The 69,369-nt window shown below is 48.1% G+C and overlaps 5 protein-coding genes across 5 annotated transcripts in view; 3 read left to right on the forward strand and 2 right to left on the reverse strand.

The window, feature by feature from the left end:
* Positions 1-4,426, forward strand: part of inaa (internexin neuronal intermediate filament protein, alpha a) — a 13,810-nt gene extending 9,384 nt beyond the window's left edge. Inside the window, exons 5-6 of the mRNA XM_079567527.1 lie at positions 3,418-3,542; positions 4,223-4,426. Of these exons, the coding sequence (XP_079423653.1) occupies positions 3,418-3,542; positions 4,223-4,421 (324 nt within the window). The 3' untranslated portion in view covers positions 4,422-4,426. The remainder of the gene's footprint in view (positions 1-3,417; positions 3,543-4,222) is intronic.
* Positions 4,427-14,171: 9,745 nt separating this feature from the next.
* On the forward strand, positions 14,172-15,119 carry LOC306971957 (hydroxycarboxylic acid receptor 2-like; the record flags this gene model as incomplete). Its single annotated transcript, XM_079568400.1, has 1 exon — positions 14,172-15,119. The coding sequence occupies one exon, from the start codon at positions 14,172-14,174 to the stop codon at positions 15,117-15,119; it is 948 nt and encodes a 315-aa protein (XP_079424526.1).
* A 4,819-nt stretch (positions 15,120-19,938) lies between these two features.
* Positions 19,939-36,729, forward strand: pcgf6 (polycomb group ring finger 6). The gene is made up of 10 exons (XM_079567703.1): positions 19,939-20,358; positions 25,885-25,981; positions 26,120-26,216; positions 27,743-27,798; positions 28,050-28,109; positions 28,464-28,578; positions 28,822-28,849; positions 31,385-31,483; positions 32,111-32,197; positions 36,645-36,729. Exons 1-10 carry the CDS (start codon positions 20,284-20,286, stop codon positions 36,690-36,692), a joined length of 762 nt encoding a protein of 253 aa, XP_079423829.1. The 5' UTR covers positions 19,939-20,283; the 3' UTR covers positions 36,693-36,729.
* Positions 36,730-48,739: 12,010 nt separating this feature from the next.
* On the reverse strand, positions 48,740-49,678 carry LOC306971958 (hydroxycarboxylic acid receptor 2-like; the record flags this gene model as incomplete). Its single annotated transcript, XM_079568401.1, has 1 exon — positions 48,740-49,678. One exon carries the CDS (start codon positions 49,676-49,678, stop codon positions 48,740-48,742), a length of 939 nt encoding a protein of 312 aa, XP_079424527.1.
* Positions 49,679-59,801: 10,123 nt separating this feature from the next.
* The window catches only part of haao (3-hydroxyanthranilate 3,4-dioxygenase), an 11,646-nt gene continuing 2,078 nt past the window's right edge, over positions 59,802-69,369 (reverse strand). Inside the window, exons 2-10 of the mRNA XM_079568402.1 lie at positions 68,890-68,968; positions 65,868-65,951; positions 62,398-62,504; positions 61,927-62,016; positions 61,815-61,858; positions 61,418-61,659; positions 60,609-60,674; positions 60,443-60,525; positions 59,802-59,886 (exon numbers count right to left, since the gene is read on the reverse strand). Coding sequence (XP_079424528.1) covers positions 59,814-59,886; positions 60,443-60,525; positions 60,609-60,674; positions 61,418-61,659; positions 61,815-61,858; positions 61,927-62,016; positions 62,398-62,504; positions 65,868-65,951; positions 68,890-68,968 — 868 coding nt within the window. The 3' untranslated portion in view covers positions 59,802-59,813. The remainder of the gene's footprint in view (positions 59,887-60,442; positions 60,526-60,608; positions 60,675-61,417; positions 61,660-61,814; positions 61,859-61,926; positions 62,017-62,397; positions 62,505-65,867; positions 65,952-68,889; positions 68,969-69,369) is intronic.

Below are 69,369 nucleotides of genomic sequence, written 5' to 3' on the forward strand. Positions count from 1 at the left end.
CGCGCTGCAGGTCAGGGGCGGGGTCAGGGGGGGAGTCAGGGAGTCAGGGGCGGAGTCAGGGGGAGCCTGGAGAAGACGCTCGGAGAGATGGAGGAGACGCACGCCAGCGAGACCGCCGCGCTGCAGGTCAGGGGCGGGGTCAGGGGCGGAGTCAGAGGTCAGGGGCGGAGTCAGGGGCGGAGTCAGGGGCGGAGTCAGGGGTCAGGGGCGGAGTCAGGGGCGGAGTCAGGGGCGGGGTCAGCCTGGAGAAGACGCTCGGAGACATGGAGGAGACGCACGCCAGGGAGACCGCCGCGCTGCAGGTCAGGGGCGGAGTCAGGGGCGGAGTCAGAGGGCGGAGTCAGGGGCGGAGTCAGGGGCGGAGTCAGGGGTCAGAGGGCGGAGTCAGAGGGCGGAGTCAGGGGTCAGGGGCGGAGTCAGAGGGAGGGGGCGGAGTCAGAGGGAGGGGGCGGAGTCAGGGGACGAGGGCGGAGTCAGGGGGAGCCTGGAGAAGACGCTCGGAGACATGGAGGAGACGCACGCCAGCGAGACCGCCGCGCTGCAGGTCAGGGGCGGAGTCAGGGGCGGAGTCAGAGGGCGGAGTCAGGGGCGGAGTCAGGGGCGGAGTCAGGGGCGGAGTCAGGGGTCAGGGGGCGGAGTCAGAGGGAGGGGGCGGAGTCAGGGGCGGAGTCAGAGGCGGAGTCAGGGGCGGAGTCAGGGGCGGAGTCAGAGGCGGAGTCAGGGGCGGAGTCAGGGGTCAGGGGGCGGAGTCAGAGGCGGAGTCAGGGGCGGAGTCAGGGGCGGAGTCAGAGGCGGAGTCAGGGGCGGAGTCAGGGGTCAGGGGGCGGAGTCAGAGGCGGAGTCAGGGGCGGAGTCAGGGGCGGAGTCAGGGGCGGAGTCAGAGGCGGAGTCAGGGGCGGAGTCAGGGGTCAGGGGGCGGAGTCAGAGGCGGAGTCAGGGGCGGAGTCAGGGGCGGAGTCAGGGGCGGAGTCAGGGGACGAGGGCGGAGTCAGAGGACGAGGGCGGAGTTAGAGGCTGTATCCGAACGTCCACACTATTCCCTAACCCCTCATTCACTACATAGGCCTGCACTATATAGTCACTATATAGTGACCATTACAAATACAACAGCAAAGGGCAAAACAAACAGGGATCGGTTCAGTATCGGATATTTTACACCAATATCTGATCTTTTTTCTAGTATTGGCTCTGATCCTTATTCCAGTGTTGGATCAGTGTCTCTATATTTATCAGATGGTAATTTGACCACCTGACATTAGCTTTAGCATGTGTTAGCATGGCTCAACATTTACCTTTAAACTAATTAAATACTTTTAATATTTACATCGGTCGAACCACCTGACACCAAAACTGTGACATTTTACCTTTGAGTCAGAAAAAAGATATTTTTTCAATTCTTGAAATACATTTTCAAACCTTTTCACTCATAAAGACTTGTTCTTCTGGGTGATGTCACTTCCTGTTTGCTGTTTCTTTATTTCAAAATAAAAGCCCTGTTCTCACGGTGGTGCCGCCCTGACATTTGAACATTACAAATTGTTTGACAAAAGTTTTTGAGTTTTCTCAAAAACTTTAAAACTGTTAATATGAGGCTTATTTTAAAGATTTAATATAAATGATGCCATAATGTTTTATTTTTAATGTGTTTCCCTGAAAATACCATTTACAGAAGTTTATTAGTCTAATCATTTACTCGCACGGTTTGAGGTGAAAACAACTGAATATTTATTATTGAAATGTGACTCCGTAGGTTTTTAGAATAAAGTGAAACATGTCATGAAAAGATCTCATTACTTTTAAAAGAAAACAGACGCTCACAGACTCATCGCCAGCACAGACGATCAGGTCAAAGGTCAAGGCCGAGCGTAACGAGCTGCGAGCGCCAAAGAAACAGATCCGTCAGATTAACTTTGACTCTAAACGGATCAGAGCAGGAGACGCTCAGCGCGGCACGCAACAGGAGAGGGGGAGGAGCCTGAGGAGGGGGGAGGAGCCTGAGGACAGGGGGAGGAGCTGGAGGAGCTGGAGGAGAGAGGGAGGAGCTGGAGGAGAGAGGGAGGAGCTGGAGGAGCTGGAGGAGAGAGGGAGGAGCTGGAGGACATGGGGAGGAGCTGGAGGACAGGGGGAGGAGCTGGAGGACAGGGGGAGGAGGACAGGGGGAGGAGCTGGTGGACAGGGGGAGGAGCTGGAGGACAGAGGGAGGAGCTGGAGGACAGGGGGAGGAGCTGGAGGACAGAGGGAGGAGCTGGAGGACAGGGGGAGGAGCTGGAGGACAGGGGGAGGAGCTGGAGGAGAGAGGGAGGAGCTGGAGGACAGGGGGAGGAGCTGGAGGACAGGGGGAGGAGCTGGAGGACAGGGGGAGGAGCTGGAGGACAGGGGGAGGAGCTGGAGGACAGGGGGAGGAGCTGGAGGAGAGAGGGAGGAGCTGGAGGACAGGGGGAGGAGCTGGAGGAGAGAGGGAGGAGCTGGAGGACAGAGGGAGGAGCTGGAGGACATGGGGAGGAGCTGGAGGACAGGGGGAGGAGGACAGGGGGAGGAGCTGGTGGACAGGGGGAGGAGCTGGAGGACAGAGGGAGGAGCTGGAGGACAGGGGGAGGAGCTGGAGGACAGAGGGAGGAGCTGGAGGACAGGGGGAGGAGCTGGAGGACAGGGGGAGGAGCTGGAGGAGAGAGGGAGGAGCTGGAGGACAGGGGGAGGAGCTGGAGGACAGGGGGAGGAGCTGGAGGACAGGGGGAGGAGCTGGAGGACAGGGGGAGGAGCTGGAGGACAGGGGGAGGAGCTGGAGGAGAGAGGGAGGAGCTGGAGGACAGGGGGAGGAGCTGGAGGAGAGAGGGAGGAGCTGGAGGACAGAGGGAGGAGCTGGAGGACAGGGGGAGGAGCTGGAGGAGAGAGGGAGGAGCTGGAGGAGAGAGGGAGGAGCTGGAGGAGAGAGGGAGGAGCTGGAGGAGAGAGGGAGGAGCTGGAGGAGAGAGGGAGGAGCTGGAGGACAGGGGGAGGAGCTGGAGGACAGGGGGAGGAGCTGGAGGAGAGAGGGAGGAGCTGGAGGAGAGAGGGAGGAGCTGCAGGAGAGAGGGAGGAGCTGGAGGACAGGGGGAGGAGCTGCAGGACAGGGGGAGGAGCTGGAGGACAGGGGGAGGAGCTGGAGGAGAGAGGGAGGAGCTGCAGGACAGGGGGAGGAGCTGGAGGAGAGAGGGAGGAGCTGCAGGACAGGGGGAGGAGCTGGAGGACAGGGGGAGGAGCTGGAGGAGAGAGGGAGGAGCTGCAGGACAGGGGGAGGAGCTGGAGGACAGGGGGAGGAGCTGGAGGACAGAGGGAGGAGCTGGAGGAGAGAGGGAGGAGCTGGAGGACAGGGGGAGGAGCTGGAGGACAGGGGGAGGAGTTTGTTCCAGGATCTGACTTCATGACGTGTTGTTCCAGGACACCATCACTCACCTGGACGCGGAGCTGAGGGACCTGAAGGGGGAGATGGCCCAACACCTGAGGGAGTACCAGGACCTGCTCAACGTGAAGATGGCTCTGGACATCGAGATCGCCGCCTACAGGTCTGAACGTGCATTACAGGAGGGAGAGGGGGTCTCGACTGGACTGTGTTTAGTTGAATGTTTAGTTTTCGGGGTAAACGTGTCATTAGCATGTTCATTAGCATGTTCATTAGCATGACCATTAGCATGTGCATTAGCATGTTCATTAGCATGTGCATTAGCATGTTCATTAGCATGTCCATTAGCATGTCCATTAGCATGTCCATTAGCATGTGCATTAGCATGTTCATTAGCATGTTCATTAGCATGTCCATTAGCATGTCCATTAGCATGTTCATTAGCATGTCCATTAGCATGTTCATTAGCATGTGCATTAGCATGTTCATTAGCATGTCCATTAGCATGTGCATTAGCATGTTCATTAGCATGTCCATTAGCATGTGCATTAGCATGTTCATTAGCATGTGCATTAGCATGTTCATTAGCATGTGCATTAGCATGTTCATTAGCATGTCCATTAGCATGTCCATTAGCATGTCCATTAGCATGTGCATTAGCATGTTCATTAGCATGTTCATTAGCATGTTCATTAGCATGTTCATTAGCATGTTATGTTTAGACCGATCGCTTCTGTATGACTTTGATCATGGCTACAAAAGCGTGTGAATAGCCGTGTCCGAGCACATATGACCCGCACATGTGACGACAGCCCCGCGTGACGCCTGTGATGTGTCTTTAAGGAAGCTGCTGGAGGGAGAGGAGACGCACTTCAACTCCGGACTGTCCTTCGGAGCCTTCGCCCCGGGGCCCCGAGGCTCCGCCCCCGCCTCAGGGGGAGGAGCCGAGGCTCGACGCCGAGACGCCAAACGGGACAAAGACAACGCCGCGAAGGAGGTCTACGAGGAGGAGGAGGAAACGCAGATCCTTACCCACGCCTGAGCCCGGAGAGCAGACGCACGTCCCCCTGCTGCCCTGAAGGGGGCGCCCCAGGACCTTAGAGTTCCCCCTGCTGCCCTGAAGGGGGCGCCCCAGGACCATACAGTTCCCCTGCTGCCCTGAAGGGGGCGTCCCAGGACCTTAGAGTCCAGAGGAACAACAGTTTAGATACATGTGGATTATAACCATTACAGTTTAATCTTTGAAAGAGACTGAAGTACAAACATAAAGCTGATGTTTCATCAAAGCAGAAACAAACCCGGCTCTTGATCCCGGGTTCTTCATATTCAGGGTCTTTATGTGTTTGTCAGTTTTAGTTCCAGGATCCGGAAAACTCGCCTGGTGTGCACTGCAAAAAGTGGATTCTCAGCAAGTGAAAAATGTCTGACTTTAAGAAATAACTTCTTATTTTTTCCCTAAAAAGTCATAATGTCTCACTGAGCAAAGTTTTCTTGAGAAAAAAAATCTTGTTTTAGGAAATAAAATCCAGCCATTTCTTGTTCAGATAAATTTGCTAAAAACATGATCATTTTTCTTGTAACAAGAAAGAAAAACTTTTTGAATCTTCTTCAGTTTTAGACAAAGAATATTTGTTCTTATTTTAAGACAAACTCAGATCAACAACTCTTAATGTAAGACCTGATTCTCACAGAGAGATAAAACATTCCATTCTTTAAAGTGGGCGGCTCGGTGGCACAGCGGTTAGAGCCTCAGCTTCACAGCTCGAAGGTCCCGGGTTCGATTCCCACCAGGACGGGGCCTTTCTGTGTGGAGCATGTTCTCCCCGTGTCTACCACTAAAAACATGTACAATAGGTGAATCCTCCAGCAGGTGATTCTGACCATCAGCCTGGCTCCACATCATGGAGGCGGGTCTCCGGGCGCGGCAACACTTTCCTACTACTTAAATCAAGCAACATTTAAGTAAAATACCCACAATTATTCACTAAATAAGAATGTTTTCCTTAAAATATTCCATTGTCTGAGGACATTTGTGATGAATTCTAGTTCATTCTAGTTAAGATTAATTCTATTTGCTTAAATTTACTGTTTCTTTCTGGTTTTATGATGAGAAAAATATTCTGGAAATAAGAATTCTGAGCAAGACAAAAACACTGACCCCATTGGCAGAATTTTTTCCTTAAAACAAAACAAAACGTCTTATTTTAAGATGTTTTTCTTGTTTTTAGTCGGGCACTTTTTGCAGTTTGTAACAGAGTCACTTCGTTCTGATACTTAGAGGGTGTTTATTTGTAGCAGGTCAAAGGTCAACACTCCAGCTCTCACAGACGACCCCTTAGACCAGGGGTCGGCCCCGTCAGGCCCGAGGAGGTATCCAGGCAAGACCACCAGCAAAGCCACACATGCCTTTAAAACAGAGGAACTGCTCAGCTCTTCAGGAGAGGGAGAGAGACTGCTGTGGAGTGGAGGGAGCTGCGCAGGGGAAGAGGAAGGAGGAGGAGCTGATCAGTGCAGGACACCACGCTCTGAAACAGGGACGACCCAGGAGGCGGAGTTTCAGAGCATCAGAGGAGACTGAAGGCAGCCAGGTTTCCTCCAGGGCAGGTGGAGCCACAGCGGCAGCACGGCTCAGTCGCGGCGGCTCAGGACTAACACCTGAACACTGTTTTGTGAACCTGTATGTGGCTGTGAAAATGTTTAAATACTGATTCTAAAATATTTGTCAGAGAGAACCAGAAAACAGAAGAAACATGAGGAAGATCTGCACATTTACAATAACAGGTTCACCTCCAAGGTTAAGAAATGTGGGAAAAATCTAGAAAAACTGAGTCATTTATTTATTAATTATTTTTTTAAATAAGAAAAAAAGGAGAAAAGGGAAAATCAGGCCCAGATCTACAATCCAGCCATATTTAAATGTTAGTGATAAAGAATGAGTGGAGAAACTGGGAAAATGAGAAAAATCGGAGATAAAAATAACAATTCATTTTGTAAAAAAGCAAATTGTGAAAAATATGTAAATAAGTGATTTATTTGAGCTGAAACAAAGTGGCTTTAATCCTGTCCCTGGACCGAACACATCGACACTCAGATTAAACAGACTCATTTTGTCATGATTTACCTTTTGTTCATCTGTTTTTGTTTGTTTTGTCTTTGGTCTAGTCCTGTGTTTTTATTTTGACATGTGTTCAGTCCTTGTGATTTTGCTTTACTCCTCTCGTTACCTGCCGGCCCCGCCCTGATGTGTTTCACCTGTGCCCTGTTTCCTCTTGTATTCACACCCCTGTGTTTCCCTCGTCCTTCGTCGCGTCTTGTCTTTGTCAGCCCCGGTTTTTGGTTATGTCCGGTTTTTGTCATTTTGGTTTTTGTCCATTAAACATCACCAGTTTTGTTGCAGTCCTGCATTTTGGGTTTTTACTTTCTTCACACCACCTCCAACCATGACACATTTGTTGGTTGTTTTGGTTGTTTTGGTTTAACGGCTCGAAGACGTTTCAGGTCCAGAACTCACAGGTTCATTAAACATCTTCTAAAGGGATTCACTGTCTCGTCTTTGTACAGAGATGTAAGGCACAAAAATACAAACATTGGAGCACGTCAAGTTTAAAATAAAAGGTATTTGGATTTGTCTGTACTTAATGAGTCTTAATGAGGAGAAATACAGCTTGAAATCATTCATAAAGTGGTTGAAACAGGGTGAGCGTCTCCAGTTACAACAAGGTATGTGGGATTAGGAGGAAAACCACATGAACAATATCAGAGACAGAATTTTCTAAACCTTCACAAAAATATAAAACATGCAGAAGTTTGAAATGACATTTTTAATCCGTTTGTGTTTTGAAAATGAGCGATTAGAATTCATCCTTCAAAAAAGAGCAATAAGAACAATGTATAACGCTGGTGAACGAGACCAATCCACTGTTTATTAAAGCCAAGATTCTAAAACTCCAAGACATGATCACTTTTAAAACTGCTCAGTTAATGTACAAACCTAAAACTAAGCAACGACCTCTAAAAACTCAGCAGGTGATTTCTGAAAGAGAAGGAAATATCATTTAAAGGGCTTGGATCACTTTAAACCTGCCCGAACATCCAGAAAAAGTGTGTCCGTTTGTGGTCCTAAAATATGGAATAAATGACACGTAAACCTCAGACCATGTCCAAATATCAGACAGTTTCAATATCAACACAAAGAATGGATTTTCTCTAAGTATCGGGAGAAAATCTCTGACTTTTCATGTCCAGCTGTTGTAAACCTGATGTTGATGATTGGTAGTATTCACACTGTGTATCACAACTTGATTTAGATCACAGAGCTCAGATTACTGTTAAAGAAGCCTAAAAAGTAAATGGAACAAGAGACTGACAGTACTTAAAAGGGGTGGGACTAAATAAGTGTTTACTTCCCCCACTCCTTTTCGGAACAGCCTCATCTCAAATGTGCAAAAGGTAAAACAAAATAGTTTGTACTAAACTGTAAATGTGTTGAGTTGCACGTCTGAAACTGAGCTCCCGACGGCCACGATCACGGCAGGTGTGTTTTGAGTTCGTATGAGTTTGTGTTTTTATGTTTTGTTTATGGTCCGAATAAAGATTATTCATTCATTCATTCATTCATTCATTCAGAATGTTGGTCTATGGAGTCAAAAGGCAATAACACATGTGTGACTTTGCGATAGAAAGTTTGCAAAGAAAGGGTTCAAATAAATAAAAAGTGATATTATTTATATATGTGACAAGAGGAGAGTCAGACCTTCACAATAAAATAAAAAGTTTTCAAAAATATCAATCCATTATTTCAAAAAATAAAGCTTCCTTAACGTGAGTATTTTTCAGACCATCCAAAACACACGCCCGAGAAACATTTCACACAATTAGCATAAAAAATGTAGAAGTTTTTCTTCACAAAAGTCCAACAGCAGAAGAACGTGCCTGAGTGTGATGGAGGGATGAGAACATTTAAAAGTTTGAGTCAGATCTGCAGTTGTGACGGAGGAAAGAGAAGGAAAAGGAAATCTCAGAAACTTTATGACTGTTTTTGGTTTATATTTGCCAAAAGTAACTATATATATCACCGTTTTAAACTTGCCCAACACTAGTTATGTCCTGGTCACTGACGGGTCCCCCCCCCCTGCAGAATCAAGAACTGCGCCCAGGAAACGTGGAGGCGGAGCCCAGTTTTCCAGATGTCTGTGGACGAGTGTTCGGAGCCTGAAATGTGGAAAAAATCCACAACCTTTACCTATTCCAAAGGTGTTTCCAAAGCTGTTTCCAAAGCTGTTTCCAAAGCTGTTTCCAAAGCTGTTTCCAAAGCTGTTTCCAAAGGTGTTTCCTTGGAATAGGTAAAGGTAAAGGTAAATTCCTACTCCCAGCCTTAACTAGCGAGGTCATTTACAGACATAGACTCCAAACTTCAGCTCAGCCTTTGATACTGTAACCCTGACCCCACATCTGCTTTTGGAGAAACTCAGAGACTTACAGGTGAATCCAGCCCCGGTGAAGTGTTTTTTGTCTTTTCCAGCAGGTTCGAGTCAGTGTCTCCAATGTGAAAACCTGAAGCACCTTCCATTTTCTGAACGGTGAATATGAAACTCTCCCATCAGGAAGACAGAGACACAGTTCCAAGAGCAGCAGATAAAAGCTCTCATTCCTCCAACTCTGTGTCTCTGTTAAACACAGGGAGGATGAGGAGCAGGTGAGGAGGCGTCAGAACGAGGATGAGCTGAGCTGCTTTAACCTGATGTCCAGGCTGCACTGACTGAACTGTTAACATGAATGACTGTATGATCAAAGACAAAACGGAATTTTAAAAAACTCTGGACAATAAGCTGAACCTCGACACACTCCACGAGGAGAAGGTTTGTCCCGGAGATGCTGCCGTACAAAGCACCAACATGTGAGGCATCCTGTTCTTAAAGGAGTAAATGAAGTCACATGGTCCTGAGGAGTTGAGGAGGAGTGAGGGTTTGAGACGCAGCTTTTGCGCATGAGCCAATCACACACAGGTGTCTGTCAGCGCTTGTTCTGTGGTTGGTGGAGCCGCCGCCGGAAATGGCTCTGTATTTGCATAGCGGTTAATTGTTTTTAACGCTAGTCTCCGCTCCGGCCGCCCGTATCTCGCCGCTCTCCTGTGGATTTCCGGACGCTTCTTTCCGGTCGCCAGGCAGCAGAGGGAATGAATGGAAGCTCGCCGCTCTCCTCACTTCCGCCGCTCTAGGTCTGAGCCCGGCGTCAGACTCTGTCCTCATTTCCTCTTTCGTCACGTTTCTGTTACTGAAGAGTCACAGCTGAAGTTGAGAAACTCTGACTCTGAAGCACAAACCCAGAGGAGCGTCTTCACGAGCAGAGGTGAGTCCTTCACTCTCCACACCTCACCTCACCACACCACACCACACTGTACTGTCATGGTCTGCTTTCTGTTGCCCTGTTTTGGTTTGTTTTCTTGTGATTATGTCCTTGGTGTTTTATTTTGACGTGTCTTTTTGCTCTGTTGTGATTTCCTGTCTGACGTCCCTCTCGTTATTGCATGCCCCGCCCTCATGTGTCTCACCTGTGCCCCGCCCTCATGTGTCTCACCTGTGCCCCGCCCTCATGTGTCTCACCTGTGCCCCGCCCTCATGTGTCTCACCTGTGCCCCGCCCTCATGTGTCTCACCTGTGCCCCGCCCTCATGTGTCTCACCTGTGCCCCGCCCTCATGTGTCTCACCTGTGCCCCGCCCTCATGTGTCTCACCTGTGCCCCGCCCTCATGTGTCTCACCTGTGCCCCGCCCTCATGTGTCTCACCTGTGCCCCGCCCTCATGTGTCTCACCTGTGCCCCGCCCTCATGTGTCTCACCTGTGCCCCGCCCTCATGTGTCTCACCTGTGCCCCGCCCTGATGTGTCTCACCTGTGTCTCCCCCTGATGTGTCTCACCTGTGCCCCGCCCTCATGTGTCTCACCTGTGCCCCGCCCTCATGTGTCTCACCTGTGCCCCGCCCTCATGTGTCTCACCTGTGCCCCGCCCTCATGTGTCTCACCTGTGCCCCGCCCTCATGTGTCTCACCTGTGCCCCGCCCTCATGTGTCTCACCTGTGCCCCGCCCTCATGTGCCTCACCTGTGCCCCGCCCTCATGTGTCTCACCTGTGCTCCGCCCTGATGTGTCTCACCTGTGCCCCGTTTCCTCATGTGTCTCACCTGTGCCCCGCCCTCATGTGTCTCACCTGTGCCCCGCCCTCATGTGTCTCACCTGTGCCCCGCCCTCATGTGTCTCACCTGTGCCCCGCCCTCATGTGTTTCACCTGTGCCCCGCCCTCATGTGTGTCACCTGTGCCCCGCCCTCATGTGTCTCACCTGTGCCCCGCCCTCATGTATTTCTATCCCAGTGTTTCCCTTTGTCAGTTCATTGTCTTCATGTCCGAGTTTGTGAGTTTGGTTTTCAGTTGCTCCTGCTTCATTTTTGTTTGTCGTCAGTTTCTTGTTTCTTGATTTTAGCTCATATTAAATCTATTTAGTTGCAGTCTGCATTTAGGGCCATTTCTTTTTAATGTTTACTTCTAACCGTGACACCATGCCATGCCAGCTGTTTCCAAAGTGAGCAAACCTGAGTTCCTCAAACTGGGTCGAAGCGGCTCTTTCCTCATCTCTGTCTCTCTGTTTGAGGAACTCGGGTTTGGTCACTTTAGAAACAGTTCATTTGAGCTGCATTTTCTAAACAAGTGACAAATATTGGAATGAAATGAGCAAAAGCAACTTCTCACCATTTTATAATTCTATATTCTAAAATATAGCCTTCAACATTACGAGTGTCAAATCAAAGAAAAGCAATGCAGACGTGACACTCATTCATCACTCTGTGCACGGCCTCTTCGACCTTAAAGAGTAACTAAACACCAATCCATTTTTTTTGCTGATAAACGGTCTAAATGGTTGTTGAATAGAGTTCGCTACATGTCCCAGTCAATATGTTGACATTTGGTGCAAACTTGTTCAAAATCTCACTTTAGCGTCTAAAACCGCAGGGTTAGCGCCTCTACTGGTTTCACGCAGCAACTACATTTGCTATTTTGCGGTTGGAGGAGAGTGTGTCCACGGCGTCCACAAAACGTCATCAGTTCTGCCCGTGGTTCTGCCTCTGTGCCTCTGTGGCCCCGCCCACACACGCCTCTGTGGCCCCGCCCACACACGCCTCTGTGGCCCCGCCCACACACGCCTCCGCCTCCGTCACGTAGTAACCAGGACACGCGTCGCGCACACACCGCCTGAGCTCATGAGTCCAACCAGTAGATGGCGCCCCTGCGATGCTCACACTTGGGCTGAGCTGGTGTAGAGGAATAAATCCCTTAGAAAAGCTACTGTGCGATGCTCTCTCTCTGTTCGCAGTCACTGACAGCGAGCGAGTCGTCTAGCGGCAGCGATGTTTTTTTTTTTCGTAGGACAGTTGCTAGTATTGATCCACTGTCAATGGTAGTGATGTGCGGGTTGCGGTTCCACCGTCGTCTTTACAGCAGGTTTTTGGCGTAAATATACGTCGGATTTTCATAAAACAAGCAGCGTTTTGCAGCTTGTGATCCAGAGAACGCTTTTGTGGAGCTAACGTGTCCTGTTTTCCACCGTATGTGCGACTGTGTGTGACTTGGCGTTAGGCCGACCTCTGCTCTTCCTCTCTCCCTCTTGCCCAGCGCTCTTCGGAGGGAGAGAGAGAGAGCGCGATGACACGCCGGTGCTGTTCATACGATCATATTTGTAACGCGTAATATTTAATGGTTGCGGGTGCGGGTGCGGGGCGGGTTGTAAAAATAGAACAACGTTGCGGGGCGGGCTGGGTCGGGTTAGAACCTGCTCCAAATGCGGGACCCGCGGGTTGAACAAAACCCTGACCCGCGCATCACTAGTTGCTACATCAAGCAATCACAAGTCATGAGAATGTACGTGACAGCGGTAACAGCGTCTGTCTGTCCTGTCAGATCGAGGGGCGTGGCCTGAGACTGTCAACAGAGCAGACCCCGCCCACACACTCACCCCCCTCGTCTCCCCAAAGCCTCCGAGACCACCCCTTTCTCAGCACTTTTTGACTTCTGTTTGTGGGTGGGGAAAGGCTCTGCCACGCCTGTTTAGTTGCACTTTAACCTTGTACTCTTCCTCCTCCTCTTCCTCCTCCTCTTCCTCCTCCTCTTCCTCCTCCTCTTCCTCCTCCTCTTCCTTCATCCATGCTTGCAAAGTTCTTGAAATAGCTATTTTTTGCAGACTGATGCGACCGGGGTGTTCTGCTTTAAAGAGGGGGTGTTCTGCTTTAAAGAGGGGGTGTTCTGCTTTAAAGAGGGGGTGTTCTGCTTTAAAGAGGGGGTGTTCTGCTTTAAAGAGGGCGTGTTCTGCTTTAAAGAGGGGGTGTTCTGCTTTAAAGAGGGGGTGTTCTGCTTTAAAGAGGGGGTGTTCTGCTTTAAAGAGGGGGTGTTCTGCTTTAAAGAGGGGGTGTTCTGCTTTAAAGAGGGGGTGTTCTGCTTTAAAGAGGGGGTGTTCTGCTTTAAAGAGGGGGTGTTCTGCTTTAAAGAGGGGGTGTTCTGCTTTAAAGAGGGCGTGTTCTGCTTTAAAGAGGGGGTGTTCTGCTTTAAAGAGGGGGTGTTCTGCTTTAAAGAGGGGGTGTTCTGCTTTAAAGAGGGGGTGTTCTGCTTTAAAGAGGGGGTGTTCTGCTTTAAAGAGGGGGTGTTCTGCTTTAAAGAGGGGGTGTTCTGCTTTAAAGAGGGGGTGTTCTGCTTTAAAGAGGGGGTGTTCTGCTTTAAAGAAGGCGTGTTCTGCTTTAAAGAGGGGGTGTTCTGCTTTAAAGAGGGGGTGTTCTGCTTTAAAGAGGGGGTGTTCTGCTGTTGTCAGTCCCATAGCACCAGTCTATATCTCACTACAATGATGACAAACCTTCTGTTGGTCTGTAAATGCAGTAAATTAGAATAACTGCCTTGTATAAAATGTCTCTCTCAAAATGGCTGTAGTGAATGTCTTGAAATCGGCCTCTGTCTCTTTAAGAACCTCTGAGCCTTTAGACACGCCCCCTCCACACGCTGTCTGTGGCATCAGTGGGGAGGGGGTTCTGCTGAGGAGCAGTGGTTGGTTACTCGGCTGGTGACCAAAGCTCGGGGGCGTCTCCAGGAGGTGGGGGCGTTCCTAGGAGGACTCAGGCAAACCTATCCCTAAAATGGCCGCCATCAGAGTTTTTACAGATTACTCAAAATGGCCGCCGTCAGAGTTTATACAGATTACTCAAAATGGCCGCCGTCAGAGTTTATACAGATTACTCAAAATGGCCGCCGTCAGAGTTTATACAGATTACTCAAAATGGCCGCCGTCAGAGTTTTTACAGATTACTCAGAAATATGTGAATGTGCCAAGGCACCACTTCAGCCATGTTTTTAATGAGGAAGTGACAGAATAACAGGATGGAAAGCTTGAAAAAGTCCATTTAACATAATACCCCCCCTTTAAGAGGTGGTACCTGTGTTTGAGGTGTGGTTCCTTTAAGAGGCGGGTACGTGGCATCGTCATGTTCTTGCATTTGAGCTGAGAACTATCTGTCAATAACTGTCGGCCGTTCTTTAATCATCTTAAATCCTTTGGTGTGGAAGAACTGCTGCTCCAGTCGGACAGAGTTTAACATCTGTTGAGTGTAATCCAGCCGTTCTGACGCAGACTTGGCAGAAAACCCTCGTCATGTTTGTGCTGGTGTTCAACTCTCTAACGTTTAAATGATTATTGCTCTTGTGAATGTTCTTTATGAATAAACTTCCCCTTGTGCTTCATCTGCAGACTCACCGCTCGTCTCAAAATGTCCAGCGCCTCCCACTGCCCGTCCCCCTCCGAGCCCCGCACCTCCCTCCTGTTCCTGCTGATGATCCCCGAGGTGGTGGTGGGACTTCCCGGGAACCTCCTGGCCTTGTGGATCTTCTGTTTCCGTATGAAGTCCTGGAAGACACACGCCGTCTTCCTCTTTAACCTGATGCTGGCCGACTTCCTGCTGCTGGCGTGCGTCCCGTTCCGCATCGACACGCACCTCCGCGGGGACGACTGGGCTCACGGCGAGGCGTTCTGCAGGACCAACCTCTTCATGCTGGCCATGAACCGCTCGGCCAGCATCGGCTTCATGACCGTGGTGGCTCTGAACCGTTACTTCAAAGTCCTGCACCCGCTGTCCCGCGTCAGCGCCATGTCCTCACGCGGCGCCGTCTGGCTCTCGCTCTTCATCTGGGCCGCGAGCGCCGTCCTGCGGATCCCGCTGCTCGCCACCGACCTGCTGCACCGCCATCAGAACCGCTCCCTGTGCCGCAGCTTCAGCTCGTACCGGAGCCCGCCGCCGGCCATCGTGCTGCACTACGCCGCCTACATCGCCGAGTTCCTGCTGCCGTGGGCGCTGCTGCTCTTCTGCTCGGCGAGGATCGTCTGGTTCCTGAAGCGACAGGAGCAGCAGGTGCAGCAGAGGAAGTTTAAGAAGGCCGTCCGCGCCGTGGCCGTGATCAACCTGGTGTTCACCGTCTGCTTCCTGCCCGCCATCGTGACCGGGCTGGGCGGGCTGGCCCTGAAGAAGTTAGACCCGGACAACTGCGACGACCTCAGGATGTCGCAGGCCTTCATGGCGAGCATCGGCTTCTCGTACCTCAACAGCGCGTTGGACCCGCTCATCTACACCATCAACAGCTCCATGTTCAGGGCGGCGCTCAGAGGCGTGTTCAGGAGCGTGTTCAGGAGCGTGTTCAGGAGATCGGCAAACGTCCAGTAGAAACGATGCCCATGACGCACTCTGTTCACAGGGTTCTCGATAGCCGGGCAGAGGCAGGTTTGAAGAACTGCTCACACATGCACCTCTGGCTCCATCCTGGTCCTTGCTGGAGGCTGATGTCCTGTGCTCTAACTGTGGACATGTCCCATTTGAGGTCAAACCCAGAGGAGGTGGACAAAAGAGTTGTTTTGCATTTAGTTCATCTCAATGAATATGTGGATAGCGTTACTGTGTCTGCTGCTGTCGCTCCTGATGCTCCTGATGCTCCTGATACTCCAGAGCAAAGGAATCTCCACCAATGTGTGGCTGTGGCCTGGTTCTGCAAACAAGCCTAAGTTCATCCCCTGTTCCAAGACGTCAGCGGGACAGTGTTCGCTAGAAACTCTGACCTGCTTGACCTGTTGGGGAGGGAGTGCCTGAGCCTCCAAAATGGCGTCTGCTGATTCTATGATACGACAGAGGAATCCCTCGACCTTTGGTAAAGCCATCGACCCTGAACGACTTTTTAAACACGTCTGTTGAGGACACGACACCAGGCCATGTCGTGGCTCCAGGAGCACGACTTTACCAAAACCAGAGGAGACGGGACGGAAACTGCCAGAGCCAGTCGGCCCTGTTTCCTCTGGACCCTGTTTGGAGACGGTGTCGTGTGTATCGAGATGGTGAGATGGTGGAATCTGAAACACCAGATCAACGGGGACACAACATCTCTGATATACTTGTCTTTACCCGATCTAGATTTCAATACGCTGTCAGGACATGCATTCAGTCCTCACACATTTGTCTGTTTGTTGAAGTGCCCCAGCTCCCAATCGTCGGTGCTTCATTACATCATTTAAAGGAACAGGCCGGCGTTTCTCCACACTGAGATATGTTCTTACCTGAGCTGTGACGAGTTCTTTAGGACCTGTCTGACCTTCAGTCACGTAAACACAGCGCAGACGGCGTTAGCATTTAGCCTCTCCCTCTCTCCTCTATAGCTCCAAAACAGGTCAAGATAGAAGCTACCAAGCTCTTCCACGTTTTCCCTATTTAAATATGGTTACGTGAAGTGTTCCACTACAAAGCATAATTACACACAATTAAACAATGTGGATTTTCTAAGCGGATAAAAGGGGGAACTATATTGTAAGGAGTAATAATACCAGGAGTAGTTTGGCATCTGCGCAGTAAAGTGAAGATTACTGCGCGGATGCCAAATGACTCCTGGTAAACGTGGAAGAGCTTGGTAGCTTCTATCTTGACCTGTTTTGGAGCTATAGAGGAGAGAGGGAGAGGCTAAATGCTAACGCCGTCTGCGCTGTGTTTACGTGACTGAAGATCAGACAGGTCCTAAAGAACTCGTCACAGCTCAGGTAAGAACATATCTCAGTATGGAAGAACGGTGGCCTGTTCCTTTAACAGATTAATATGGGTTGTAGCATTTATGTGTATTCCAATTTAGCAGATATACTTCCTCCTTCTGGGGAGCGCTGAAATAAATGTAATAATAGTTTTCTGCTTGTGAACAAGAACCGTTACTTCTCCAAAAAGTGCAGGCACAGGGTCAGGGTGTAACTGTGTCACAAACACCAGTAATTTAAACATGTTACTGCAGTCAGCTGTTAGGTTCGGACAGTTCCAGAAAGCGTGAGCTCGTGAAGCCCCATGGGACGTTTAGGAAAGATGTCGCCTGTGCAGAACGTCCATGACGAGCGGCGAGGAACCCTGAGGCAGCCTCTCCATGGGTCTGTTCACAGTGTGTCAGCTCAAGTAGCTTTTTCTCAACAGTAAAACCTTTTATTAACTGAATACTCAATAAATATGTGCATTGATCTACTTATTTGAGTTGCTTCCATTGATATTTTACCACAAGTTTAACCCCAGTTTAAAATGTTGACAATTTCTTTTTTATATACAATATTTATAAGCTAGCTTGACATAACTGTAGGGCTGTGCAATTAATCGAAATTCGATTACGATTTCGATTACAACAGTAAACGATTACAAAATTAGCATGATCGCAAAAAATCGATTATAATTTTATTTTTCAATTTTTTTTTCACATTTTTTTTTTTTCTAATTTTTTATTTTTGGATTTTTGTCACTTTTCTGCTGGATTTTTGTCATTTTTTTGCTGGATTTTTGTCATTTTTTTGCTGGATTTTTGTCATTTTTTTGATGGATTTTTGTCACTTTTTTGATGGATTTTTGTCATTTTTTTGATGGATTTTTGTCATTTTTTTGATGGATTTTTGTCATTTTTTTGATGGATTTTTGTCATTTTTTTGATGGATTTTTGTCATTTTTTTGATGGATTTTTGTCACTTTTTTGATGGATTTTTGTCATTTTTTTGATGGATTTTTGTCTTTTTTTGATGGATTTTTGTCTTTTTTTGATGGATTTTTGTCATTTTTTTGATGGATTTTTGTCATTTTTTTGATGGATTTTTGTCATTTTTTTGATGGATTTTTGTCATTTTTTTGATGGATTTTTGTCACTTTTTTGATGGATTTTTGTCACTTTTTTGATGGGTTTTTGTCACTTTTTTGATGGATTTTTGTCACTTTTTTGATGGATTTTTGTCACTTTTTTGATGGATTTTTGTCCTTTTTTTGATGGGTTTTTGTCACTTTTTTGATGGATTTTTTTAAAGGCAAAAAAATAATCGTTTGAATAATCGTGATTTCAATTATGACAAAAATAATCGTGATTATTATTTTTTCAATAATCGAGCAGCCCTACATAACTGTATCTCGCATTCTGACATTTTTAGTTTCATTTTACAGAGAAATGATCACAAACAAATGTATGATTCAAACTGTATTTACTGTTCACTTCATCCTCTTAACAATGAGTGAGCGAGGGTTAGATGAAGTACATATTATATTTAAAATACACACCTGAAAGTGTCTTTAATTTTCCGTATTTTCTCTTCAGTCGCTCGTCCCCAACATGATCCCAGTTCCAAAAGCTTCGACGAACAAAGATCCAGCTGTGCCATAAATGTGGACTCCAGACTTACACGACACAAGACATAATCACAGTTAAAAAGGCACAAATAAATGAATAAAGGTCACGTAATGCAGTATGCAGGACTTGAACAACACATCCTGATGAACACAGAGTGATAGGCATGAAGCTTATATACAAGTATGTAAAGAAAAAAGTGACAAAATAAAAATGACTTACCTGTGATGGGCTGAATAGTGCAGGCCAGAGCTCCATGACTTTGCAGATCAAGTCCATTTGAACAGCTTTGGTTTCTTTACTAAGACAGACCAAAAAATCTATTGAGCAAAGGGAAGAAAATAAGCAACAAAGACAGATGAAAAAGTCTCAAATCAAGTCTGTGTACGACTCGTATGTTACTCATATCACACGGCTTTCAATAACGGACCGTGTTTACATGCATGAGTCTCATGTATGTTCATTGTCCTGCACTGTCCCGACCAAATAAACCAATAAACCAATGAATAGGTAGCGTTCACGTGACATCACAACATTCTAAAGAGCCATAGTTTAACATTGAGGTGGAGCAACTGACGGTAACTATGGTAACAGTGGTAACTGACAAAATGCATATTTTTATGTCTTTGTTTTTTGGCTCATATCTCAGTCATTTGACATTATGACATCATCACATTCTAAATCGTGAACGCCGCCTATAAAGCAGTGACACAAATCCCTGAAAATTAAGTATCGTTAACATTTTGCTTTAGGACAGAATCAGTAATAGGGATTCATCATATGGCGCGACGTCATGTCTTATGCGGAATAGAAGGGAATAAAAACGCTAATAAAAAAATAAAAATAATTCCAAATACTAAATTTGTTTTACATTTAGCATAGTTTGCAAAATTGGATGCACAAAATACAGTCAAATGTGTAAAAGAAAATAGTGTCAGAGATTAAGGATAAAATAATGCATGAAGTGATTTTGATAGAAAGAGACGGGGGCGGACTGGCCATGTGTCCATTCTGGAAGATCACAGAAGAACTAAATGGTCTAAATGTTCTCCTTTACCTCTTAAACCCCCGCCTTATATATTAACCGAGCTTTACCCAAATCTAAGAGCTTAAAAGCAAAGCATCAAAACAGCAACGAGTGAGCCAGAAAAGCAACAAAAAAGTGACTAAGACGTGACGAAAACATGACAACAAAGCAACGAAAAACCGACAAAAAACGAACAATAACAATTTCAAATGAGGCGATATGCTGGTGCTCTCCAGTGGAGAAGCTTTTAGATTTGGGTAAAACCAGAGCCGTGGGAAGATGTTTTAGTTAGGGGGCGCTGAGGGACAAAATTTACCCCAAAATACTGTTTCTGTGCTTAAATCCTATTTATTAACCTCTTAACTCCCGCCTGAACCGAGAGCATTTTCTCCAGTTCAGCTTTACCCAAATCCTGTAGGCCAGTGTGACGCCTCATTTGAAAGACCTACAAAACTAAATGGATCTTTTTCCTCACGTCAGATTTTTCATCACTTTTTTTGTCGGGCAGTCGTCTCATTTTTGTCAAATTTTCGTGACTTTTTTCTCAATTTTTCGTCAGATTTTTCTCACTTTTTTGTCAAATTTTTGTCATTTTTTGTACAATTTTTGTCACTTTTTCGTCAATGTTTTCTCACTTTTTTCACATTTTCATCCTTGTTTTCGTCTCAGTTTTGTTGCTCTTTTTCAGTCCCAGTCCGTCCCTGGAAACAGATAGAATTAGGGATTATTTCTGTAAAATCTTGCCGTCGAACCGTGTGAACCATGTGAGCTCTGTATCCTGTAGTTCCTCCACTCCGCCGCAGGGGGCGGCAGTGCGCCCCTGTGACACACGTGAGGAACCCCCGTCTGCTCCGCGGGAAACCGGCGCGGAGCCGCAAAAACAGACACAGAAAGTTCCTGACCTGATCTAAACCTGCTCCAAACTCACTCCCCGCCGCGGCTCCGCCTCACACACCCCACGGGACACCGGGCACGGACACAGTTACCGGCTCACGCGGGACTTTAACTCACCACAAAGGGTTTTACGGACGTTTTTGGAGTCAAAGCTAAAGGCTAAAGCTAAAGGCTAATGCTAACGGCGAGCGGAAGTCGCAGGTGTCGCGTCTGAAACTCTTTAAAACATCACAAAGTCCTCTTTCTTTTGGCCTCGTGGATAAAAAGCACTAAGGAGTCGGTGTTTGGGAGAAATGGAAGTGTCTTTGGTGCCGTTTGGAAGCAGGAGAGAGGAGTTAGAGGAGAAATGCGACTCCGAGGAAGAGGAGGTGAGACTCTTTAACCTCTTAACCCCCGCCTGAACCGAGTGGTTAATAATAAAAGTGAGACACATTAACTGTGAATTATTACACTTTCTGCTGGAAACAAACAAAAAAATCCCTGATCTTCACAAAAACAAGTTTATGTTCGAAACTTTACCTGGAAATTGATATTTAGTTTTGCTTCAGGGTCTCGCATTATAAAGTTGTCTCGTATTAGAAAAACACTTGATGAAAGAGGCAGAACAGTTTCCATTGGTGCGATGGCTTATGAGATGATGGCACACAGTTCCTAATCGAGTTAGCATCAGAGGTCCCTATGCTAAAGTGGCTATGATAGTTAGCACTAGAGGTCCCTATGCTAAAGTGGCTATGATAGTTAGCATCAGAGGTCCCTATGCTAAAGTGGCTATGATAGTTAGCACTAGAGGTCCCTATGCTAAAGTGGCTATGATAGTTAGCACCAGAGGTCCCTATGCTAAAGTGGCTATGATAGTTAGCATCAGAGGTCCCTATGCTAAAGTGGCTATGATAGTTAGCATCAGAGGTCCCTATGCTAAAGTGGCTATGATAGTTAGCACTAGAGGTCCCTATGCTAAAGTGGCTATGATAGTTAGCACCAGAGGTCCCTATGCTAAAGTGGCTATGATAGTTAGCATCAGAGGTCCCTATGCTAAAGTGGCTATGATAGTTAGCACCAGAGGTCCCTATGCTAAAGTGGCTATGATAGTTAGCATCAGAGGTCCCTATGCTAAAGTGGCTATGATAGTTAGCATCAGAGGTCCCTATGCTAAAGTGGCTATGATAGTTAGCATCAGAGGTCCCTATGCTAAAGTGGCTATGATAGTTAGCATCAGAGGTCCCTATGCTAAAGTGGCTATGATAGTTAGCATCAGAGGTCCCTATGCTAAAGTGGCTATGATAGTTAGCACCAGAGGTCCCTATGCTAAAGTGGCTATGATAGTTAGCATCAGAGGTCCCTATGCTAAAGTGGCTATGATAGTTAGCATCAGAGGCCCCTATGCTAAAGTGGCTATGATAGTTAGCATCAGAGGTCCCTATGCTAAAGTGGCTATGTTAGTTAGCATCAGAGGTCCCTATGCTAAAGTGGCTATGATAGTTAGCATCAGAGGTCCCTATGCTAAAGTGGCTATGATAGTTAGCATCAGAGGTCCCTATGCTAAAGTGGCTATGATAGTTAGCATCAGAGGTCCCTATGCTAAAGTGGCTATGATAGTTAGCATCAGAGGTCCCTATGCCAAAGTGGCTATGATAGTTAGCATCAGAGGTCCCTATGCTAAAGTGGCTATGATAGTTAGCATCAGAGGTCCCTATGCTAAAGTGGCTATGATAGTTAGCATCAGAGGTCCCTATGCTAAAGTGGCTATGATAGTTAGCATCAGAGGTCCCTATGCTAAAGTGGCTATGATAGTTAGCATCAGAGGTCCCTATGCTAAAGTGGCTATGATAGTTAGCATCAGAGGTCCCTATGCTAAAGTGGCTGTGATAGTTAGCATCAGAGGTCCCTATGCTAAAGTGGCTATGATAGTTAGCATCAGAGGTCCCTATGCTAAAGTGGCTATGATAGTTAGCATCAGAGGTCCCTATGCTAAAGTGGCTATGATAGTTAGCACCAGAGGTCCCTATGCTAAAGTGGCTATGATAGTTAGCATCAGAGGTCCCTATGCTAAAGTGGCTATGATAGTTAGCACTAGAGGTCCCTATGCTAAAGTGGCTATGATAGTTAGCACCAGAGGTCCCTATGCTAAAGTGGCTATGATAGTTAGCATCAGAGGTCCCTATGCTAAAGTGGCTATGATAGTTAGCATCAGAGGTCCCTATGCTAAAGTGGCTATGATAGTTAGCACTAGAGGTCCCTATGCTAAAGTGGCTATGATAGTTAGCATCAGAGGTCCCTATGCTAAAGTGGCTATGATAGTTAGCACTAGAGGTCCCTATGCTAAAGTGGCTATGATAGTTAGCACCAGAGGTCCCTATGCTAAAGTGGCTATGATAGTTAGCATCAGAGGTCCCTATGCTAAAGTGGCTATGATAGTTAGCATCAGAGGTCCCTATGCTAAAGTGGCTATGATAGTTAGCACTAGAGGTCCCTATGCTAAAGTGGCTATGATAGTTAGCACCAGAGGTCCCTATGCTAAAGTGGCTATGATAGTTAGCATCAGAGGTCCCTATGCTAAAGTGGCTATGATAGTTAGCACCAGAGGTCCCTATGCTAAAGTGGCTATGATAGTTAGCATCAGAGGTCCCTATGCTAAAGTGGCTATGATAGTTAGCATCAGAGGTCCCTATGCTAAAGTGGCTATGATAGTTAGCATCAGAGGTCCCTATGCTAAAGTGGCTATGATAGTTAGCATCAGAGGTCCCTATGCTAAAGTGGCTATGATAGTTAGCATCAGAGGTCCCTATGCTAAAGTGGCTATGATAGTTAGCACCAGAGGTCCCTATGCTAAAGTGGCTATGATAGTTAGCATCAGAGGTCCCTATGCTAAAGTGGCTATGATAGTTAGCATCAGAGGCCCCTATGCTAAAGTGGCTATGATAGTTAGCATCAGAGGTCCCTATGCTAAAGTGGCTATGTTAGTTAGCATCAGAGGTCCCTATGCTAAAGTGGCTATGATAGTTAGCATCAGAGGTCCCTATGCTAAAGTGGCTATGATAGTTAGCATCAGAGGTCCCTATGCTAAAGTGGCTATGATAGTTAGCATCAGAGGTCCCTATGCTAAAGTGGCTATGATAGTTAGCATCAGAGGTCCCTATGCCAAAGTGGCTATGATAGTTAGCATCAGAGGTCCCTATGCTAAAGTGGCTATGATAGTTAGCATCAGAGGTCCCTATGCTAAAGTGGCTATGATAGTTAGCATCAGAGGTCCCTATGCTAAAGTGGCTATGATAGTTAGCATCAGAGGTCCCTATGCTAAAGTGGCTATGATAGTTAGCATCAGAGGTCCCTATGCTAAAGTGGCTATGATAGTTAGCATCAGAGGTCCCTATGCTAAAGTGGCTGTGATAGTTAGCATCAGAGGTCCCTATGCTAAAGTGGCTATGATAGTTAGCATCAGAGGTCCCTATGCTAAAGTGGCTATGATAGTTAGCATCAGAGGTCCCTATGCTAAAGTGGCTATGATAGTTAGCATCAGAGGTCCCTATGCTAAAGTGGCTATGATAGTTAGCATCAGAGGTCCCTATGCTAAAGTGGCTATGATAGTTAGCATCAGAGGTCCCTATGCTAAAGTGGCTATGATAGTTAGCACTAGAGGTCCCTATGCTAAAGTGGCTATGATAGTTAGCATCAGAGGTCCCTATGCTAAAGTGGCTATGATAGTTAGCACTAGAGGTCCCTATGCTAAAGTGGCTATGATAGTTAGCACCAGAGGTCCCTATGCTAAAGTGGCTATGATAGTTAGCATCAGAGGTCCCTATGCTAAAGTGGCTATGATAGTTAGCATCAGAGGTCCCTATGCTAAAGTGGCTATGATAGTTAGCACTAGAGGTCCCTATGCTAAAGTGGCTATGATAGTTAGCATCAGAGGTCCCTATGCTAAAGTGGCTATGATAGTTAGCACTAGAGGTCCCTATGCTAAAGTGGCTATGATAGTTAGCACCAGAGGTCCCTATGCTAAAGTGGCTATGATAGTTAGCATCAGAGGTCCCTATGCTAAAGTGGCTATGATAGTTAGCATCAGAGGTCCCTATGCTAAAGTGGCTATGATAGTTAGCACTAGAGGTCCCTATGCTAAAGTGGCTATGATAGTTAGCACCAGAGGTCCCTATGCTAAAGTGGCTATGATAGTTAGCATCAGAGGTCCCTATGCTAAAGTGGCTATGATAGTTAGCACCAGAGGTCCCTATGCTAAAGTGGCTATGATAGTTAGCATCAGAGGTCCCTATGCTAAAGTGGCTATGATAGTTAGCATCAGAGGTCCCTATGCTAAAGTGGCTATGATAGTTAGCATCAGAGGTCCCTATGCTAAAGTGGCTATGATAGTTAGCATCAGAGGTCCCTATGCTAAAGTGGCTATGATAGTTAGCATCAGAGGTCCCTATGCTAAAGTGGCTATGATAGTTAGCACCAGAGGTCCCTATGCTAAAGTGGCTATGATAGTTAGCATCAGAGGTCCCTATGCTAAAGTGGCTATGATAGTTAGCATCAGAGGCCCCTATGCTAAAGTGGCTATGATAGTTAGCATCAGAGGTCCCTATGCTAAAGTGGCTATGTTAGTTAGCATCAGAGGTCCCTATGCTAAAGTGGCTATGATAGTTAGCATCAGAGGTCCCTATGCTAAAGTGGCTATGATAGTTAGCATCAGAGGTCCCTATGCTAAAGTGGCTATGATAGTTAGCATCAGAGGTCCCTATGCTAAAGTGGCTATGATAGTTAGCATCAGAGGTCCCTATGCCAAAGTGGCTATGATAGTTAGCATCAGAGGTCCCTATGCTAAAGTGGCTATGATAGTTAGCATCAGAGGTCCCTATGCTAAAGTGGCTATGATAGTTAGCATCAGAGGTCCCTATGCTAAAGTGGCTATGATAGTTAGCATCAGAGGTCCCTATGCTAAAGTGGCTATGATAGTTAGCATCAGAGGTCCCTATGCTAAAGTGGCTATGATAGTTAGCATCAGAGGTCCCTATGCTAAAGTGGCTGTGATAGTTAGCATCAGAGGTCCCTATGCTAAAGTGGCTATGATAGTTAGCATCAGAGGTCCCTATGCTAAAGTGGCTATGATAGTTAGCATCAGAGGTCCCTATGCTAAAGTGGCTATGATAGTTAGCATCAGAGGTCCCTATGCTAAAGTGGCTATGATAGTTAGCATCAGAGGTCCCTATGCTAAAGTGGCTATGATAGTTAGCATCAGAGGTCCCTATGCTAAAGTGGCTATGATAGTTAGCATCAGAGGTCCCTATGCTAAAGTGGCTATGATAGTTAGCATCAGAGGTCCCTATGCTAAAGTGGCTATGATAGTTAGCATCAGAGGTCCCTGTGCTAAAGTGGCTATGATAGTTAGCATCAGAGGTCCCTATGCTAAAGTGGCTATGATAGTTAGCATCAGAGGTCCCTATGCTAAAGTGGCTATGATAGTTAGCACCAGAGGTCCCTATGCTGAAGTGGCTATGATAGTTAGCACCAGAGGTCCCTATGCTAAAGTGGCTATGATAGTTAGCATCAGAGGTCCCTATGCTAAAGTGGCTATGATAGTTAGCATCAGAGGTCCCTATGCTAAAGTGGCTATGATAGTTAGCACCAGAGGTCCCTATGCTAAAGTGGCTATGATAGTTAGCATCAGAGGTCCCTATGCTAAAGTGGCTATGATAGTTAGCATCAGAGGTCCCTATGCTAAAGTGGCTATGATAGTTAGCATCAGAGGTCCCTATGCTAAAGTGATGAAGACTTGATGTTATTTATATTGAAACGAGACGCTGAAGTATGTAAAGTGTCATGTATGTAAAGTGTGACGTATGTAAAGTGTGACGTATGTAAAGTGTCTTGTATGTAAGTGAAGGACCTTTGACCCGCAGGCGCTGCCTCTGACCCAGTTCTACCCGTACATCCGCTGTGGGCTCTGCTGCGGCTTCCTCATCGACGCCACCACCATCATCGAGTGCCTCCACACCTGTGAGCGCCGCGTCTGCATCAGTCACCTTCACACGCTTCACTTCTACACGCTTCACTTCTACACGCTTCACTTCTACACGCTTCACTTCTACACGCTTCACTCTACACGCTTCACATCTGACTTTTCTCTCTGTCCAGTTTGTAAAAGCTGCATCGTGAAGCACTTCTTCTACAGTAACCGATGTCCCACCTGCTCCGTGGTCGTGCACCAGACTCAGCCTCATTACAACATCAGGTAAACGCCGGGTCACGGGAGGGACACGGGAGGGTCACGCTTAGGTCACGCTTAGGGCCGGGCACGTTGAACCAGACCAGTTTGGTACCGTTAAAAAAGTAAAGGTTTTACCAGCGTCGAAAGCAGAAACGTTTAGATCCGAGTAGGGCTGTGCAATTAATCGAAATTCGATTACTATTTCGATTACAACAGTAAACGATTACAAAATTAGCATAATCGCATAATTTTTTCTTCAAATTTTTTTTTTTTCTTCAATTTTTTTTTTTTTTTCAAATTTTTTTGTTCAAATCTTTTTTTTAATATTTAATTTTTGGATTTTTGTCCTTTTTTTAATGGATTTTTGTCACTATTTTTGCTGGATTTTTGTCTTTTTTCTGCTGGATTTTTGTAATTTTTTTGATGGATTTTTGTCTTTTTTTTGCTGGATTTTTGTCACTTTTTTGCTGGATTTTTGTCACTTTTTTGATGGATTTTTTGTCACTTTCTTGATGGATTTTTTTAAAGGCAACATAATCGTTTGAATAATCGTGATTTCAATTATGACAAAAATAATCGTGATTATTATTTTTTCAATAATCGAGCAGCCCTAGATCCGAGTGTTGATGCTGTTGGTTCAGGGACACCATTTTGCTCCCACTTTATTTCCTTGACTTTGGAGATGGACCTGACACTGTGAAGCTGCAGATCTTCCACACGTGATCGCTCTGTTGTCTGGCTCTCGACGACACATGTTTCAGTGTCAGAAAGAGATTGGTTTTAACCCCTTAACTCCCACCTGAACCGAGCACATTTTCTCCAGTTTGGCTTTACCCCAATCCAAAAGCTTCTGGAAAAAAGCTGTGGAAAAGCAACAAAACTGAGACGAAAACAATGATGGAAATGTGACGAAAAATTGATGAGAAAGTGGAAAAAATGTCACAAGAAATTGACAAAACAATGACAAAAAATGTGATAAAAATGTGACAAAAAAATGGCAAAAATTTGATAAAAAATTGATAAAAAATGAAAAAAATTTAACAAAAATATAAAATAAAAAAATACAAAAAATGTGACAAAAAATTTGATAAAAATTTGATAAAAAATTGACCAAAAAATGAAAAAAATGTGACAAAAAATGACAAATTTAACAAAAAAATACAAAATATTTGATAAAAAATTGACGAAAAAATCTGACAAAAAATGAAAAAAATTTAACAAAAAATACAAAAAAAATCACAAAAAATTGATAAAAATTTTGATAAAAAATGTGACAAAAAATTACAAAAAATTACCAAAAAAAATACAAAAAAAATCACAAATAATGTGACAAAAAATGACAAAAATGTGATAAAAAATTGACAAAAAAATGACAAAGTTACAAAAATGAGTTTAATCCCCAACAAAAAAATGATGGAAAAAATATCTGATGACGTGAGGAAACCGATCCTCTCGGTTCAGGCGGGAGTTAAGAGGTCAAACAAAATGTAACGATTCTCCGTCACGCGTGTGGATTCTGTCACGGGTTTCAGTCTGTGTTTGCTCCTCAGACCCGACCGACAGCTGCAGGACATCGTTTACAAGATGGTCCCGTTTCTGGAGGACGGTTCGTAACATCACGGTTTATTCTAGATCTTTATTTGACTGGAGTCTGACGTGGAGAGGCTGCAGGTGAAACGTCTTTAACTCAGAGTCAAATAAATAAATCAGCCCAAACTCTGGCCTTACGAGGTTTATTCTCCAACGTTCTGACCCGGAGCATTATTGTTTCTCAGTGATTCACCTGCAGCGTCTCGCCTTAGAGAGAATGACAGAATGATATTACTCTGTTGTAAAAGTCTTTCATGTTGTTCTCAGTGGAGAAAGAGCAGATGTGTCAGTTCTACAGAGAGCGCCATCTGGAGGTCCCAAAGCCAGGTGACTCCTTCACTCATCTAACTCCTTTATTCATCTCTGTGTTAAACTCTCTGTGTTAAACTCCCTGTATTAAACTCTCTGTTCTCCTGTGACTCTGTTAAACTCTCTGTGTTAAACTCCCTGTATTAAACTCTCTGTTCTCCTGTGACTCTGTTAAACTCTCTGTGTTAAACTCCCTGTATTAAACTCTCTGTTCTCCTGTGACTCTGTTAAACTCTCTGTATTAAACTCTCTGTATTAAACTCTCTGTGTTAAACTCTCTGTGTTAAACTCTCTCTGTTAAACCCTCTGTATTAAACCCTCTGTATTAAACTCTGTGTTCTCCTGTGACTCTCCGGCGCCCCCTCTCTGCAGCCTCCTCGTTCTCGTCTCCTCCCGCCGTGATGAAGAAGAGGAAGGACGCTCCTCCTCAGGCCGTGTTCACGATGCCGCCGGAGCTCGACGTGTCGCTGCTGCTGGAGTTCGTCGGGTGAGAAATGACCTTTGAACCTGGAGCTGAATCCACCCAGACAGCGCCCCCTGCTGTCACAGTTCAGAAGCTTCACACAGGATTATACACATACACATATTTGGAAAAACTCCGCTAGAAATCGGCCTCCACTTTACGTTCACAGCAGTTTCCACATGATAATCACTTTAACTCCTTTATGACCTGATGATCTGCGTTGCTGCCGCTAGATGGCGCTGTTTCACGGGTGTGTTTGTGTTTCAGAGCTGAAGAGGGAGTTCAGCGCTACAAGGTGAGGAGAACCACAGAAACAATCATACTGTCCCTTTAACTCCGTCTGATTAAAGCCAGATTCACTCACTGTAAAGGACTTTATTAAGGACATGATGAAAGTTATTCCTCCCACTCTTCATGCTCAGTTTGTTTGTGTGAGATTCATTTATTTATTTATTTTTTGTGTCGGCCGACGGCTTCCACATAAATATGCTGGAATGAGCACAGAAGCTAAATTGCATCCATTGTCCTAAAGCAGGTGGAAAAGAACCAACACATAAAAGACAATATTAGTTAACGCCTAAACTCCTACCTGAACAGAGCACATTTTCTCCAGTTTGGCTTTACCCCAATCCAAAAGCTTGTGGAAAAAAGGTGAGAAAATAGCAACAAAACTGAGACGAAAACAATGATGGAAATGTGACAAAAAAGGGAGAAAACTCCGACAAAAAAGTGACAAAAAATTGATGAAAAAGTGAAAAAAAGTGACAAAAAAAAAATCCAAAATGTGACAAAATAATTATAAAAAATTGACGAAAAAGTGAAAGAAATTTGAAAAAAAAAAGACCAAAAAAATAAAAAAAAATTATAAAAAATTGACAAAAAAATGAGAGAAATGTAACAAAAAAAAGACAAAAATTTGATAAGAAATTGACGAAAGAGTGAAAATAATGTGACAAAAAAATAACCAAAAAAATGACAAAAAATTGGATAAAAAAAATTACGAAAAAATGATTATTTTTTTACAAAAATATAAAAAATATATTAAAAAAATACAAAAAAAATCACAAAAAATTTGACAAAAATTTGATTAAAAAATGACAAAAAAATGTGACAAAAAATTACAACAAAATCACAAAAAATGAGAAAAATGTGACAAAAAATTACGAAAATATGACAAAAATTTCATAAAAATTACCGAAAAAAATACAAAAAAATCACAAATAATGTGACAAAAATTAACAAAAATGTGACAAAAAATTGACAAAAAAATGACAAAAAAGTTACAAAAATGAGTTGAATGCACAACAAAAAAATGATGGAAAAAAATGTGATGACGTGAGGAAAAAGCTCCTCTTGGTTCAGGCGGGAGTTAAGAGGTTAAGCAATAACAAAGAAAAAGAAAAGCATAAGTTCATTAATCACTCACTGTGAAGAACCACATCCTCGTCTCGTCACAAAGGGGAAATATCTGAATAAAGACAAATGCGATATGGTAAAAATACATCACGATCTTTGAATTATAAACTTCCGATTTCGATTTTATCCCGATTTTTCTTTTCACAGAAACAAAAATAACTTAAATTACACACCGAAGACAAAAAGATTCAATGAATATACTCATTTATGCAACTTTGTGTTAATCAACACAGCAAAAATAGCAAAGTAACTCATGCATATACATTAGAAAACCCAAGACAGAGAGTAAAGTCTGGTAAAGGCTTGTTTTCTCATGATGTGACGCTCTGTCGCTCTCTGACCCTTTCACAATAAGAGTCTGACTAAAGCGATCACATGCCGGGACTTTTATTGTGTAAAAGACAAACCGGACGCAGTTCGTTTCCATGAGTTATTATTGAAGTAATTCCCCAAAGACTGGGATAAACAGCGCGTTTGTGAACCGGGTCCAGGATTTAACCCAGACCTGTGAGGATGAAGGACACGCTCACTTCCTCACACGAGCAGGTGAATAAACACTGGTCTACTCAGAGCAGCGGCGTGAGGGGGAAGAACGCAGGGTTTACAGCTCAGTATGGAGGAGTCTGGTCATGTGACTCGCTGCTAACGCTCACATTAGCGTCAGACGCGTAGCAGAAAGTTAGGGTTAGGGTTTGTTTCACTGACAGTGAAAAGAGCAGAAGTGCGCCGTGGGAACCCAGGGTGCTGAGGGCGCTGCAGCACCCCCTGCTGGATCGTTTGTGAACTGCAGGCAATATTAACCCCTTAACTCCCACCGGAACCGAGCACATTTTCTCCAGCTTTACCCCAATCCAACAAAACTGAGACGAAAACAAGGATGGAAATGTGACAAAAGTGACCAAAAATTTACAAAAAATTGACAAAAAAAGTGAGAAAAATTGGACGAAAAATCGAGGAGAAAATGGAAGAAAAAGTGATAAGAATTTGACAAAAAAAAATGCGAATAATTTGACGAAAAAGTGACAAAAAAGTCACGGAAATTTGACAAAAATGAGTCGACTGCCCGACAAAAAAAGTGATGAAAAATCTGACATGAGGAAAAGATCCATTTAGTTTTGTAGGTCTTTCAGATGAGGCGTTACACTGGCCTACAGGATTTGGGTAAAGCTGAACTGGAGAAAATGCTCTTGGTTCAGGCGGGAGTTAAGAGGTTAATAAATAGGATTTATGCAGGAAAAGTATTTTGGGGGTAAATGTTGTCCCTCAGCGCCCCCTAACTAAAACATCTTCCCACGGCTCTGGAAGTGCTTAGACCCGTGATAGAACGATTCCACAGAACTGACAGATGTTCCGCTCTGGAGATCGTAAGATAATATCGCCCCGCCCTAACTGAAACCCGTGCTTCCCTCTGCAGCCGCTGGAGCGCCGCTTCGTACGGGTTTCCGGTGAAGCCACGATCCGTCACGTGGAGCTGTTCATCAGGAAGAAGATGGAGCTGAGCCCGAGCTGCCAGGTTCATGTTCTACTCACTGAGAGGGTTCATGGGGGGAAGCAGAACATCTGGCAGCAGCAGCTTCACACCTGTCGCCTCCCGAGTGGGCGGAGTCTCCCTCACCTGGCGGTTTAAAGCCGGTCTCTGTCTGACCCGGGAGGTGGAAGGAGGTGGAAGGAGGTGGAAGGAGGTGGAAGGAGGCGGAAGGAGGTGGAAGGAGGCGGAGTCTGTAAAGCAGATTATTGTCTTAGCTCCAGGGAACCTCGGGGCGACTCTGGCTCCTGAAGTTACGTCTGTGTCCAGGCACTTCTGGAGATGAAGGAGCTGAAGAAGAGCGAGTCACTGTGACCTCGTGCTCCCTGATCCACTCCTGCAGCACGAGGCAATGTGCCCGAGGAGAAGAAGAAATCCAACAGCAGGAGTTTGTTAAGGAGCTCTGATTCAGATTCTAAATCAGAAGCGTTAGTGATTCAGCAGGAGGTGCCTCACGGGGCTGCACCAAACATTAAACATTTAGAATAATATTATAGTAAAACAAAATCTGTTGAAAATGTGAAATGCCCAGATCCTGCTGTTGTGGTTGAATTGTTATGTCTGTGTAAAGTCTCCTGTTCCGTCCGTGGGAATAACTGTGACTTTCTGCTGCAGGTGGATGTGGTTTGTGGAGACCATCTTCTGGACCATTTCCAGTCGCTCAGAGAGATCCAGTGCTCTCTGGGAGGCGAAGCTCTGCAGGTGAGAACAGAACCTCCTCGGAGTCTCCTCAGACTCTCCTCAGACTCTCCTCAGAGTCTCCTCAGAGTCTCCTCAGACTCTCCTCAGACTCTCCTCAGAGTCTCCTCAGACTCTCCTCAGACTCTCCTCAGACTCTCCTCAGTGTCTCCTCAGAGTCTCCTCAGACTCTCCTCAGAGTCTCCTCAGACTCTCCTCAGACTCTCCTCAGACTCTCCTCAGAGTCTCCTCAGACTCTCCTCAGTGTCTCCTCAGTGTCTCCTCAGACTCTCCTCAGACTCTCCTCAGACTCTCCTCAGACTCTCCTCAGACTCTCCTCAGACTCTCCTCAGAGTCTCCTCAGACTCTCCTCAGACTCTCCTCAGACTCTCCTCAGACTCTCCTCAGACTCTCCTCAGACTCTCCTCAGACTCTCCTCAGAGTCTCCTCAGTGTCTCCTCAGACTCTCCTCAGACTCTCCTCAGAGTCTCCTCAGTGTCTCCTCAGACTCTCCTCAGAGTCTCCTCAGTGTCTCCTCAGACTCTCCTCAGACTCTCCTCAGACTCTCCTCAGACTCTCCTCAGACTCTCCTCAGACTCTCCTCAGTGTCTCCTCAGAGTCTCCTCAGACTCTCCTCAGAGTCTCCTCAGACTCTCCTCAGACTCTCCTCAGTGTCTCCTCAGACTCTCCTCAGACTCTCCTCAGACTCTCCTCAGACTCTCCTCAGACTCTCCTCAGTGTCTCCTCAGAGTCTCCTCAGAGTCTCCTCAGACTCTCCTCAGACTCTCCTCAGAGTCTCCTCAGACTCTCCTCAGACTCTCCTCAGAGTCTCCTCAGACTCTCCTCAGACTCTCCTCAGACTCTCCTCAGACTCTCCTCAGACTCTCCTCAGACTCTCCTCAGTGTCTCCTCAGAGTCTCCTCAGACTCTCCTCAGAGTCTCCTCAGACTCTCCTCAGACTCTCCTCAGACTCTCCTCAGTGTCTCCTCAGAGTCTCCTCAGACTCTCCTCAGACTCTCCTCAGACTCTCCTCAGAGTCTCCTCAGACTCTCCTCAGACTCTCCTCAGAGTCTCCTCAGACTCTCCTCAGAGTCTCCTCAGACTCTCCTCAGAGTCTCCTCAGACTCTCCTCAGTGTCTCCTCAGACTCTCCTCAGACTCTCCTCAGAGTCTCCTCAGACTCTCCTCAGACTCTCCTCAGTGTCTCCTCAGAGTCTCCTCAGACTCTCCTCAGACTCTCCTCAGTCTCCTCAGACTCTCCTCAGAGTCTCCTCAGACTCTCCTCAGACTCTCCTCAGACTCTCCTCAGAGTCTCCTCAGTGTCTCCTCAGACTCTCCTCAGTGTCTCCTCAGTGTCTCCTCAGAGTCTCCTCAGACTCTCCTCAGTGTCTCCTCAGTGTCTCCTCAGAGTCTCCTCAGACTCTCCTCAGTGTCTCCTCAGAGTCTCCTCAGACTCTCCTCAGTGTCTCCTCAGAGTCTCCTCAGACTCTCCTCAGACTCTCCTCAGTGTCTCCTCAGAGTCTCCTCAGACTCTCCTCAGTGTCTCCTCAGACTCTCCTCAGACTCTCCTCAGACTCTCCTCAGAGTCTCCTCAGTGTCTCCTCAGACTCTCCTCAGTGTCTCCTCAGACTCTCCTCAGTGTCTCCTCAGAGTCTCCTCAGACTCTCCTCAGAGTCTCCTCAGACTCTCCTCAGAGTCTCCTCAGAGTCTCCTCAGTGTCTCCTCAGACTCTCCTCAGACTCTCCTCAGACTCTCCTCAGAGTCTCCTCAGTGTCTCCTCAGAGTCTCCTCAGACTCTCCTCAGAGTCTCCTCAGTGTCTCCTCAGACTCTCCTCAGAGTCTCCTCAGTGTCTCCTCAGACTCTCCTCAGACTCTCCTCAGAGTCTCCTCAGTGTCTCCTCAGAGTCTCCTCAGACTCTCCTCAGAGTCTCCTCAGTGTCTCCTCAGACTCTCCTCAGAGTCTCCTCAGTGTCTCCTCAGACTCTCCTCAGACTCTCCTCAGACTCTCCTCAGTGTCTCCTCAGTGTCTCCTCAGAGTCTCCTCAGAGTCTCCTCAGTGTCTCCTCAGACTCTCCTCAGACTCTCCTCAGAGTCTCCTCAGTGTCTCCTCAGACTCTCCTCAGACTCTCCTCAGACTCTCCTCAGAGTCTCCTCAGAGTCTCCTCAGTGTCTCCTCAGACTCTCCTCAGTGTCTCCTCAGACTCTCCTCAGACTCTCCTCAGAGTCTCCTCAGAGTCTCCTCAGTGTCTCCTCAGAGTCTCCTCAGTGTCTCCTCAGAGTCTCCTCAGTGTCTCCTCAGACTCTCCTCAGTGTCTCCTCAGAGTCTCCTCAGTGTCTCCTCAGACTCTCCTCAGACTCTCCTCAGACTCTCCTCAGAGTCTCCTCAGACTCTCCTCAGAGTCTCCTCAGAGTCTCCTCAGAGTCTCCTCAGAGTCTCCTCAGAGTCTCCTCAGAGTCTCCTCAGACTCTCCTCAGACTCTCCTCAGACTCTCCTCAGACTCTCCTCAGACTCTCCTCAGACTCTCCTCAGACTCTCCTCAGACTCTCCTCAGACTCTCCTCAGACTCTCCTCAGACTCTCCTCAGACTCTCCTCAGACTCTCCTCAGTGTCTCCTCAGTGTCTCCTCAGAGTCTCCTCAGACTCTCCTCAGACTCTCCTCAGACTCTCCTCAGAGTCTCCTCAGACTCTCCTCAGACTCTCCTCAGACTCTCCTCAGACTCTCCTCAGACTCTCCTCAGTGTCTCCTCAGAGTCTCCTCAGTGTCTCCTCAGTGTCTCCTCAGACTCTCCTCAGACTCTCCTCAGTGTCTCCTCAGAGTCTCCTCAGAGTCTCCTCAGAGTCTCCTCAGTGTCTCCTCAGACTCTCCTCAGAGTCTCCTCAGTGTCTCCTCAGACTCTCCTCAGAGTCTCCTCAGACTCTCCTCAGTGTCTCCTCAGAGTCTCCTCAGACTCTCCTCAGAGTCTCCTCAGACTCTCCTCAGACTCTCCTCAGACTCTCCTCAGTCTCTCCTCAGACTCTCCTCAGACTCTCCTCAGAGTCTCCTCAGAGTCTCCTCAGTGTCTCCTCAGACTCTCCTCAGACTCTCCTCAGACTCTCCTCAGACTCTCCTCAGACTCTCCTCAGACTCTCCTCAGACTCTCCTCAGACTCTCCTCAGAGTCTCCTCAGAGTCTCCTCAGAGTCTCCTCAGAGTCTCCTCAGAGTCTCCTCAGAGTCTCCTCAGAGTCTCCTCAGACTCTCCTCAGTCTCTCCTCAGTGTCTCCTCAGACTCTCCTCAGACTCTCCTCAGACTCTCCTCAGACTCTCCTCAGACTCTCCTCAGACTCTCCTCAGACTCTCCTCAGAGTCTCCTCAGAGTCTCCTCAGACTCTCCTCAGAGTCTCCTCAGAGTCTCCTCAGACTCTCCTCAGAGTCTCCTCAGAGTCTCCTCAGAGTCTCCTCAGTGTCTCCTCAGACTCTCCTCAGACTCTCCTCAGACTCTCCTCAGTGTCTCCTCAGAGTCTCCTCAGACTCTCCTCAGACTCTCCTCTGACTCTCCTCAGTGTCTCATCAGACTCTCCTCAGTGTCTCCTCAGAGTCTCCTCAGACTCTCCTCAGACTCTCCTCAGACTCTCCTCAGAGTCTCCTCAGAGTCTCCTCAGAGTCTCCTCAGACTCTCCTCAGACTCTCCTCAGACTCTCCTCAGACTCTCCTCAGAGTCTCCTCAGAGTCTCCTCAGAGTCTCCTCAGAGTCTCCTCAGACTCTCCTCAGACTCTCCTCAGACTCTCCTCAGTGTCTCCTCAGACTCTCCTCAGTGTCTCCTCAGACTCTCCTCAGACTCTCCTCAGACTCTCCTCAGACTCTCCTCAGACTCTCCTCAGACTCTCCTCAGACTCTCCTCAGACTCTCCTCAGTGTCTCCTCAGACTCTCCTCAGACTCTCCTCAGACTCTCCTCAGTGTCTCCTCAGACTCTCCTCAGAGTCTCCTCAGAGTCTCCTCAGTCTCTCCTCAGAGTCTCCTCAGAGTCTCCTCAGTCTCCTCAGAGTCTCCTCAGACTCTCCTCGGAGTCTCCTCAGAGTCTCCTCAGACTCTCCTCAGAGTCTCCTCAGACTCTCCTCAGAGTCTCCTCAGAGTCTCCTCGGACTCTCCTCGGAGTCTCCTCAGAGTCTCCTCAGTCTCCTCAGAGTCTCCTCAGACTCTCCTCGGAGTCTCCTCAGAGTCTCCTCAGACTCTCCTCAGAGTCTCCTCAGTCTCTCCTCGGAGTCTCCTCAGAGTCTCCTCAGTCTCTCCTCGGAGTCTCCTCAGAGTCTCCTCAGAGTCTCCTCAGAGTCTCCTCAGAGTCTCCTCAGACTCTCCTCAGAGTCTCCTCAGACTCTCCTCAGTCTCCTCAGAGTCTCCTCAGACTCTCCTCAGTGTCTCCTCAGTCTCTCCTCGGAGTCTCCTCAGAGTCTCCTCCTCCTAACATCTCTTCTGTAACTCCCTGTGTTTCAGGACGGACTGTTGGTTCTGCACTTCGGCCTCGTGCTCCCGGTGCCGTGACCCTCAGGAGAACCACCTCACACTCAGGAGAACCACCTCCCGCTCAGGAGAACCACCTCCCGCTCAGGAGAACCACCTCCCGCTCAGGAGAACCACCTCCTGCTCAGGAGAACCACCTCATGCTCAGGAGAACCACCTCACGCTCAGAGGTGGTTCTCCTCACACTCAGAGGAGAACCACCTCCCGCTCAGGAGAACCACATCACGCTCAGGAGAACCACCTCCCGCTCAGGAGAACCACCTCACGCTCAGGAGAACCACCTCATGCTCAGAGGTGGTTCTCCTCACGCTCAGGAGAACCACCTCCTGCTCAGGAGAACCACCTCACACTCAGGAGAACATGTGGGGAATTGACTTTGATTTCCAAAGACTTTTTAATCCAACACATTTAAATGATTTTTCTTTGAAAACAAAGGAGCAGAAAAAGAGCTGTATCTTTATTAAATGGACTCGATGAACAGTTTGCTCATATTTCACATTTCAGAATGCGAAATATAAGAAAGAAATATAACAATGTATGTTTTTTATACATTTTTATATTTCTTCAAAACATTTGTTTGGTCACTTGTAGTAAAGTCCACCATCATTTATGAAACTGCCAAACGACAACGTTTAAACATTAACTTTATGGATCAGAAACGCCTCCTCACAAGGGACTCAAACCTGTGACTCTTTCCTCAGCTCCTTCTGTTCATGAGTGAAAGAACTGCTGCACGTGAGGAACACCTCCACTAAAGACTCAAACCCGTGACTCTTTCCTCAGCTCCTTCTGTTCATGAGTGAAAGAACCTGCTGCACGTGAGGAACACCTCCACTAAAGACTCAAACCCGTGACTCTTTCCTCAGCTCCTTCTCTTCACGAGTGAAAGAACCTGCTGCACGTGAGGAACACCTCCACTAAAGACTCAAACCCGTGACTCTTTCCTCAGCTCCTTCTGTTCACGAGTGAAAGAACCTGCTGCACGTGAGGAACACCTCCACTAAAGACTCAAACCCGTGACTCTTTCCTCAGCTCCTTCTCTTCACGAGTGAAAGAACCTGCTGCTCCACTAAAGACTCAAACTGTGACTTTATTTTCTTGTATATTTATATTTGGCTCTCGGGGAAAACGCTGCAGTTTTTGTGTCATTGATGTATAAAAGCTGCTCATTTTGTAACTCTGGTTTGTCTGTTTTTAATAAAGACCTGGTGAGATGTTCTCCAGGAGTTCATGAAGTCTGACTCTGGCCTTAATAAAGACCTGGTGAGATGTTCTCCAGGAGTTCAGGAAGTCTGACTCTGTAATAAAGACCTGGTGAGATTTTCTCCAGGGCTAGAATCTAAAGCGGAGCTGGTTTCTTTACTCCAGAAAAAGACAAGGTAAGGTTTAAAATTTAGTATCTCGTACACACGTGTCGAGTAAAAGTATAAGTACTACTGCTCAAATATTACTCCAAAAATAGTAAAAACTGCACAATCACACGATGGCTTTGGTTACCGTAACGACGTGTATTTGACCATAGAATAAAAGTTGCGAAGTGCAGCTTTAAGTATCAAGTATTTGTTCCAATACTTTTAATAAGTGTTTGGTGAAAATGTGTCTGATTCTGATCATTTACAACTTCATCACGATATACTCCTCAAAGGGTCAGGTGACTTTGGCCCATCCCGCTGACGGCCCATAGAAGCGCTCACTCCTCAGCCTGGTTCACCAGCGTTTGTGAGTGTTTCCTCCTCCTGCTCGGGGCCTCTCCCGTCGGTACCTGAGGGTTCAGTATCTTCTCTGGACCGAGATGTCTGTTGTATTTCCTGGGATCTGCTGGAGCCGCTCCTCCAGTTTGGGGGTCACTGCCCCGAGTGCCCCAACGACCACGGGCACCACTGATGCTTCACCCTCCAGGTTTTCTCCAGCTCTTCTCTGAGCCCCTGGTGTTTCTCTAGTCTCTCCTGTTCCTTTTTCCTGATGTTGAAGTCTTGGTGTTGCTATGTCGACCACAGCGGCTCCTCTGCTCTTTGTCAAGGCTTTGTTTGGCAGTTTCCAGAGCTTCAGGTTTGGGCATCTGGCTGTACCTTTTGGGTACTTGCTTTTTGACTCACTTCCCTCCTGCTGCCTTGATGTTTTCCTGCCTTGATGTTTCCTCCAGCCTTCTCTTCCATGGTGGTTTTTCATCTCATGGTTGCTCTTACGATATATAAAGGTGATTTCCCCGCTGCAGATTCTATTACTGGTCGTGTGATGTTCGGGAAATGACTGGGTTGAGATGAGAATGAAATGATGAAACATTTTAAATGGCAGATCTGTCAGTGTTAACCATGAGTTCAGCTCTTTGTGAAGTTGGAAAGTCAAAGGAAAACATTCAAAACAGGATTTGTTTATTGAAAATGTATTTGCATCTTCTGATCAGTCGTGTCAGAAATATCAAAGCGCTAATACAGATGTTTTCAAATATTTACAATTCTGTAGCTTTGTTAAATCGATGTTCTCATCTTTTCCTCCCCCAGCTCAGACGTGAATACTGGAGTTTTATATGTGTATCTGTAAATATGTGATGAACTTTGAGATCTGGAACACGTGGCTTCACTCGATCACCTGAAGAAGCAACAGTGGAACAAACATCAGCATCTCAGCGACTGAAGCTCCAAACGTCCACTCGTCTTCAGTCTCGTCGTCCATGGACGAACACTTTTATCATATTACATATATATTACATGATTATATATTATATATGTAATATGAACCCTCCGCTTCACGTCGGGGTCCGGTTCACCCTGTCGGTACTTATTTTCCCGATAATGACCAGCGTTCTATACATGATCCGCTTATTATTCGGCCATTTTCCAACTGAACACACAACATAAACTTCGTACACTTTTATGAAGGTCAAAGGTTTATTTAATGACTTCCGCGACAAATAGTTCCCAAAAGTTTGCGCGTTGCTAGGCAACGTTTGGCTAGGCTAGAAGCAGCGAGGCTAGCAGCTAGCCTAGCCACTTAGCTGAAGGTGCAGTTGGAGGAGGTGGTGAATCTCTGGGTAAGTTGAAAGTCAGACTCACGATTCCCCGACTTCTCTCTCAGTGACGGGACAGATAGTGTCGCTGCTACGTACGAGCGGAGTGATATGAAAGCACCAACTCAGAGGAACTTTATCAGGAAATAATGACCGGGAGAACGTTGGGAAATCCCATTCAAATCAACGGAGCTTCTGCTTACGTTGTGAAGAGCTGTATAATAAATATTCATAATGAACTAACAGCATCTTTTTAGATTTAATTTAAACCAAAATAGTTATTTTTACTATTATGTCTAAATACTGCGAACAGTCGAACCGTGTGATATTTTTGATACTTGGATCATTTCCATGGGATAACTTTGATGCCCTGATGAAACACTTGTACTGTGTACAGTACTACAGTACTTTTTACTTCTACTCTAGTGAAGTTATAATGAAGTATATTGAAAGTTCTCTGTGTCGAATCCTCTGCTGTCATTATTACCAGAGCCGGTGCTTTGTTCAAAGGTATTTTTCCAAACTTTGGAAATTCACCTTTTCCCGGAGCAAAACCGGGGCTTTGGCGACGCTGGGATCAGTCATTCCTGAACAAACCGAGGCTTTGGCGACGCTGGGATCAGTCATTCCTGAACAAACCGAGGCTTTGGCGACGCTGGGATCAGTCATTCCTGAACAAACCGAGGCTTTGGTGACGCTGGGATCAGTCATTCCTGAACAAACCGGGGCTTTGGCGACGCTGGGATCAGTCATTCCTGAACAAACCGAGGCTTTGGTGACGCTGGGATCAGTCATTCCTGAACCGGGGCTTTGGCGACGCTGGGATCAGTCATTCCTGAACTGAGGCTCTGGCGACGCTGGGATCAGTCATTCCTGAACCGGGGCTTTGGCGACGCTGGGATCAGTCATTCCTGAACAAACTGAGGCTTTGGCGACGCTGGGATCAGTCATTCCTGAACCGAGGCTTTGGCGACGCTGGGATCAGTCATTCCTGAACGAGGCTTTGGCGACGCTGGGATCAGTCATTCCTGAACAAACTGAGGCTTTGGCGACGCTGGGATCAGTCATTCCTGAACCGAGGCTTTGGCGACGCTGGGATCAGTCATTCCTGAACAAACCGGGGCTTTGGCGACGCTGGGATCAGTCATTCCTGAACGAGGCTTTGGCGACGCTGGGATCAGTCATTCCTGAACAAACTGAGGCTTTGGCGACGCTGGGATCAGTCATTCCTGAACCGGGGCTTTGGCGACGCTGGGATCAGTCATTCCTGAACTGAGGCTTTGGCGACTCTGGGATCAGTCATTCCTGAACTGAGGCTTTGGCGACGCTGGGATCAGTCATTCCTGAACGAGGCTTTGGCGACGCTGGGATCAGTCATTCCTGAACAAACCGGGGCTTTGGCGACGCTGGGATCAGTCATTCCTGAACAAACCGAGGCTTTGGCGACTCTGGGATCAGTCATTCCTGAACAAACCGGGGCTTTGGCGACGCTGGGATCAGTCATTCCTGAACGAGGCTTTGGCGACGCTGGGATCAGTCATTCCTGAACCGAGGCTTTGGCGACGCTGGGATCAGTCATTCCTGAACAAACCGAGGCTTTGGCGACGCTGGGATCAGTCATTCCTGAACAAACCGAGGCTTTGGCGACGCTGGGATCAGTCATTCCTGAACGAGGCTTTGGCGACGCTGGGATCAGTCATTCCTGAACGAGGCTTTGGTGACGCTGGGATCAGTCATTCCTGAACGAGGCTTTGGTGACGCTGGGATCAGTCATTCCTAAACGAGGCTTTGGCGACGCTGGGATCAGTCATTCCTGAACGAGGCTTTGGCGACGCTGGGATCAGTCATTCCTGAACTGAGGCTTTGGCGACGCTGGGATCAGTCATTCCTGAACAAACCGAGGCTTTGGCGACGCTGGGATCAGTCATTCCTGAACGAGGCTTTGGTGACGCTGGGATCAGTCATTCCTGAACAAACTGAGGCTTTGGCGACGCTGGGATCAGTCATTCCTGAACAAACTGAGGCTTTGGCGACGCTGGGATCAGTCATTCCTGAACAAACTGAGGCTTTGGCGACGCTGGGATCAGTCATTCCTGAACAAACTGAGGCTTTGGTGACGCTGGGATCAGTCATTCCTGAACCGAGGCTTTGGCGACGCTGGGATCAGTCATTCCTGAACCGAGGCTTTGGCGACGCTGGGATCAGTCATTCCTGAACGAGGCTTTGGCGACGCTGGGATCAGTCATTCCTGAACGAGGCTTTGGTGACGCTGGGATCAGTCATTCCTGAACAAACCGAGGCTTTGGCGACGCTGGGATCAGTCATTCCTGAACGAGGCTTTGGCGACGCTGGGATCAGTCATTCCTGAACTGAGGCTTTGGCGACTCTGGGATCAGTCATTCCTGAACTGAGGCTTTGGCGACGCTGGGATCAGTCATTCCTGAACGAGGCTTTGGCGACGCTGGGATCAGTCATTCCTGAACAAACCGGGGCTTTGGCGACGCTGGGATCAGTCATTCCTGAACCGAGGCTTTGGCGACGCTGGGATCAGTCATTCCTGAACGAGGCTTTGGTGACGCTGGGATCAGTCATTCCTGAACGAGGCTTTGGCGACGCTGGGATCAGTCATTCCTGAACTGAGGCTTTGGCGACGCTGGGATCAGTCATTCCTGAACTGAGGCTTTGGCGACGCTGGGATCAGTCATTCCTGAACCAGGGCTTTGGCGACGCTGGGATCAGTCATTCCTGAACAAACCGAGGCTTTGGCGACGCTGGGATCAGTCATTCCTGAACAAACCGAGGCTTTGGCGACGCTGGGATCAGTCATTCCTGAACCGAGGCTTTGGCGACGCTGGGATCAGTCATTCCTGAACGAGGCTTTGGTGACGCTGGGATCAGTCATTCCTGAACGAGGCTTTGGCGACGCTGGGATCAGTCATTCCTGAACAAACCGGGGCTTTGGTGACGCTGGGATCAGTCATTCCTGAACCGAGGCTTTGGCGACGCTGGGATCAGTCATTCCTGAACAAACCGAGGCTTTGGCGACGCTGGGATCAGTCATTCCTGAACGAGGCTTTGGCGACGCTGGGATCAGTCATTCCTGATCAAACCGGGGCTTTGGCGACGCTGGGATCAGTCATTCCTGAACAAACCGAGGCTTTGGCGACGCTGGGATCAGTCATTCCTGAACAAACCGAGGCTTTGGTGACGCTGGGATCAGTCATTCCTGAACAAACCGCGGCTTTGGCGACGCTGGGATCAGTCATTCCTGAACAAACCGGGGCTTTGGCGACGCTGGGATCAGTCATTCCTGAACAAACCGGGGCTTTGGCGACGCTGGGATCAGTCATTCCTGAACCGAGGCTTTGGTGACGCTGGGATCAGTCATTCCTGAACCGAGGCTTTGGCGACGCTGGGATCAGTCATTCCTGAACAAACCGGGGCTTTGGCGACGCTGGGATCAGTCATTCCTGAACCGAGGCTTTGGTGACGCTGGGATCAGTCATTCCTGAACCGAGGCTTTGGCGACGCTGGGATCAGTCATTCCTGAACAAACCGGGGCTTTGGCGACGCTGGGATCAGTCATTCCTGAACGAGGCTTTGGTGACGCTGGGATCAGTCATTCCTGAACGAGGCTTTGGCGACGCTGGGATCAGTCATTCCTGAACGAGGCTTTGGCGACGCTGGGATCAGTCATTCCTGAACAAACCGAGGCTTTGGTGACGCTGGGATCAGTCATTCCTGAACAAACCGAGGCTTTGGTGACGCTGGGATCAGTCATTCCTGAACAAACCGGGGCTTTGGCGACGCTGGGATCAGTCATTCCTGAACAAACCGGGGCTTTGGCGACGCTGGGATCAGTCATTCCTGAACGAGGCTTTGGTGACGCTGGGATCAGTCATTCCTGAACGAGGCTTTGGCGACGCTGGGATCAGTCATTCCTGAACGAGGCTTTGGCGACGCTGGGATCAGTCATTCCTGAACAAACCGAGGCTTTGGCGACGCTGGGATCAGTCATTCCTGAACCGGGGCTTTGGTGACGCTGGGATCAGTCATTCCTGAACCGAGGCTTTGGCGACGCTGGGATCAGTCATTCCTGAACTGAGGCTTTGGCGACGCTGGGATCAGTCATTCCTGAACAAACCGGGGCTTTGGCGACGCTGGGATCAGTCATTCCTGAACAAACCGAGGCTTTGGCGACGCTGGGATCAGTCATTCCTGAACAAACCGAGGCTTTGGTGACGCTGGGATCAGTCATTCCTGAACCGAGGCTTTGGCGACGCTGGGATCAGTCATTCCTGAACAAACCGGGGCTTTGGCGACGCTGGGATCAGTCATTCCTGAACAAACCGAGGCTTTGGCGACGCTGGGATCAGTCATTCCTGAACAAACCGAGGCTTTGGCGACGCTGGGATCAGTCATTCCTGAACAAACCGGGGCTTTGGCGACGCTGGGATCAGTCATTCCTGAACAAACCGAGGCTTTGGCGACGCTGGGATCAGTCATTCCTGAACTGAGGCTTTGGCGACGCTGGGATCAGTCATTCCTGAACTGAGGCTTTGGCGACGCTGGGATCAGTCATTCCTGAACGAGGCTTTGGTGACGCTGGGATCAGTCATTCCTGAACTGAGGCTTTGGTGACGCTGGGATCAGTCATTCCTGAACTGAGGCTTTGGCGACGCTGGGATCAGTCATTCCTGAACCGAGGCTTTGGCGACGCTGGGATCAGTCATTCCTGAACAAACCGAGGCTTTGGTGACGCTGGGATCAGTCATTCCTGAACAAACCGAGGCTTTGGTGACGCTGGGATCAGTCATTCCTGAACGAGGCTTTGGTGACGCTGGGATCAGTCATTCCTGAACTGAGGCTTTGGCGACGCTGGGATCAGTCATTCCTGAACCGAGGCTTTGGCGACGCTGGGATCAGTCATTCCTGAACAAACCGAGGCTTTGGTGACGCTGGGATCAGTCATTCCTGAACCGGGGCTTTGGTGACGCTGGGATCAGTCATTCCTGAACAAACCGAGGCTTTGGCGACGCTGGGATCAGTCATTCCTGAACTGAGGCTTTGGTGACGCTGGGATCAGTCATTCCTGAACAAACCGAGGCTTTGGCGACGCTGGGATCAGTCATTCCTGAACTGAGGCTTTGGTGACGCTGGGATCAGTCATTCCTGAACGAGGCTTTGGCGACGCTGGGATCAGTCATTCCTGAACGAGGCTTTGGCGACGCTGGGATCAGTCATTCCTGAACCGAGGCTTTGGTGACGCTGGGATCAGTCATTCCTGAACAAACCGGGGCTTTGGTGACGCTGGGATCAGTCATTCCTGAACGAGGCTTTGGCGACGCTGGGATCAGTCATTCCTGAACTGAGGCTTTGGTGACGCTGGGATCAGTCATTCCTGAACAAACCGGGGCTTTGGTGACGCTGGGATCAGTCATTCCTGAACGAGGCTTTGGCGACGCTGGGATCAGTCATTCCTGAACCGAGGCTTTGGCGACGCTGGGATCAGTCATTCCTGAACAAACCGGGGCTTTGGTGACGCTGGGATCAGTCATTCCTGAACGAGGCTTTGGCGACGCTGGGATCAGTCATTCCTGAACTGAGGCTTTGGTGACGCTGGGATCAGTCATTCCTGAACGAGGCTTTGGTGACGCTGGGATCAGTCATTCCTGGACTGAGGCTTTGGTGACGCTGGGATCAGTCATTCCTGAACGAGGCTTTGGTGACGCTGGGATCAGTCATTCCTGAACGAGGCTTTGGTGACGCTGGGATCAGTCATTCCTGAACCGGAGCTTTGGCGACGCTGGGATCAGTCATTCCTGAACGAGGCTTTGGTGACGCTGGGATCAGTCATTCCTGAACAAACCGGGGCTTTGGTGACACTGGGATCAGTCATTCCTGAACGAGGCTTTGGTGACGCTGGGATCAGTCATTCCTGGACTGAGGCTTTGGTGACGCTGGGATCAGTCATTCCTGAACGAGGCTTTGGCGACGCTGGGATCAGTCATTCCTGAACTGAGGCTTTGGTGACGCTGGGATCAGTCATTCCTGAACGAGGCTTTGGTGACGCTGGGATCAGTCATTCCTGGACTGAGGCTTTGGTGACGCTGGGATCAGTCATTCCTGAACGAGGCTTTGGTGACGCTGGGATCAGTCATTCCTGAACCGGAGCTTTGGCGACGCTGGGATCAGTCATTCCTGAACGAGGCTTTGGTGACGCTGGGATCAGTCATTCCTGAACAAACCGGGGCTTTGGTGACACTGGGATCAGTCATTCCTGAACGGGGCGAGTGACGGGAACAGGTTTTTACATGAAACCGTGTGTTTGTGTCTGCGCCTCAGAGAAAAAAAGATCGTTAACCTGATTTAGAAACCGGAGCTGTTTGGAGCCACCTGTGCAAATATTTACATTTTGCTTCAATAAATGGCTCGGCTCTGAATTCCTCATTCGCGGCGGTTCGTGCAGCGAGTCCCGAGTTCGTTTTCTCTGCAAACGGCGACAAACACAGACTCACAGCAGCGACAGGCTCTTTGATCCAAAACCTGCAAAATCAGAGGCGAAACGGAGCCTTTTGGACGGAAAAAACACTTCTGTCCAAACGGCAGCACTGCTCTGTGTTTGGATCTGTGAAAACGCTGGAGCGATGATGGAAAACACGGCTCGTACAGTTTCAGTCTTTAAAACAGTTCAGGACATTCTTGTCTCGTCTCTTTATCATCAGGAAAAAGAGCAACAAACAAACAGTTTAGGTCAAGTTTTCACTGACATTAAGGCGACTTTAAAAAGCGACTTTAAATGAGATTTTAGAGCAAACATTCAGGAGCTTCTGCAGAACGAGGACCTTGTGACAAAATTGAGATTTTTCTGACAGATTTCAATTTGCATTTTTAATATTTCATGTAGAGCCGAGACATACATCACATCTACAAACGTGTATCTACATTAGCAGCAGATAAACTTCGAAATCTGCATTTAAACCTTACGGTTATTATTTCAGCTTCATCAGCAACAAGATACAAATGTACAAAAGCAAAGAGACGTCGTGGAGTCAGAAAAACATGGCACATACGCTGCAAAAAGTAATGAAGTAGATCAGTATAAACATCTCAATTTGAGCACAATAATCCAAAGTTTAGTTGTTGTGACTGGTTAAGAAGTTGTTGGGCATTTGTCCTGGATTATTTCACTTGTTCTGAGATGTTTCTGACTCGTTTCGATACATTTCGTCCTTATTTCAGGTCATTTTCTTTGCCAATGGGGAAAGAAAATTGGTCTTATCTCATTGGCAATTTTACTTTCTTATTTCAAGCGAGATTTACCCTAGAACTGGTCTGAAATGTCCTCAAACAGGCAAAGCAAACTCGGTCCGATCAGGAAAAGTGTCTAAATGAGTGAAAACCGACAAAAACAAGAAACATTTCCTCAATTACAGTCATTTAAGACAATGCTTGATATTTACTTTTTGCAGTGTCTCCATATTCAGCCTCATGAATGTGTCTCTGAATCACAAGCTGCAAAACGCTGCTGTTTAAGGCGAGACGCTGCAGGTGAACAGGGAAAACATGTATATTTACAGATATCAATGTGAAACTGTTGCTGTCGATCAGTGGCATAAATGTCATTTTATCTTTTCATAAGAACAAGGTTTTATGCCTAAAAATGCCCCAAATTTCACATCTTTTCGGTGACGAAATCTAAATAATGGACAGAGCTACATTCAAATTTATGTTTTTATGTTATTAATAAATGAGTTGCCAAGACTTTCTCAGAGCGGATTTAGGATTTCTTGTTTAGTTTTAAAATAAGCTGTTTTTTAGTGGAAAAATTAGTAAAAATGTAATTTTCACCTTATTTTTTGACATTCAAAACTCAATAAATGACCTCTCTCAGCTTCTCAGAAATCGTCACTGGCTTTCATGACTCTTCTGGCACGTCGGGCTATACTAACAAAATGGAAAAGCCCAACACCTCCATCTTATATTCATTGGCTACGAGATGTACTGTATTTTGTTAAATTAGAAAAGATGTGTTTTATTGTGAAAGACTCCCTTGACAAATGTTCTAAAACATGGAACCCTTTATTTGAGACTCTCAGAAGAATTAATTTCCCTTTTGTACCCGATTAAACATTTTGCTCATATCAACATAACTAACACCTTACAATTTCTTAATCCCTGGCACCTGCTTTTCGTTTTGGTCTGTCTTTTTTTGTTGTTGTTTTTTGTTCGTCTGGTCTCGTGTAGATTATTGAGAAAATATTTTATGGTGAATGTAATGTTTTTTTGTGTGTGTGTTTATGATTTTGGTGATTGTTCCATTGTTTTTCTATGTCTATCTTGGCATAGTCTATTTTGAATTGTGGGTTTTCACTTGTATTTGTTATGTGCCTTAAAAATGTAAAATAAAGTTGGGGAAAAAAAACAAAAAAAACTCAATAAATGGGGCTTAAGGGATTAAATAATAAAAAATCCCTCTGAAAAAATCTTCCAAATCTTGTTCAGTCCAAGGCTGGAAAATGTGAAGTCTTTAGGTCCGACTGACGTGGACATAGTGTCGCCACAATGACAGAAACATGTGTTTGGAGAAAAAGGCCTTGAAATTGTGTTCTCCCATATAAGTCTATGGGGGAACATTGAATCAGCGCAATATTTAAACATGTTATTGTGAAGATTAGGCATGTTTTCTGTTTCCAGGTGAAGCTTGTATGTTCAGAGACAGATTTGGCCCAAAACCTGAAAACTGAAAAAATGTAGTTTTGCCTGTAGTGTCTCCCCTTAATGAAAATCCGCCTCATTTACATCAAAAACATTTCGATGGGGTTGAAAACAAAGCTGCGTGGACACGAACAGATGAGGATTCTGTGACAAACCCGACCTGCAAAATCAGTCAGAATATTTAGCTGGAGACATGTGGAGTTTGTTTTCAGCGACTGCAGATCAGACAGATGTGATTCTCCTGCAGAGGCTTCTGATTCTGAGGCTCCATCAGTCTGAGTGAAGAACCTTCAAGCGGCTCAGCGTCCTCCTGTCCCAGAACAGCCCCTCCTCAGACACGTTCCTACTGGCCGCGTGCTGACCTCCTGAACACGCCCTTGAGCGCCGCCCTGAACATGGAGCTGCTGAAGGTGTAGATGAGCGGGTCCAGCGTGCTGTTGAGGTACGTGAAGCCCATGCTCCACATGAAGGCCAGCGACATCCTCCTGAAGCCGTCGCAGTTGCTCGGGTCGAACCTCTTCAGGGCCAGCCCGCCCAGCCCGGTCACGATGGCGGGCAGGAAGCAGACGGTGAACACCAGGTTGATCACGGCCACGGCGCGGACGGCCTTCTTAAACCTCCTCTGCTGCTCCAGCTGCTTCTGTCGCTTCAGGAACCAGACGATCCTCGCCGAGCAGAAGAGCAGCAGCGCCCACGGCAGCAGGAACTCGGCGATGTAGGCGGCGTAGTGCAGCACGATGGCCGGCGGCGGGCTCCGGTACGAGCTGAAGCTGCGGCACAGGGAGCGGTTCTGATGGCGGTGCAGCAGGTCGGTGGCGAGCAGCGGGATCCGCAGGACGGCGCTCGCGGCCCAGATGAAGAGCGAGAGCCAGACGGCGCCGCGTGAGGACATGGCGCTGACGCGGGACAGCGGGTGCAGGACTTTGAAGTAACGGTTCAGAGCCACCACGGTCATGAAGCCGATGCTGGCCGAGCGGTTCACCGCCAGCATGAAGAGGTTGGTCCTGCAGAACGCCTCGCCGTGAGCCCAGTCGTCCCCGCGGAGGTGCGTGTCGATGCGGAACGGGACGCACGCCAGCAGCAGGAAGTCGGCCAGCATCAGGTTAAAGAGGAAGATGGCGTGCGGCTTCCAGGACTTCATACGGAAACAGAAGATCCACAAGGCCAGGAGGTTCCCGGGAAGTCCCACCACCACCTCGGCGATCATCAGCAGGAACAGGAGGGAGGTGCGGGGCTCGGAGGGGGACGGGCAGTGCAGGAGGGGGGAGGAGGCGTTGGACATTGTGAGACGAGGGGAGGTCAGAGTCTTTGTTCAGGGGGGTCTGAAAGTGAACCAAGAGGAAGAGGATTTAAAGCTGGTGATACATCGATATTTAAGAGAAGCTTTTATTGATTAAACATGAGAAATACATTTACATTTACAATACTCTGTCGCTCACGAAGAGAACTGTCCTGAACAAACGACAAAAGGACAGAAAAAACACAACTTTTCTGTTTGTTTCTGACTTTGCAGATGAATGTTTTAATGTAGATTCTCCTGCTCGAGTCTGACACAGTCATGTTTCCCGTAAAGGAGACTGACGAGGTTATTCATGTGTTTAGAGCAGTGGTTCTCAACGACCCGCATTTTAACAGTAAAAGGGATTTGTGACCCCGCTCGGGTCACATCGGGAGAAATAGAAAGAGTAGCCGACATAATTCTTCACCTCTTAACTCCCGCCTGAACTGAGAGGAACTTTTTGTAATTTTTTTGTAATATTTTGTCTTTTTTTTCAAATTTTATTGTCGTTTTTTTGTCGTTTTTTTGTCGTTTTTTTGTCGTTTTTTTGGCGTTTTTTTGTCGTTTTTTTGTCACATTTTTGTCGTTTTTTTGTCGTTTTTTTGTCGTTTTTTTGTCGTTTTTTTGTGGGTTTTTTGTGTGTTTTTTGTGTTTTTTTTGTCGTTTTTTTGTCGTTTTTTTGTGGTTTTTTTGTGGTTTTTTTGTCATTTTTTGTCATTTTTTTGTCGTTTTTTTGTCGTTTTTTGTCACATTTTTGTCGTTTTTTGGTCGTTTTTTGGTCGTTTTTTGGTCGTTTTTTGGTCGTTTTTTTGTCGTTTTTTGTCGTTTTTTTGTTGTTTTTTGTCGTTTTTTTGTTGTTTTTTGTCAATTTTTTGTCGTTTTTTGTCGTTTTTTTGTTGTTTTTTTGTTGTTTTTTTGTGGGTTTTTTGTGTGTTTTTTGTGTTTTTTTTGTCGTTTTTTTGTGGTTTTTTTGTGGTTTTTTTGTCATTTTTGTCGTTTTTTGGTCGTTTTTTGGTCGTTTTTTGGTCGTTTTTTTGTCGTTTTTTTGTCGTTTTTTGTCGTTTTTTGTCGTTTTTTGTCGTTTTTTGGTCGTTTTTTGGTCGTTTTTTGGTCGTTTTTTGTCGTTTTTTGTCGTTTTTTGTCGTTTTTTTGTCGTTTTTTGTCAATTTTTTGTCGTTTTTTGTCGTTTTTTTGTCGTTTTTTTGTCGTTTTTTTTCGTTTTTTTTGTCGTTTTTTGTCAATTTTTTGTCGTTTTTTGTCAATTTTTTGTCGTTTTTTGTCGTTTTTTTTGTCGTTTTCTGTCGTTTTTTGTCAAATTTTTGTCGTTTTTTGTCAATTTTTTGTCGTTTTTTTGTCGTTTTTTGTCGTTTTTTTTGTCGTTTTTTGTCGTTTTTTGTCAAATTTTTGTCGTTTTTTGTCAATTTTTTGTCGTTTTTTTGTCGTTTTTTGTCGTTTTTTTGTCGTTTTTTGTCAATTTTTTGTCGTTTTTTGTCGTTTTTTTGTCACATTTTTGTCGTTTTTTGTCGTTTTTTGGGGGTTTTTTGTCGTTTTTTTGTGACATTTTTGTGGTTTTTTTGTCATTTTTTGTCGTTTTTTTGTCGTTTTTTGTCGTTTTCTGTCGTTTTTTGTCAAATTTTTGTCGTTTTTTGTCAAATTTTTGTCGTTTTTTGTCAAATTTGTCGTTTTTTTGTCGTTTTTTGGTCGTTTTTTGTCAATTTTTTGTCGTTTTTTGTCGTTTTTTTTGTCGTTTTTTGTCGTTTTTTGTCAATTTTTTGTCAATTTTTTGTCGTTTTTTGTCGTTTTTTTGTCGTTTTTTTGTCGTTTTTTTGTCGTTTTTTTGTCGTTTTTTTGTCGTTTTTTTGTCGTTTGTCAACTTTTTGTCGTTTTTTGTCGTTTTTTTGTCGTTTTTTGTCAATTTTTTGTCGTTTTTTTGTCACATTTTTGTCGTTTTTTTGTCGTTTTTTTGTCGTTTTTTTGTCGTTTTTTGACGTTTTTTTGTGACATTTTTGTCGTTTTTTTGTCATTTTTTGTCGTTTTTTTGTCGTTTTTATTTCGTTTTTTGTCACATTTTTGTCGTTTTTTTTGTCGTTTTTTGACGTTTTTTTGTCTTTTTTTCTTCACATTTTTGTCGTTTTTTTGTCTTTTTTTGTCACATTTTTGTCTAAAATGAAATTCATCAAACTACAAACAAATAATGTCACTCTGGTAAAATAACACACACATGCTACAACAAAATATCAGATTATTTGCTAATGAAAATCTGGCTCTTTTATCTAAATGATCTGGCGACCCCCCGGTTGAGGGCAGAGTCTTTCTGAGGAACTCCACAGACCTGAGCCTGGGCTGATCTTAAATAAAGTCGGTGTGGAGAGTGAAGGACTCACCTCTGCTCTCGGAGACGCTCCTCTGGGTTTGTGTTTCTCTCCATCAGAAAATCTCAGCCTTAAATAAACTCAGACACGTGGTTTCTGAGTCTCCACCGCTCGACTTGTTCAGACAGGAGTTTCTTCCAGAGAACTGTCCTGGCGGAGCTCAGCGTCTGAGGGAGACAGTGGAGTGAGTGTTTCCCAACGTCAGCTGTGATGCTTCAATAACAGAGAAACGCAGAGTCCGAGAAGGTCTTTACAGGGAAAGAGGACATGAGGAAAGAGTGTGTTTGTGAAGGCTCTGTCATCCAGGTCATGTGACTTCATTTATTCGTCTTAATGGGACACTTTGACACTTTTCCTTTTTTTTCCATCCATCCATTTTCTTCCTCTGAATCCGGGGCTTTTTAATCCAGTCACTTCCAAAAACTGATGAGGAACGTTTGTCTTTTTCATTTTTGGAGATTTCTTTCTCAAACTGCCTCAAACCCCAGAGTTTTGTTGGTACCTGCTCCGAGCAACATCATGACACAATCACATTCTGAAACGTGAACGTAACCAAGAGATCATGCCAGAAATCACAGAGGGAGAGGGAGCCCTAGGGTCGGGTACAGACCCTGATGACCCCGTCCCTCAGAGGGAGCTCCAGGGTCGGGTACAGAGAGGACTGGGCAGGTGTCGATGACCCCGTCCCTCAGAGGGAGCTCTAGGGTCGGGTACAGAGGGGACTGGGCAGGTGTCGATGACCCCGTCCCTCAGAGGGAGCTCTAGGGTCGGGTACAGAGGGGACTGGGCAGCTCCTCCATGACCCCGTCCCTCAGAGGGAGCTCCAGGGTCGGGTACAGAGGGGACTGGGCAGGTGTCGATGACCCCGTCCCTCAGAGGGAGCTCTAGGGTCGGGTACAGAGAGGACTGGGCAGGTGCCTCGATGACCCCGTCCCTCAGAGGGAGCTCTAGGGTCGGGTACAGAGAGGACTGGGCAGCTCCTCCATGACCCCGTCCCTCAGAGGGAGCTCTAGGGTCGGGTACAGAGAGGACTGGGCAGGTGCCTCGATGACCCCGTCCCTCAGAGGGAGCTCTAGGGTCGGGTACAGAGAGGACTGGGCAGCTCCTCCATGACCCCGTCCCTCAGAGGGAGCTCTAGGGTCGGTTACAGACCCTGATGACCCCGTCCCTCAGAGGGAGCTCCAGGGTCGGGTACAGACCCTGATGACCCCGTCCCTCAGAGGGAGCTCTAGGGTCGGGTACAGAGGGGACTGGGCAGCTCCTCCATGACCCCGTCCCTCAGAGGGAGCTCCAGGGTCGGGTACAGAGGGGACTGGGCAGGTGTCGATGACCCCGTCCCTCAGAGGGAGCTCTAGGGTCGGGTACAGAGAGGACTGGGCAGCTCCTCCATGACCCCGTCCCTCAGAGGGAGCTCCAGGGTCGGGTACAGAGGGGACTGGGTAGGTGCCTCCATGACCCCGTCCCTCAGAGGGAGCTCCAGGGTCGGGTACAGAGGGGACTGGGCAGCTCCTCCATGACCCCGTCCCTCAGAGGGAGCCCTAGGGTCGGGTACAGAGGGGACTGGGCAGGTGTCGATGACCCCGTCCCTCAGAGGGAGCTCCAGGGTCGGGTACAGAGGGGACTGGGTAGGTGCCTCCATGACCCCGTCCCTCAGAGGGAGCTCCAGGGTCGGGTACAGAGGGGACTGGGCAGCTCCTCCATGACCCCGTCCCTCAGAGGGAGCCCTAGGGTCGGGTACAGAGGGGACTGGGCAGGTGTCGATGACCCCGTCCCTCAGAGGGAGCCCTAGGGTCGGGTACAGAGAGGACTGGGCAGCTCCTCCATGACCCCGTCCCTCAGAGGGAGCTCCAGGGTCGGGTACAGACCCTGATGACCCCGTCCCTCAGAGGGAGCTCCAGGGTCGGGGACAGAGGGGACTGGGCAGGTGTCGATGACCCCGTCCCTCAGAGGGAGCCCTAGGGTCGGGTACAGAGAGGACTGGGCAGGTGTCGATGACCCGTCCCTCAGAGGGAGCTCCAGGGTCGTCCTGCCTTTGTTCTGTTGGTACAAAACACAAATATTTATAGTGACTATTTTTACAGTTTTTTTTCTTTTAGTCAGAAAAAAATATTTTCCAAAAGCATAAATCCATTCCATGTTTCTTTATTTTTTTAGTTGAATAAAACTAAATAAGTTTAGTTTAGATTATTTTCTACATATAATAATAATATTAAATGTATATGATATATTGTACCTCTACCATTATGGAGCACTCATTTGTGATAAATATGATACCCATAGTATAAGTACCCATAGTATAAGTACCTATAGTATTTGTATAAACAGTTTTATATTGTTTTTTGTATCTTTCACTGAGATCGTTGTAAATGTTGCCAGATTTGCAGAAGAGGAGCAGGACCTCAGAGGAGCAGGACCTCAGAGGAGCAGGACCTCAGAGCCGTGAGGAGCAGGACCTCAGAGGAGCAGGACCTCAGAGGAGCAGGACCTCAGAGGAGCAGGACCTCAGAGGAGCAGGACCTCAGAGGAGCAGGACCTCAGAGGAGCAGGACCTCAGAGGAGCAGGACCTCAGAGGAGCAGGACCTCAGAGCTGTGAGGAGCAGGACCTCAGAGGAGCAGGACCTCAGAGCTGTGAGGAGCAGGACCTCAGAGGAGCAGGACCTCAGAGCTGTGAGGAGCAGGACCTCAGAGCGTCTCAGGAGTTTATGTTTTGGTGGAGTTTTCCAGAAACAGAACGAGGAGATGCAGTGATTTCAGAGGAATGTGAGATCTGAGCTGATCTTCGTGGCGTCAGGTTTGACTCTGAGGAGATCAAGGATAAAGGAGACACTGAAACACTGCTGAACATCCAGGGGAGGACATGGAGGACATGGAGGACATGGAGGACATGGAGGACACGGAGGACATGGAGGACACGGAGGACATGGAGGACACGGAGGACACGGAGGACATGGAGGTCCTGCGCACGTCACATTTAACAAAGATATTTACATGATATATTGACTTCTATTCACTTAAACAAATGAGTTTCCTGACATTTACTCAAGCCGTTGCGTTTGTGATTTTTGACCCACTGCTTCTGATTTTGAAGTGATGGAGTTTGAACAGTTCCTCACGTGGTGTAAGTGAGTTCTCCTGACGCCACACAGGCTCCGCCCCCTTTGTTTTACAGCTCGTTTACAGCCGGCGATGAGGAACTAATGACTAATGTTTGTTCATTAATGACTCACCTGTGACGTGCGGCGGAATGTGCAGGTGTTTCATTAATACGACTTTAACTCCCGACGTCCTGCAGCTTCAGAAGGACAGACGTTTCTTCACCAAACACAGTTCATCACAGAAAGTCAATAACACTGGTTTAAAAAAGGGGGGGTATTAAGCTTTTCATCCTGTTATTCTGTCACTCCCTCATTAAAAACATGGCTGAAGTGTTGCCTTGGCACATTCACGTATTTCTGAGTCATCTGTAAACACTCTGATGGCGGCCATTTTAGGGATAGGTTTGCCTGAGTCCTCCTAGGAACGCCCCCACCTCCTGGAGACGCCTCCGAGCTTTGGTCACCAGCCGAGTAACCAACCACTGCTCCTCAGCAGAACCCCCTCCCCACTGATGCCACAGACAGCGTGTGGAGGGGGCGTGTCTAAAGGCTCAGAGGTTCTTAAAGAGACAGAGGCCTATTTCAAGACATTCACTACAGCCATTTTGAGAGAGACATTTTATACAAGGCAGTTATTCTAATTTACTGCATTTACAGACCAACAGAAGGTTTTTCATCATTGTAGTGTGATATAGACTGGTGCTATGGGACTGACAAAAGCAGAACACCCCCTCTTTAAAGCAGAACACCCCCTCTTTAAAGCAGAACACGCCCTCTTTAAAGCAGAACACCCCCTCTTTAAAGCAGAACACGCCCTCTTTAAAGCAGAACACCCCCTCTCTAAAGCAGAACACCCCCTCTTTAAAGCAGAACACCCCCTCTTTAAAGCAGAACACCCCCTCTTTAAAGCAGAACACCCCCTCTTTAAAGCAGAACACCCCCTCTTTAATGCAGAACACCCCCTCTTTAAAGCAGAACACCCCCTCTTTAATGAGGAACAAGGCGTTTTCAAAGTTCATTATCACAACGTGTTTGTGCCACGCCCATCACTGCAGCCGCTGATAAAAGTCTTCACTCTGGACAGAGGGCCAGAGGGCCAGAGGGCCAGAGGGCCAGAGGGCCAGAGGGACAGAGGGACAGAGGGACAGAGGGACAGAGGGACAGAGGGACAGAGGGACAGAGGGCCAGTGTTCTTCAGGTCGATGTCCCTGTTTGACTGTGGGGCAGTTCTTCCTGGAGCTGCAGAGATAACGCGGCTTAATGTTTAGCTCGAGCGCGATGAGGTAAAGGAGGGATTAACGAGGAGCCACAAGCTGGAGATGCAGCTCAGAGGGAGGAGGGTCCCCACGGTCCCCACGGTCCCTGAGACCCTGGACCACAGAGGGAGGAGGGTCCCCACGGTCCCTGAGACCCTGGACCACAGAGGGAGGAGGGTCCCCACGGTCCCCACGGTCCCCACGGTCCCCGACACTAAAGACTCCACAGGTGAGACAGACTTTGTTGTTTTATTTTACAATTTTTCCATTTTTTTTTCAAAAAAGTTGTTTATTTTATACCAAAATTTCAAAACATTTTTAAATTCCCCCCAATATGTTCTGTATTTTTAATAAGTCTCCCTACATTTCCCTCTCGTTTTCCTCTTTATTTACTCATGACTTACACAGGGTCATTTAGGCTCCGCTCCTGCGCTAAAGTCTCTCCTTTGGTTTAAAATAACTCAGGTGAGGAGTGTGGGGGAGACGAGCAACTGAAACTCCTTAATCTGGGACTTAACGAACTAATCCACCTGCAGCAGGACTCCACGGGGGGGGGAGGAGCTGCCGGGGGGGGGAGGAGCTGCTGGGGGGGGAGGAGCTGCCGGGGGGGAGGAGCTGCGGGGAGGGGGGGAGGAGCTGCGGGGAGGGGGGGAGGAGCTGCCGGGGGGGAGGAGCTGCGGGGAGGGGGGGAGGAGCTGCGGGGGGGGAGGAGCATGGGGTGTAGGAGAGAAGTGCTGGGGGGGAGGAGCTGTGCAAACTAAACGCAGTGAAAACATGCTGCAAATGCAACAATAACAACAAAAAAGGGACACGAGATGTTTATGATCAACGGGCCTGGGTCGGGCTGGATGTTTAGGGCTCAGGCCTGGGTCGGGTCGGATGTTTCGGGCCTGGGTCGGGTCGGATGTTTAGGGCTCAGGCCTGGGTCGGGTCGGATGTTTCGGGCCTGGGTCGGGTCAGATGTTTCGGGCCTGGGTCGGGTCGGATGTTTCGGGCCTGGGTCGGGTCAGATGTTTCGGGCCTGGGTCGGGTCAGATGTTTCGGGCCTGGGTCGGGTCGGATGTTTCAGGCCTGGGTCGGGTCGGATGTTTCAGGCCTGGGTCGGGTCGGATGTTTCAGGCCTGGGTCGGGTCGGATGTTTCGGGCCTGGGTCGGGTCGGGTGTTTCGGGCCTGGGTCGGGTCAGATGTTTCGGGCCTGGGTCGGATGTTTCGGGCTCAGGCCTGGGTCGGGTCGGATGTTTCGGGCCTGGGTCGGGCTGGATGTTTCGGGCTCAGGCCTGGGTCGGGTCGGATGTTTCGGGCCTGGGTCGGGTCGGATGTTTCGGGCCTGGGTCGGGTCGGATGTTTCAGGCCTGGGTCGGGTCGGATGTTTCAGGCCTGGGTCGGGTCGGATGTTTCGGGCTCAGGCCTGGGTCGGGTCGGATGTTTCGGGCCTGGGTCGGGTCGGATGTTTCGGGCCTGGGTCGGGTCGGATGTTTCGGGTTGATCTAACCTCCACTGTGGAGACGTGTCTTTAGTTCTGCATTAAAAGTGTTTCCTCTTTCCTTCACAGATGGCGCTCCTGAAGCCACGCCCTGGTGTAATGGCGTCTCTCCTGGCCCCTCCCCTCCTGACCCCTCCCCTCCTGGCCCCTCCCCTCCTGACCCCTCCCCCCCTGGCTCCGCCCCCCTCTCCCCCCTGTCCCGCCTGTACCTGTACGCTCTTCACGGGCTTCTGTGTGAGCTGCTCTTCACGGCGCTGTGGGACGTGTGCGTGAAGCGGGACCGGCGTCTGATTGGCCACAGCAGCGTGTGGGCGTTGCCCATGTACGCGGCGGCGCTATTGGCTCTGGAGGCTCTGGGGCGGAGCCTGCGGCGCTGGCCCCTCCCCCTGCGTGCGCTCGTTTACACCGCCTTCATCTACCAATGGGAGCTCACCTGGGGGGCGGGGCTGAGCCTGCTGGGGGCGTGTCCCTGGGATTACTCCGCCTTCAGGTTCAACTTCAGGGGCGTGGTCACGCTGGAGTACGCCCCCTGCTGGGCGGCGGCCGCGCTGATCGCAGAGAAGGCCGTGATCAAGAACACGCTAAGACTCAGGCTGCAGTAAAACATGTACAACGGGGGCCATTAAGAACACGCTCAGACTACAACATGTACAACGGGGGCGGGTCATTAAGAACACGCTCAGACTACAACATGTACAACGGGGGCGGGTCATTAAGAACACGCTCAGGCTCCTGGGGGGTCCCTCAGGGGGTCCCTCAGGGGGTCCCTCAGGGCTCTGTCCTCGGCTCCACACTGTTGTCCATCTGCTGGGCTGGAGGTTCCTCTCTTTCTGGTTCCTCTTCCTCCTGAGCAGCTCCCTCCGCTCCACAGCAGGTTTCCACCATCTTGAGATCGATTCTTCTTCTATCTGACCTCTGTGTGAAACCTTCTCCAGCACATCCACAGATCCTCAGAGGGTTCAGACCTCGCGCTCCCTGATCCGCTCTTTTACACTGAGCATCCTGGAATAACCTGGTCCTTCAGGTTCAGATCATCTCATTATTATATCGTTTTATTTCTACGACGGTAAAAATGTGATTTATTTTCTCAAAATCCATGTGTTTGATCCTAAAGTCTCAAAGACACTTATTTATTCTCATGTGTTTTTTTTTGTAAAACTGTATTTTTTATAAAATAAAAGGAGATTTCTGTAAAAGTCGATGTTTGTGACTTTGTATTTTCAAAATAAGAGCGTGATGATCCGGAGCTTCTTCTAAAGAACCTTTAAGTTTAAAGTTTATTTATTTATGTAAAGACTTTAGTCTCTTTAGGTTTTCCTGAAGTTCGTCTCAGATTCAGAGGGAGGTGAACGAGACGCCTCATTTGAAAGCTAAGACCGACAACACTGATCTGAACGGATCTGTTTCCTTCTGTCGTCACGGGGTCGAGTCGGGTCAAACCGGTGTTTATTCTAAAGAGCGACGCGAACACTCAAACATGCGTCACTGGATCTTCTCTGGAAGAGTGACTCGAGCTGAGCGTCCCGGGTTCGTGTCTGGACGTCTTCATAATCAGCACATTTCCTCCAGGTAATTCGTGGCACTGACATGTTTGGTATCCACGTGTAGCAGGAAAGGCTGTGATCCAAATATGGGCATTTCCTTTGTGGGCGGCGGCTAAAGACGGGCGATGTTTACGCACGAGCAGCGACGCCTCAGATCTGAGCTTCAAAACAAACACAAGCACAATCTGGGTTTCAATCATTCTACGTTTTATTGGGATAAAAATTATCTTTAGTTTTTAATGTGAAAGACTTTCAGATTCAATGATTCTAAAAAACCTCCGTGTTCGGGTTAGGGTTCGTGTTCAGGTTCAGGTTCAGGTTCAGGTTCAGGTTCAGGTTCAGGTTCAGGTTCAGGTTCAGGTTTGTTTGAACGAGTCTCGGTCTCTTCATGGTCGTTTACGCTCAGGATTCTGAGACACAAACAAAGCAACAGTCGCTTCATCTCTGCTCCAGGAGAACCTGAGGAGGAGCAGAGGAGAGGGTTAGAGGGGGAGGGGGGAGGGGGGAGGGGGGAGAGAGGGAGAGGGGGGAGAGAGAGGGAGAGAGAGGAGGAGCACAGGAGAGGGTTAGAGGGGGAGGGGGGAGAGAGAGGGGAGGGGGGAGAGAGGAGAGAGGGGAGGGGGGAGGGAGGGGGAGAGAGAGGAGAGAGAGAGGAGGAGCACAGGAGAGGGTTAGAGGGGGAGGGGGGAGGGAGGGGGGAGAGAGGGGGGAGGGGGAGAGAGGAGGGAGAGAGGGGGGAGAGGGTTAGAGGGGGAGGGGGGAGGGAGGGGGGGAGAGAGGGGAGGGTTAGAGGGGGAGAGGGGAGAGAGAGGAGAGAGGAGGGGGGAGGGAGAGAGGAGAGAGAGGAGGAGCAGAGGAGAGGGTTAGAGGGGGAGGGGGAGGAGAGAGGGGAGAGGGAGGGGGAAGGGAGGGGAGAGAGAGGAGAGAGGAGGAGAGATAAAAGGAGAAAAGAGACAAAGGGGGGGAGGATGGTGCAGAGGGTGAGAGGGTGAGGGAGGGGTCACCCGTCACTCACTGGTTTCGCTCAGGGATTAACACACTGTCTCCAGGCTTCAGCTGCAGCTCCTCGTTGCCGACGGTAACGGTGGACCCGCCCTCCTGAAACAGCGTTTACTTTGTTTTACTTTATTTACTTTATTTACTTTGACGTGTTTGAAAACGGTTTAACGTGACGGACGTACGAGCTGCCAGATCCACGCGTCGCTCTGACGAGTGTCGGCCGAGAGCCCCGCCCCAAACACCAGCGCCTGCAAAACATGTACAACAGGAGCCGCGTCAGTGACACAAACATGTACAACAGGAGCCGCGTCAGTGACACAAACATGTACAACAGGAGCCGCGTCAGCGACACAAACATGTACAACAGGAGCCACGTCAGTGACACAAACATGTACAACAGGAGCCGCGTCAGTGACACAAACATGTACAACAGGAGCCGCGTCAGTGACAAACATGTACAACAGGAGCCGCGTCAGTGACAAACATGTACAACAGGAGCCGCGTCAGTGACACAAACATGTACAACAGGAGCCACGTCAGTGACACAAACATGTACAACAGGAGCCACGTCAGTGACACAAACATGTACAACAGGAGCCACGTCAGTGACACAAACATGTACAACAGGAGCCACGTCAGTGACACAAACATGTACAACAGGAGCCGCGTCAGTGACACAAACATGTACAACAGGAGCCACGTCAGTGACACAAACATGTACAACAGGAGCCACGTCAGTGACACAAACATGTACAACAGGAGCCGCGTCAGCGACACAAACATGTACAACAGGAGCCACGTCAGTGACACAAACATGTACAACAGGAGCCACGTCAGTGACACAAACATGTACAACAGGAGCCGCGTCAGTGACACAAACATGTACAACAGGAGCCGCGTCAGTGACAAACATGTACAACAGGAGCCGCGTCAGTGACAAACATGTACAACAGGAGCCGCTTCAAAAAAACAAAAACAGTCTAAGTTTTACCTCGGTCTCAAACTGAGCTCCGAACAGGTCGACTCCGCCCCCTCCGCTCAGGTTGGCTCCGCCCCCTCCGCTCAGGTTGGCTCCGCCCCCTCCGCTCAGGTTGGCTCCGCCCCCTCCGCTCAGGTTGGCTCCGCCCCCTCCGCTCAGCGCCGCACGGTGTTTGACCAGCCACGATTTAAAGCAGAACGGAGACATGACGTTCAGAGAGTTCATCTGGAACGGAGGCTCCCTGAACACGTCACCTGCACACATGACAGAGTCACACGTCTGCAACATCTGCACACATAACAGAGTCACACATCTGCCTCACCGGGGTCGGGTGGAGAGGGGGGAGACTCACCGGGGTCGGGGGGACTCACCGGGGGAGGGGGGACTCACCGGGGGGGGGGAGACTCACCGGGGTCGGGGCGGCCGGTCTGCGCCTGCTTCGACTTCATGAACCTGAGTCACAGACACAAAGCGTTACCGTAGAAACAGGACAAACACGCCGGTGACGGTGAGAGCCTCACTCTGTGATGACGGGCACGAGCTGCGTCCCCAGGTCCTCACAGTGAAACCAGCGCTCGAACAGAAGCTCCGTCGAGCCGTCCACGTAGTACCTGCAGCACAGAGCGGTCAGTCTGCCCAGGGCGGCTGTGGCTTCATGTGCACCGACTGTCCCTGTCTGTTGTGACTTTGTTGTTTTTTTAGATTTGGGTAAAGCTCAGTTAAGGCAGAGGTCAGAGGTTAAGGAGAACACTGAGAGGCCCAGTCTGACCCTGGTCCTCAACCCTGTTCCTCTGCTGCCCCCTGGTGGTTCATCCACACTCATTACAAAAACACTTCCTCATTTCAGTCTCAAACACAAATGTCTAAAACAACTTCATTAAACCACACGTGTAGAGCGTGTGGAGCGTGTAGAGTATGTGGAGCGGGTAGAGCGTGTAGAGCGCGTAGAGCGTGTAGAGCGCGTAGAGCGTGTAGAGCGTGTGGAGTTGAACCTGAGGCAGTCGGTCTCTGACTGAAGGCGTCTTCGTTCCACCACAAGCCCCACAGTGTCGGCCTGTCTCTGTGGAGAGTGAGGGATCCGCGCCGGCAACAGGAACATCTGCAACAACATCATTACATGTCCTTAGCATGTCCTTAACATGTCCTGAAAATGTCCTTAACACGTCCTTAGCATGTCCTTAACATGTCCTTAACATGTCCTTAACATGTCCTTAACATGTCCTTAGCATGTCCTGAACATGTCCTTAACATGTCCTTAGCATGTCCTTAACATGTCCCTAACATGTCCTTAACATGTCCTTAACATGTGCTTAGCATGTGCTTAGCATGTCCTTAGCATGTCCTTAGCATGTCCTTAACATGTGCTTAGCATGTCCTTAACATGTGCTTAGCATGTCCTTAGCATGTGCTTAGAATGTCCTTAGCATGTGCTTAGCATGTGCTTAACATGTCCTTAACATGTCCTTAGCATGTGCTTAGCATGTCCTTAGCATGTCCTTAACATGTCCTTAACATGTCCTTAACATGTGCTTAGCATGTGCTTAGCATGTCCTTAGCATGTCCTTAGCATGTCCTTAACATGTGCTTAGCATGTCCTTAACATGTGCTTAGCATGTCCTTAGCATGTGCTTAGCATGTCCTTAACATGTCCTTAGCATGTCCTTAACATGTCCTTAACATGTCCTTAGCATGTGCTTAGCATGTCCTTAGCATGTCCTTAACATGTCCTTAGCATGTCCTTAACATGTCCTTAACATGTCCTTAGCATGTGCTTAGAATGTCCTTAGCATGTGCTTAGCATGTGCTTAGCATGTCCTTAGCATGTCCTTAGCATGTCCTTAACATGTGCTTAGCATGTCCTTAACATATGCTTAGCATGTCCTTAACATGTCTTTAACATGTCCTTAGCATGTCCTTAGCATGTCCTTAACATGTCCTTAACATGTCCTTAACATGTCCTTAACATGTCCTTAACATGTCCTTAGCATGTCCTTAACATGTGCTTAGCATGTCCTTAGCATGTCCTTAGCATGTTCTTAACATGTCCTTGACATGTCCTTAGCATGTCCTTAACATGTCCTTAACATGTCCTTGACATGTCCTTAACATGTCCTTGACATGTCCTTAACATGTCCTTAACATGTCCTTAACATGTCCTTGACATGTCCTTAACATGTCCTTAACATGTCCTTAGCATGTCCTTAACATGTGCTTAGCATGTCCTTAGCATGTCCTTAGCATGTCCTTAGCATGTCCTTAGCATGTTCTTAACATGTCCTTAACATGTGCTTAGCATGTCCTTAACATGTCTTTAACATGTCCTTAGCATGTCCTTAGCATGTCCTTAGCATGTCCTTAGCATGTCCTTAGCATGTGCTTAGCATGTCCTTAACATGTCCTTAACATGTCCCTAACATGTCCTTAACATGTCCTTAACATGTCCTTAGCATGTCCTTAACATGTGCTTAGCATGTCCTTAGCATGTCCTTAGCATGTCCTTAGCATGTTCTTAACATGTCCTTGACATGTCCTTAGCATGTCCTTAGCATGTCCTTAACATGTCCTTAGCATGTCCTTAGCATGTGCTTAGCATGTCCTTAACATGTCCTTAACATGTCCTTAACATGTCCTTAGCATGTCCTTAGCATGTCCTTAACATGTCCTTAACATGTCCTTAACATGTCCTTAGCATGTCCTTAGCATGTGCTTAGCATGTCCTTAACATGTCCCTAACATGTCCTTAGCATGTCCTTAGCATGTGTTTAGCATGTCCTTAACATGTCCTTAACATGTCCCTAACATGTCCTTAGCATGTCCTTAACATGTCCTTAGCATGTCCTTAGCATGTGCTTAGCATGTCCTTAACATGTCCTTAGCATGTCCTTAACATGTCCTTAACATGTCCCTAACATGTCCTTAGCATGTCCTTAGCATGTGCTTAGCATGTCCTTAACATGTCCTTAACATGTCCTTAACATGTCCTTAGCATGTCCTTAACATGTCCTTAGCATGTCCTTAACATGTCCTTAACATGTCCTTAGCATGTCCTTAACATGTCCTTAACATGTCCCTAACATGTCCTTAGCATGTCCTTAGCATGTCCTTAACATGTCCTTAGCATGTCCTTAACATGTCTTTAACATGTCCTTAGCATGTCCTTAGCATGTCCTTAGCATGTCCTTAGCATGTCCTTAGCATGTGCTTAGCATGTCCTTAACATGTCCTTAACATGTCCCTAACATGTCCTTAACATGTCCTTAACATGTCCTTAGCATGTCCTTAACATGTGCTTAGCATGTCCTTAGCATGTCCTTAGCATGTCCTTAGCATGTTCTTAACATGTCCTTGACATGTCCTTAGCATGTCCTTAGCATGTCCTTAACATGTCCTTAGCATGTCCTTAGCATGTGCTTAGCATGTCCTTAACATGTCCTTAACATGTCCTTAGCATGTCCTTAGCATGTCCTTAACATGTCCTTAACATGTCCTTAACATGTCCTTAGCATGTCCTTAGCATGTGCTTAGCATGTCCTTAACATGTCCCTAACATGTCCTTAGCATGTCCTTAGCATGTGTTTAGCATGTCCTTAACATGTCCTTAACATGTCCCTAACATGTCCTTAGCATGTCCTTAACATGTCCTTAGCATGTCCTTAGCATGTGCTTAGCATGTCCTTAACATGTCCTTAGCATGTCCTTAACATGTCCTTAACATGTCCCTAACATGTCCTTAGCATGTCCTTAGCATGTGCTTAGCATGTCCTTAACATGTCCTTAACATGTCCTTAACATGTCCTTAGCATGTCCTTAACATGTCCTTAGCATGTCCTTAACATGTCCTTAACATGTCCTTAGCATGTCCTTAACATGTCCTTAACATGTCCCTAACATGTCCTTAGCATGTCCTTAGCATGTCCTTAACATGTCCTTAACATGTCCTTAGCATGTCCTTAACATGTCCTTAACATGTCCCTAACATGTCCTTAGCATGTCCTTAGCATGTGCTTAGCATGTCCTTAACATGTCCTTAACATGTCCTTAACATGTCCTTAACATGTCCTTAGCATGTCCTTAACATGTCCTTAGCATGTTCTTAACATGTCCTTAACATGTCCTGTGATTCAGTAGCACAGGGTGAAGGGAGAGACGTTCAGCAGATCATCAGAGCCATCTGTGCATCAGCCTTAACCGCTAGGCCATCGGCTGGTCCGAGTTAAACCAGACCTCACTTTCTGTCCCAAAGAGCTGCCACAGAGGGCGATGGGGGAGATGTTGTACATGTTTTAGTTGTAGATGTTGTACATGTTTTAGTTGTAGATGTTGTACATGTTTTAGTTGTATGTTGTAGATGTTTTAGATGTAGATGTTTTACATGTTTTAGTTGTGATGTTGTACATGTTTTAGTTATAGATGTTGTACATGTTTTAGTTGTAGATGTTGTACATGTTTTAGTTGCACTGACCTCTCCTTCTTTAATGTGCACGTCTTTGTGTTTCCCATTTTCCACAACCTTCAGACACATGTCGCCTTTTACCTGGAAGAACAGCTGCAACAGGAAACACAGTCACTACAGGGTTCAGTCGGGGGTTCAGTCGGGGGTTCAGTCGATGGTTCAGTCGGGGGTTCAGTCGGGGGTTCAGTCGAGGGTTCAGTCGAGGGTTCAGTCGAGGGTTCAGTCGGGGGTTCAGTCCAGGGTTCAGTCGATGGTTCAGTCGAGGGTTCAGTCGAGGGTTCAGTCGAGGGTTCAGTCGAGGGTTCAGTCGGGGGTTCAGTCCAGGGTTCAGTCGATGGTTCAGTCGAGGGTTCAGTCGGGGGTTCAGTCGGGGGTTCAGTCCTGGTTCAGTCGATGGTTCAGTCAGGGGTTCAGTCGAGGGTTCAGTCGATGGTTCAGTCGAGGGTTCAGTCGAGGGTTCAGTCGAGGGTTCAGTCGAGGGTTCAGTCGGGGGTTCAGTCGAGGGTTCAGTCGGGGGTTCAGTCCAGGTTCAGTCGGGGGTTCAGTCGATGGTTCAGTCGAGGGTTCGGTCGGGGGTTCAGTCGAGGGTTCAGTCGGGGGTTCAGTCGGGGGTTCAGTCGGGGGTTCAGTCGGGGGTTCAGTCGGGGGTTCAGTCGAGGGTTCAGTCGGGGGTTCAGTCGAGGGTTCAGTCGATGGTTCAGTCGATGGTTCAGTCGATGGTTCAGTCGGGGGTTCAGTCGGGGGTTCAGTCGGGGGTTCAGTCGGGGGTTCAGTCGGGGGTTCAGTCGAGGGTTCAGTCGGGGGTTCAGTCGAGGGTTCAGTCGGGGGTTCAGTCGATGGTTCAGTCGGGGGTTCAGTCGGGGGTTCAGTCGAGGGTTCAGTCCTGGTTCAGTCGATGGTTCAGTCGAGGGTTCAGTCGAGGGTTCAGTCGGGGGTTCAGTCGATGGTTCAGTCGAGGGTTCAGTCGGGGGTTCAGTCGGGGGTTCAGTCGATGGTTCAGTCGAGGGTTCAGTCGATGGTTCAGTCGGGGGTTCAGTCGAGGGTTCAGTCGGGGGTTCAGTCTGGGTTCAGTCGAGGGTTCAGTCGGGGGTTCAGTTGAGGGTTCAGTCGGGGGTTCAGTCGAGGGTTCAGTCTGAGGTTCAGTCCAGGTTCAGTCGATGGTTCAGTCGATGGTTCAGTCTGAGGTTCAGTCCAGGTTCAGTCGATGGTTCAGTCGATGGTTCAGTCGAGGGTTCAGTCGGGGGTTCAGTCGGGGGTTCAGTCGATGGTTCAGTCGAGGGTTCAGTCGATGGTTCAGTCGGGGGTTCAGTCGAGGGTTCAGTCGAGGGTTCGAGGGTTCAGTCGATGGTTCAGTCGAGGGTTCAGTCGGGGGTTCAGTCGAGGGTTCAGTCGGGGGTTCAGTCGAGGGTTCAGTCTGAGGTTCAGTCCAGGTTCAGTCGATGGTTCAGTCGATGGTTCAGTCGGGGGTTCAGTCGAGGGTTCAGTCGATGGTTCAGTCCAGGTTCAGTCCAGGTTCAGTCGATGGTTCAGTCGAGGGTTCAGTCGATGGTTCAGTCGATGGTTCAGTCGGGGGTTCAGTCGAGGGTTCAGTCGATGGTTCAGTCCAGGTTCAGTCGATGGTTCAGTCGAGGGTTCAGTCGATGGTTCAGTCGAGGGTTCAGTCGGGGGTTCAGTCGATGGTTCAGTCGAGGGTTCAGTCGGGGGTTCAGTCCAGGTTCAGTCGATGGTTCAGTCGAGGGTTCAGTTGAGGGTTCAGTCGGGGGTTCAGTCGGGGGTTCAGTCGATGGTTCAGTCGAGGGTTCAGTCGGGGGTTCAGTCGGGGGTTCAGTCGATGGTTCAGTCGATGGTTCAGTCGTGGGTTCAGTCGATTGTTCAGTCGGGGGTTCAGTCCATGGTTCAGTCGAGGGTTCAGTCGAGGGTTCAGTCCGGGTTCAGTCCGGGTTCAGTCCGGGTTCAGACGGGGGTTCAGTCGGGGGTTCAGTCGGGGGTTCAGTCGGGGGTTCAGTCGAGGGTTCAGACAATGGTTCAGTCGAGGGTTCAGACAATGGTTCAGTCGGGGGTTCAGTCGGGGGTTCAGTCGAGGGTTCAGTCGGGGGTTCAGTCGGGGGTTCAGTCGGGGGTTCAGTCGAGGGTTCAGTCGAGGGTTCAGTCGGGGGTTCAGTCCAGGTTCAGTCCAGGTTCAGTCGGGGGTTCAGTCGGGGGTTCAGACAATGGTTCAGTCGAGGGTTCAGTCGGGGGTTCAGTCGAGGGTTCAGTCGGGGGTTCAGTCGGGGGTTCAGACAATGGTTCAGTCGAGGGTTCAGTCGGGGGTTCAGTCGAGGGTTCAGTCGGGGGTTCGAGGGTTCAGTCGGGGGTTCAGTCGAGGGTTCAGTCGAGGGTTCAGTCGGGGGTTCAGTCGGGGGTTCAGTCGGGGGTTCAGTCGGGGGTTCAGACGGGGGTTCAGTCGAGGGTTCAGTCGATGGTTCAGTCCAGGTTCAGACGATGGTTCAGTCCAGGTTCAGACGATGGTTCAGTCGAGGGTTCAGTCGAGGGTTCAGTCGGGGGTTCAGTCGGGGGTTCAGTCGAGGGTTCAGTCGAGGGTTCAGTCGGGGGTTCAGTCGAGGGTTCAGTCGAGGGTTCAGTCGAGGGTTCAGTCGATGGTTCAGTCGAGGGTTCAGTCGGGGGTTCAGTCGAGGGTTCAGTCGGGGGTTCAGTCGAGGGTTCAGTCGAGGGTTCAGTCGAGGGTTCAGTCGATGGTTCAGTCGAGGGTTCAGTCGGGGGTTCAGTCGAGGGTTCAGTCGGGGGTTCAGTCGAGGGTTCAGTCGATGGTTCAGTCGAGGGTTCAGTCGAGGGTTCAGTCGAGGGTTCAGTCGAGGGTTCAGTCGGGGGTTCAGTCCTGGTTCAGTCGATGGTTCAGTCGAGGGTTCAGACGAGGGTTCGGTCGCGGGTTCAGTCGGGGGTTCGGTCGCGGGTTCAGTCTGGGTTCAGTCGAGGGTTCAGTCGAGGGTTCAGTCGAGGGTTCAGAGGTCAAAGGTTGTTCTTTCGGCCTCACCTCCTCGCCCTCCTCGATGTGATAATCCTTCCTGGTGTTGGGGCCTCCCACAAACATGATGTTGAGTTGGCGAAAGTGCCTGAACAGACAATTCACAAACAACAGAGACACATCAGAAAAACGAGTCTGTGGGTTTTCTCAACACTCAAAACATGTACAATAGGGTGGTGACTCTGATCCCCTCGTGTCCTGCTCCTCAGACCGACTGAGTCTTTAAGGTAAGGTTAGGGTTAGTTTGTAAACACTATCCTGAAGGTGAGGGCCAGGGTAAGGCTACGGTTTGTAAACTACCGTAAACACTCCGACAATTATACCTCAATGTCGGAGTGGGGGGGTGTAACCGGTTAGTAACTGGTCTCATGGTCGAGGAGGAGGCCATCCTACATGAGGTACAAGTACCCCCTGCCAAGTCCTGGAGTACCCCATACCCCAAGGTCCTGTACCTTAGAGTCCCCGTACCTCAGAGTCCCCGTACCTTAG

Source organism: Gobius niger (genome assembly GCF_951799975.1).
Source record: "Gobius niger genome assembly, chromosome: 12".
NCBI classification, from domain to species: domain Eukaryota; kingdom Metazoa; phylum Chordata; class Actinopteri; order Gobiiformes; family Gobiidae; genus Gobius; species Gobius niger.

Excerpts from the sequence above, each read along its gene's own strand:
- pcgf6 (XM_079567703.1), top strand. The coding sequence starts at position 20,284 with ATGGAAGTGTCTTTGGTGCCGTTTGGAAGCAGGAGAGAGGAGTTAGAG. Across the intron at positions 28,110-28,463 it reads TCTGGAGGTCCCAAAGCCAG|CCTCCTCGTTCTCGTCTCCT; the intron begins GTGACTCCTTCA and ends CCCTCTCTGCAG. Across the intron at positions 31,484-32,110 it reads AGCTGAGCCCGAGCTGCCAG|GTGGATGTGGTTTGTGGAGA; the intron begins GTTCATGTTCTA and ends TTTCTGCTGCAG.